This window comes from Euwallacea similis, unplaced genomic scaffold (genome assembly GCF_039881205.1).
Source record: "Euwallacea similis isolate ESF13 unplaced genomic scaffold, ESF131.1 scaffold_55, whole genome shotgun sequence".
NCBI lineage: Eukaryota > Metazoa > Arthropoda > Insecta > Coleoptera > Curculionidae > Euwallacea > Euwallacea similis.
This window is the reverse complement of record NW_027098680.1, coordinates 78,530-129,440: the sequence shown is the minus strand read 5'-3', so window position 1 is coordinate 129,440 and position 50,911 is coordinate 78,530. Positions and strand designations below refer to the sequence as shown.

Sequence of the window (50,911 nt, the reverse complement as noted above, 5' to 3'; positions counted from 1 at the left end):
AACGTGTGCGTACAGCGACGGATAATAAGAATTATCCCTTTACCTTCGATCGCACGCGGTAGTGTACTGATCCCTAATCAGTACCCGCAAACACCTAACTAACCCGACACAGTAACAAAGTTGACAGAAGCAATTCAATTTTTAAATTAACAATTCTGTGCTCTTTTATTTAAGAAAGTTAGCTGTTAGATCGAGCGTTCGAAGAAAATTAGGAGGTGTTAGACCGACTAAACGAACTCCAGAACTTGTTGAAAAGGCAGTAACGGAACTAGTCTACGGGTAGAAAGAGACCTACAAGTGTACTTAGAACCTTCGAAGCAACTGATTAACGTAAAAAGCGAAAGGACGTAGAAAATAAATTTTTATTTTGAATTTTGGAACGTAACTTCGAAAAAACTCGAATTATAGAGCATGCAAAGATGTCACCGTCACTACCTCACTATCACATAAATATGTTTAAAAATGTTTCTGATTTTTTGAATAAATTTAACTCATAACATTTCTGTCAAGGGTAGTCAAGTGGAAAACTGTTGCATATGGAAATATTATCGGTCGATCGTGTGATCAGCTCTATTTTCACCTCCTTAAATTTGGTATTGGTGTCAACTCATGTATATAATAAATTTTACAATTTGTTAAAGGAACCGGACACGGGAAGATCGAAACACAGGGGTGGTGTTGGTCCAAAACGAGGTTTTTGCTCCAGTTATCAGCATAGCGAGGAAGGAGTCGTCGCGCAAAGAAAGCAGAAGAGGAGGACCGATGGGGTTTTTAGGGTACAAACTCAAAGAAAGGTTTGTCCGGCTTCGATACGTGGTGTGAAGTGAAAACTAGGTAAAAAGTATTTGGTAAAAGGTGTGGGTAAAGCTACAAAGAAGATGACACCGCCGATGGCTCAGGCCTAAAGTTCCCAGACCAGGAGCTTCAAAGAGTCGAGGGGTTGGGGCCCAGACAAGTAGCTTTGACCGAACTTTTCGAGGAAAGTGGAATTACTATGGTTTCTCACGTTCACGGATCCGTACTTAACTTAACTTTCCCAGAAGAGACACTCCTTCCTTCTTCGGGGGGTGTTCGAGTCGAACAGAAAAATAACATACTAACAGAAAGGTAGGTAATACACGGTAATTAACCCGAACTAACCTAAGTGTGGTCGTAGAGGTGGAGAGCTTTATGTTGATTGGTTGGTTCTCCTCGAGGTAAATAAACGAACGTACAATAAATTTAAAAAAAAGGAAACGAGTCTTTTACTAAATTTCTCAGAAGAAGGAAGAAGGAAACAATTATCGTTAAGAAATCGAGGCGATTTTAAGACGAGGTAAATTTCTCGTCTCTCTCGGGGAGCGGCACGGTACGGAGCTCCATTAGTTAAATTTTTGTCACTGAGCAGAGAGACAGACACACGTTCCTAATTTTTTCACCGATTAGGGTAATTGTATTTGGAACTCGGGTCAGTATAGTGGTTTTTTGTTTAATAATCGTGCCCCAAGGGCGTCCTTGACTAGACAAGAGGTAGAGGTCTTCGTTACATTAGGAAATAGGATTTTGTTAACTCGTGAGCGGAACGTCTTGGAACTCGATTAGAAATCGTCACAGGTATTTCCTCCGTCAGGCAGAAAGAAAATTTACTGATAATAGAGTCGTTTCGTTTGGAATTTTTAACTCGGTACGGTATTTTGTTTCGATTGAATTCGAATCGAATCGAAAGAACTTTAAAATTCGTACAAGCTCGCAACAAATAGAGGTTTGAGTTATTTTATTTCGTTAAGTCGGTCCCCGTGCCGCAAGGAAACGAATCGTTGTATCGACAAGAGGAACATTTGATAGTTTCAAAGCAAAACGAATCTAAAACATTATCGTTTTAGACTAGAACAAGAGCCACCAAGAACGTTTCTAAGTAGGCAGGAATTTAAATTTTTCGAAGGATTCGTATTTGACGTAGGAAGTTGTTGTACCCCAGAAAATAGAATCGTAAAGCCACCGAGCAGCCGTTTCCTTATAGAGATTTAGGATTTTACGGGAAGTATACGAAAGGAACCTTTTCCGAAAATGTCCTTTTTAGGAAGTGGAAGAAAGTCATCCCGAAAGGGACGAGCGGAGTGCACGAAGGAGATTAAAGGAATCGAACGACGGGGAAGCGACATCGTGGGAAGTAGTAAGAAGAGGGAAAGATTCGAGGATTATACGGTGTAAAAACACAAGAAGGGAAGAGATTTAAATAGGAATACAACGTATTCGTCATTTGCCACGAACGAGAAGAACGGGTGGACGTGGAAGGGTTAGCTCTAGAACGGAGGAGGAAGAGAAGGAGAAGAATAATTTGCTAGTGGATCGCTTTTTGTTTGTCGTCAGTAGATAATTAATTTGGGTAGTGAAATGGCAAAGGGAGCCACAAGTACGGTACTAAATTTGTTAATTTTGAAATGGCCGAAGCAAATCATAGAATAAAGAAGGAATATCCGACACAAAGTATACTTTTGTAAATCGAAAAGTAATTGAAATTTTAAAAATTTAATTGAAACGGTGAAAAGTCGAGATTACTCGTAATTTAGGTTCTTCTAGAAAGTACCTTGGGCCCTTATGGGTCGTGGCCAAAGATCACGATGTCGCAATCCGAGCCGTTCGAAAGTTATTCTCGAGCGTTTCAGATTTTAACCGTGTATTCTGCCGCTTCGAGTTGAAATCGAAGCAAAGTTTAAGATTTGTGAGCGTTTCGAATACGTCTTTTGGGAATTAATTTTGTTTTTTTGACAGAAATTTCTTTTTTCGGAATTACGAAAGGTACTTATTTAAGATGAATACGTTTCATAATTCAATCGAATAAGGAAATTAAATCTCCCACAGGAAACCGATTACCTTAAACTCGACTGGTTCAAGAGCGACGACATTGGTTAACACTAAGACGTCTCCCGCGAGAAAAGCGAGATGCGCCGATTGGCACACTTTTTGACACAATAGGGGAAACATTTTTTGAAAACTATTTTTATTTAAGCCCCATGATCGAAGGGCTTTGCCTTGATCTTTTATGTACGGGAAAAAGCGCTTATTTCGTTCCACGGCTCCGTTCATAATACAGTTTCTGTCGAAGTAGTCGAGAAAACTCCTCACGTCTACTAAGTCCGTTTTAACAAGCTTCTCCCAGTTTGTCATTTCCTAGAAGATAACAATGACGATTTATTTTAAATTAATTCCCAACAATCAAAAATCATATTAACTTTCTATAGTTTTCTTCATTTGCTCATTCTTCAATTTTAAAATTTCAATTTCATTCTCCATTTTTATTATTATTTGGATATCTTTTTCATTCTACATTTTTATTATTTGGATTTCTTTTTCTTTTTCTTTCTCCATTTTTATGAATTGGATTTTTTTTTCTTTCTCCATTATGGCCATTTTATTTTGGAGTTTGATTACTGTTCTTTGGTCCTCGGTGAGTTGGTTTAATATGTCGTGATATCTCTGCTCTGCCTGAAAATATATTATTTTTCATTAACAACTAAAGAACTTACCAGGGTCTCGTTCGATTCGGGTACCACAGAATTTACACCTCTTTTTTTTAAACAAACACCTAAGAGTAAAGTGAGTGCAAGAGAAAAGAAAAAATTGTGGAAAAGCATCCTTTTTTTGGAAAAAAAGAAATTCAAAATTTGACTATTTTGTGTTATTTCCAATAGGTGGTAAAGTATCTTTCGGGACCTGTAGAGTGAATCGGAGCGCTGGGTGTGGAGTAACTGAAACGTGCTTTTGACGCATTTTAGATTAGTTCATCTTAGGTCGGGTTATTTTTTTGTGTAATATCCTAATTTTTAGTAAAGAGCGAAAGATTTATTGGATTTTAAGAGCGTTCGAGTCATTTAAACGACCTAAAATAACCTAAAACGCACGAAAGCACGTTTTAGTTTCCCCACCCCAATTCGCTCCACGAGTCCCGAAAGGCACTTTACCACCTACACGTTTAAAACGAAAAATAAGAATTTCTTTTGCAAGCTCAGCCTCACAAATAGCACGAAATAGTAAAATCTTGAACCCACTGCGAAAGGAAATTCCAATAATTCTCCACATGCAGTACTCGTTCTAGTACTGATAGGGTATACAAAAACTAGGGACTGTAAAGTAATGAAATCCTAATCCTTTCTTTTGGGCGTTTTCGTACCGCTAGATGACTAATGAACACACTAATCGACTACAATGATCGATCCGTCATTGAATTATATCATTCAACCCCCGGAATCATTTTACCTAATTGGACCCAAAAACAAGTGCTAAAGTTCCCTAATGGTCCTTGAGATGGAACCCAAGAATAAAACAGCCCGAGGCGTGATAATGGGTCAGTGGTTCTCGGCATGGGCCGAAGTAGGTCGCCCTCGAGAGGGTGGCAGTACATAAAAGATGGGTATTGTATTGTTGGTGATAACCGTGTAATACACCGAATTATTGCAGGGTTATTAGTGTTTACTGGTAAGTACCAGTGTGAGTGAAAACAGTGGCAATCAGGATGTGGCGGAGACAGCAGCACTGTAATGGATTACTTACTCTACAGCTATGGATTCCGGGAACATGCACCGACGAGTGACACTCACTCGAGCGACACTGGATAGGTGACAGTACCCGGAAGTGTAGAAAGGGTTGGTTGCCTTTAAAAGGAGCAACAGCCCTGTGGAAGCTCTCTTCTTCCTCAGACTCTTGATCCGACCTTCGTGCTATACACGTCGCTGCTGAACGCTTACTATTCTGATTGATTTAGTCAGTTATCTTTATTATTTCAATATATTTATTTTCGTTATAAAATAAGTGAACGATCCTGTGTCGTGTGTTTTGATCGCCCTAGCCACTCCTAAACAGCCGATCTGAAAACCCCACGTAGACCATCAGGACAAGGAGCAGGTATGTCATTCGCCTGTCTACTGACAATAATACACATGTGGTGTATAGTTGTGTTAATGGCCATGTTGATAGTAATTGAAATCCTCTGCACTTGCCTGATAATCAGGGTGCGGGCGCCGTTCCTTTGGGTGTCGTGTCTTGTAACTTGGAAGTGTTGTTACCTGCGGCCCGAATGACACGGATCGGTCGGGATTGACCAATAAAGTCAATCCCTCACCTTTCTATTGGGATTCTGCCTATTGGCCATAGGTGTGAGTTCGGGGGAGCCTATACTCGTTTTAGGGGGGCACTAGCTAATTGTCGAAGATACTGATATTAATTAATGCGTGTAACTAATGTGAAGTAACAAGATGAGGACATCTACTGTTAGCGAGTGACGTAGTCACGAGGTAGAGTAGGGGGCCATACAACCCCCGGTGAGTACACCATAGTCCTAATTTCCCTGCAGTGCAGTAATCGAGAATTACACTTGTTTTCATGTACTCCCACCTGATCGGGACACCATGCTACTGGAGATGAATTTGCATTGTGATGACCCATGGAGCATTGTAAAATTGTAAGGTAATAGAGCTTAAGGATGGCTCGACTCCACCAGGGTGGAGTCCCCATCAAGAGAAGCACTCGTTTTTACAGGACAAGGTTTTGTTCCTTCTGATGCAAGGAGAACTTATTTTTGCTACCATGGCAAAGCACCGTTTTTATAAACGATCACATCAAATTCATTGTTGAGGTTCTAATATCTAAGGAAGTAGGAAACGTCAAAGATACCCACCATTTCTAATCCAGTTTCTCCGCACATAAACCAAAAGGGCAAAGGAAAGCCCGGAAGAGGTCAATTCAGTCAGACATGGAAGTGTGTTTTCACATTTATGCCAAAGATGATGGATCCTCATGCCATGTCCAAGTACATCACGGGTCTTTTTAGCCAAATACAGAGCAAGTCCAGATTTCTGCGTGTATTATTCTCGAAAACACGTGGCTCCACGTAATAGAAGTTCCCCGTCTTCCTAAGGAGAAAGATTAGTTTAAATTTGTAAGACAGCAAAGTACCAATTGAAAATTAAAATTGCCCCTTTAAAAGGAAAGTCAAGAAGGTAAATAATAACGGCCCTTATCCGAGGTATGTCGACGGAAGTTGGGCCTCAATATTTTTGTGTTTAAGACCTTGGGAATATTTTTAAATTCCTTTGATCAAATTATCTCATTGACATGCACTTCGTCAAGCAGGGTTTTGATTTTTTTAAGCCCATTTGTGGTGCATTACTTAACTTAAGCAAAACAAATTACTTCGTAAGTCGTCTCGGTGTTTATCGTTCCAAGAGCCATCTTACGAATGTCGAAATAGTTTGCCGGAATCTGCAAAGAAATTACCTTCTAATAGAAATCGTAAATTGGGGATTATTTGCCGAAGGAAACCGTTCACCATAGAATCGCGACAAGTTCCCTATTTTTTAAAAGGTAATTTCATCATTAGATTATCTGAATTATTCAACCCTCGAAGTTATAAATTGTTTAACAACTTAGAGCAAATATTTTATCAGTCCTTAAGTTTGGCAAAGTAGCGATAAACTTCATCATGAGACGAAGGGTAGGCGGACAGAGCATCTTTAAATAAAGCAGCCAAGAGTGGGAAAAGTCCTCGAAAGAAAGGGACTAGCAAGTACCCTCCTTTGGGCAAGAAAGACTCACCGGTATTGGGAAAAGTTAGGAAAAAAAAAGAAATGGATAGGGCGGAAAGGGAATCGAGTTGTAGGGATTTGCATTTCTTAACTCCCCAAATTATTAAATATTGGGAAAGTCAATAATTGTACCCCTACGTATTAATAGCGTAAGAAATTTAAAATTGGTACCGTCCCGGTAGATGTCAGAACTTTTTTGTCAAGAAATTGTCTTTGCGACAGAAAAGTATATTTTATATCTGGGGATACGTTTGCAAAAGGAAAATGCCTTTTTTTCATTTTAACAAATTTAGAAACATCGCACGTGTCGTTTCTAAGCCCGATCAGCTGTACCTGGACAAAGGGCAGGTAGTACCGATATCGCTTCATAGGTGAGATGATCCGGTCGAGTATTATCGCGGTGACGAGCAAGACCGGTGGTAACGCTCGCGGTGTTAATAATCGAGATAATCGGGATTTCTTTTGTTCTAAAGACTGGTGAGGTACAGGGTTTAACACGTTCGATGAGTGAGTGAGTAAAACTGGAAATAGTCGGGGTTCGGAAGTGAGTCTTGATGTCGAGAACGAAGTATTTAAAAATTTAATTGAAACGGCGGAAAGTCGAATATTACTTGTAATTTAGGTTCTTCTAGAAAGTACATTAAACCCCCTTTTGGGTCGTGGCCAAAGATCACGATATCGCAATTCGAGCCGTTCGAAAGTTATTTTTGAGCGTTTTGATCGTCGTTTATCGGTGTATTCTGCAGCTTCGAGTTGAAATCGAAGCAGGGTTTAAGATTTACGAGCGTTTGGAATACGTCTTTCAGGAGGAATTAATTTCGTTTCTTTGACAGAAATTTCTTTTTTGAATTACGAAAAGTATTCGTTCGAGATAAATACTTTCGTAAATCAATCGAATAAGGAAATACGTAGCGGGTTATCGATTTTTGTCGATAGTGGCGCCACCCGCGAAGCCGGGTACGCAAGTATAGATTTCAATTCGTTTCAGTTTACAGACGTCTTTCGAGCCATCGCAGGTTTCTTTCTTTTGTGCTCGTAGCGCCAGTTTTGCAGAAACAGGTTTTCTGTGCATTACGAACGACAATAGTGCGTGACGTACGTCAGTAATCGACTCGTCACAATTTCCCATTCGTTTGTTTACTTTGTTTATGTTTGTAGTGGTTTACTTACTCTACGGCTGATGATTCCGGGAACATGCACCGACAAGTGACACTCACACGAGTGACACTAAGTAGATAGGTAACAGGAAGTGCAGAAAGGGTTGGTGTAATCACTCTTTTCCTAACGGTCTCTCAACGGCTTTGCATCCTTGTATCTAGACATCAAACTTCACACAATATGACCTCTTAATACCATTGTACCAAGCTGTGATAAATTGTGTAGTCAGTGTAAATAAAGTGTTAAGTTGGGATTCGGTGTATTTGTGTTAGGGATCGGTTTCGTTGTTGGGTTCGAATGCCGATCCCTTTCGACGTGTGCGTACAGCGACGGATCACAAGAATTACCCCTTCAGCTCCAATCGCACCCGATAGCGTACTTACACTTAATCGGTACCCGCAAGCGCCTAACTAACCCGACAATATTGACTAGTGAAATCGTCGTCGGGTCTATAGGTGCTTGCGTATACCCACCACTGGGTGTCGGTAGTACAGTAGTACGGCGTGCAATTGGAGCTAACCCGGGGTAATCCGATGTCCGGTGTACCGAATAATGACCGATTCCTCCACGCCGCGGGGGAATCGATATTCTAACCCGACGAAGAAACCTCGATCCTCGATATTAATACGCACCACTCCTATTTAACCGCTTTATTTACCCAAGAATAATACCCTGTGTGCGTAAGGAAAAATTACGGCTCGAGTAGGCCAGGATTTATTTGACGACGACGACGACGACATTGATGTTTTGACTTCTCGTTTACGATTCGTTATGTAAATAGTTATCTCGTTTAATTGGTGTACTACCATTATTTGTATCGTGTAAATTTGTAATGTAAACTGTAATATACCTACTATAAGTTAAATGTAACGATACGTAACGTAAATACAGGGTGGCCCATTGAAAACGAAACAGAGGCATTTGCGGGTACTTAGAAATGTATATTTGAAAAATGCTCGGACACGTAAACTTTATATTCGAGGGGGACACATTATAAACGTATACTTGCTCCTTTCACTTCAACACCCTAGCCGGGGTGAGTTAAACCCTTAAAATCTTAAATGGAAAGTATGGTCGAGTAGCACCTTGTTTGAAAGGTCTTTCGATTCTCGTTATAATGATACCCAAATTAACTAACTTTTATTCAGTAGTTTTCGAGAAATTTGGAAAAATGTGATTAAATTGCCAACAAGTGGAATGCTCTGTTAGAATCGTAAATTAGGAAAATAATCAGTAGTGACTATTAATTGTAAACTGACCAGATTAAGTTTAGTTGTACTATTTCACCAATTGTTATTGCTTTCGAATAATAAAAAAAAATCTACTACATCTTATCAGGTAGGTAGAGGAGGCAGAGGAAGTAGAAAAAGGCGAATGGAATTTAAACTTTGAATACATTTAAAAAAAAGAGAGATAAAATATCACCGCAGCTATTGAAGTGAAGTATTCAAATGTTAGATACCGAATAAACTTCAGCATCGAGTTTAAGTGAATTAAATTTGAAAATAGGAAAAATTTTACAATGGCGTATTCTGTAGAGGAAAGAGTGGAAATAATTTCTCTTTATTTCAAAAACGACGAGAGTGCTAATCGCACTGCGGGTTTGTTCAATGAACAATATCCAAACAGACATGTTGGTAGAAAGTACATTTTAGAGCTAGTTGCAAAATTTCGACTAACCGGATCAGTACTCAACAAAAAACGGGATCCTGAACGTGAATTTACAATTAGAAATGAAGCTGTCGAAATTGAAATCTTAGGACAAATAGCTGCAGACCCAACTTTGAGCACGAGGAAATTAGCTACAGTTAGTAACATCGCTAGAACAACTATTCAACGAATTTTGAAACATCATAAATATCATCCATACAAGATTCATCTAGTGCATCAATTGAATGAAGATGATTTTGATCGGCGGATGGAGTTTTGCGAACGTATGACTGCAAGGATAGCTGCTAACGGAAATTTTTTATTCAATATCTGCTTTTCGGATGAATGTACTTTTTTTCTAAACTCTACTGTCAATCGTCATAATTGTCGCTATTAGGCAGATAATAATTCCAGAATTTTTCACGCTGTCCACACTCAAACTCCCCAAAAATTAAATGTTTGGGTAGGTATTTTTGGGGACCGTTTGGTTGGACCAATCTTTCTTGATGGCAATCTGACAGAGGAGACGTATGTGGAATTACTGGGGAATACTGTTTATCCCTTACTCATTGACATTGTTGAACATGATGACCGCTATCAAGACAACCAATTAGTGTTCCAACAAGACGGAGCTCCTCCACATTATGCACGACGTGTTAGGGAGTTTTCGAACAGAGAGTTTCCAGAACAATGGATTGGGCGAAGAGGTCCTATAGAGTGGCCGGCTAGGTCTCCAGACTTGACTCCGTTAGACTTCTTCTTATGGGGCCATTTGAAAAGCAAGATCTACGCAACAGAACCGGAGTCTCTGGAAGAATTGCGACGACGAATTGTTAATGAATGCCGTCTGATAACTCCACAGATGCTTCAAAATGTTAGGACTCGTTTTGAACAGAACTTGTATTATTGTATGGAAGCTAATGGTGAACAGTTTGAGTATCTTATCAATTAAAAGAACTTTTGTTAATGTATTACTATTAATTTTCCTAATTTACGATTCTAACAGAGCATTCCACTTGTTGGCAATTTAATCACATTTTTCCAAATTTCTCGAAAACTACTGAATAAAAGTTAGTTAATTTGGGTATCATTATAACGAGAATCGAAAGACCTTTCAAACAAGGTGCTACTCGACCATACTTTCCATTTAAGATTTTAAGGGTTTAACTCACCCCGGCTAGGGTGTTGAAGTGAAAGGAGCGAGTATACGTTTATAATGTGTCCCCCTCGAATATAAAGTTTACTTGTCCGAGCATTTTTCAAATATACATTTCTAAGTACCCGCAAATGCCACTGTTTCGTTTTCAATGGGCCACCCTGTATAACATGTAATATATGAGTATAGAACATTTCTTTTTTTTTTCAATCGAGTTCCCACGCCAAAACAAACGCGCGTTCGCACACAGAAAGAATCGAAGTTTTTTCAATGCTATAACAATAGGACATAGCTTTTTTTTCGATTCAGTAACCCTACGCAAAAAAAACGCGCGTTGGTACACAGAAAAAATTGACTGAAGTTTTTTCAAAGCCATAACAATGGGACATTGTTTTTTTTTTCGATTCGGTTCCTACGCCAAAAGAAACGCGTGTTCGGACTAAGAAAAAAATCACCGAAATTTTTTCAACGTCATAGGTATAGGACTTTGCAATTAAAAAAAAAATTATTTATTTCGCTCCTTAAAAAATCGTGCGTTGGTATTTAGAAAAAGTTAGCCGAATTATTTTCAAAATTAGTATAAAAAAGTATAGGAGTTCGTAATTTTTAAAAAAATTCAACGGAATCATCAAAGAAATTATCGACGTTCGTCGATAGTGGCACCAGCTGTGAAGTCGGGTACGCAAATATAGATTTCAATTCGTTAGAGTTTTTAGAGATGTGTTTTTCGAGACTTTGCAGGTTTCTTTCTTTCGTGTCCGTGGCGCCAGTTCTGCAGAAACGGGTTTTCTGTGCATTACGAGCGACAACAGTGACGTATGTCCCGTCGTCGACGTATGGAATCCCTAGGCGTTTTCCGTTGGGCGTCAGAAATGGGATTACCACACAGAATTCGTGAAACAGGAACGTTACGTGTTTTATTACTAACTTGGAATAAACTTATTTTAATTGTGTACAGAGAGTGATTATTGTCCGTTGGAGTACGCGTGGAGGAGGCGCAAAGTCCGAAAGAGAAAAGAGACCGTTGGCGGTGTGACCAACGGTTTTATATCGTTTTGGATCGAACTATCCAGAACGTATTCCCGGAAACTGTTAAGAAAAGAAGGTTTTTTCACCGTTGTTGTTAGTTCTCTACAGAACCGAGACGTTGCTCTGGTTCGCAGTGCGCTGTCACCGTCATTATAGACGGGTGACACACGATTTTCCGTTCGTTCGTTTTCTAAATTCGAATTTAAATTAAAACGTTTAGTTTGGCACAAAAATATTGTGTCTAAGGAAAGTCGAGAAGTTAAGGTTAACCTGCCACCGAAAGAATAACTAGGCACCAGCTGCTAAGGAAATTCTAATAATTCTCCACCAATTCGGTAGCCGTTCTAGTACCGATAGAGTATACAAAGTCTAGTGACAAGTTTTTGTTTCTTCTGATGCAAGGAAAACTTATCTTCGCTGGCACGGCAAAGCACCGTCTTCACAAACGATCGCATCATGTTCGTTGTTGAGGTTGTAACGTCTAAGGAAGTAGGACACGTCAAAGATACTCACCTTTCCTAATCGAGTTTCCCCACACGTCAGGCAAAAGGTAAGAAGGCCCGGAAGAGGTCCATCGAATCTGAAATGGAAGTGTCTTTTCGCATTTGGGGCAAAGATGATGGATTCTCGTGCCGTGTCCAAGTACATAACGGTTCTTTTTGGCCAAACACAGAGCAAGTTCAGATTTCTGTGTGTATCGTTCTCGAAAACATGTGGCTCCACGTGATAGACGTTCCCCGTCTTCCTAAGGAGAAAGTTTAGTTTATATTTGTAGAACGTCAAATTTAAACCGATGGGAAATTAAAAGCGCCCCTTTAAAAGGAAAGTCAAGAAGGTAAATAATAACGTAAAAGTATTTAAGACCTTGGGAATATTTTTAAAATCCTTCGGTCAAATTATCTCATCGACGTGCACTTCGTCGAGCAGGGTTTTAATTCTTTTAAGCCCGTTTGAGGTGCGTTACTTAACAGCGAAATAAATTAGTTCGTAAGTCGTTCCAGAGTTTAAGGTTCCAAGAGCCTTTTTACAAGTATCGAAATAGTCGCTCGAATTTGCAAGAAAACTACTACCCTTCATTTCAAAGTTACACTCCTCGGAATTACCGGCAGATAATAAAAAATAAAAATTTATCTTAAGGTAAAGTATAACTACCCCACCATGTAAGGGGATACAGGAGAAGAAAAAGGGGAGCGTATTCAACAGATCGTGGAAATACCGATAAGTACTTCATTCTCGGATTTAGGGGCACAAGCCTTCATTTAAGTTTATTATTTATCATCTGGCAATAATTAAGGGGGGGGGGGGGTGTAACTTTGGAAGAAACTAAAATGGACATACAAGTATTGGGAGTTTTCTGCAGGAAGAAAAGGGAATTTTGCGCTTCTAAAATTTGAACATAAAGGGTACTAATTACGAGTGAGGTGCATTAATACCGTAGAAAATTCTCTGGGTAACGGGAAATGTATATTTTATCATATTTTCAGGATAAGGTTTGCACAAAGAAACTGTCGTATTTTTCTGTTTCAAATGGAAATTGAAGCAGTGTTTGTGAGTGTTTCGAATTTATTTTTTGAATTACCGAAAAGTATTTATCCTAAATAAATAGTTTAAATAAGTTTCATAATTCAATCGAACAGGGGAATAACCGAGGAGTTATTGATTTTTGTCGCTCGCGTCGCCATCTGGGAGCCGGAGTACGCAAGCGTACATTTCTAATCGTAAGGTTTTACAGATTTCTTTCTCGTCTAGGTTTACAGGTTTCTTTCGGTGTGCCGGTGGCGCCATTATTGACAAAAACGGGCCTTTTGTGCACTAGAACGACATTGGCGACGTACGTCATTTTCCGTTCGTTCGTTTCGTCAAAGTTCGAATTTAAATTAAACCGTTAAGTTTAGCAAAAAAGTATCGTGCCCAGGGAAAATCGCGAAGTAGTAAGATAAATAAGTAAGTGCAGAGGGGCGCCAGGCCACCGAAGGAAATCTAGGAGACGAACAAAGAGGTGCCACAAAAAGAAACCACTCCTCGCCAAAAGAATTTCCAACAATTCTCCACACCTAACACTCGTTCTACCGGGGATAAATAATAGAATCTAGTAATCAATTTTCGTGTCTTCGGAAGTAAAGAAAACTCATCTTTTAAACCGTGAAAAAGCACAGTTCTTACAAACTAAATAACACATCAGTAGTTATACAAGGAGAGCATGACATCACGTTATTTCGTTGTCGTTCCGTTAATGCGAGAGTTCCTTATGCATTGCGAAAACTCCCGGAGTGGCAGGAATGACATTTGTCAAGAGTGAGGTGTATGGAGTAACAAGAGTGACATCTGACAGGGGTGACGGGAGTGACAGGAGTGTGTGTTTTTTCCGAGTACAGGTCCGTCGTTAGGGGATTTATGTACCGTGGTGGTGGTGCAATCAAGAGTGACAGGAATGACATTTGTCAAGAGTGAGGTGTGTGGTGGTTTACTTATTCTACAGTGTTGATTCCGGGAACATGCACCGACGAGTGACACTTGATAGGTGACAGTACCCGGAAGTGCATAAATTGGTTGCCTTTAAAAGGAGCAACAGCGCTGGGCAAAGCCCCTTCACTATAAGTTTCTCACTAGCTCTGCATCGTGGAATTTGAGACAGTAAATCACACACAACGTCACCCCTTAGTACCGTTGTATCAAGTTGTGATAATTGTGCAACCAGGTTAAATAAAGCGTCAAGTTGGGTTTCAGTGTATTTGTGTTCAGGATCAGTTTCGTTGTTGGGTTCGAATACTGATTCCCTTTCCACGTGTGCGTCCAGCGACGGATCATAGGAATTACCTCTTTAGCTCCAATCACACACGATAGTGTACTGATGCTTAGTCAGTACCCGCAAGCGCCTATACTAAACCCCGACAGGTGTATGGAGTGTCCTGGGTGTCTACGTGGGGTTTTCAGATCGGTTGTCTAGGAGTGGCTAGGGCGATCAAAACGCACGACACAGGATCGTTCACTTATTTTATAACGAAAGTAAATATATTGAAATAATAAAGATAACTGACTAAATCAATCAGAGTAGTAAGCGTTCAGCAGCGACGTGTATAGCACGAAGGTCGGATCAAGAGAGCGGTAGAAGAGAAGAGAGCTTCCACAGGGCTGTTGCTCCTTTTAAAGGCAACCAACCCTTTCTACACTTCCGGGTACTGTCACCTATCCAGTGTCGCTCGAGTGAGTGTCACTCGTCGGTGCATGTTCCCGGAATCCATAGCTGTAGAGTAAGTAATCCATTACAGTGCTGCTGTCTCTGCCACACATGAGTGACATCTGACAGGGGTGACGGGAGTGACAGGAGTGTGTGTTTTCCGAGCACAGGTCCGTCGTTAGGGGATTTATGTACCGTGGTGGTGGTGCACAGGGGCGTCGGACTGGGGGTAAGTAAAACAAAAATGTTGTCCTAGTTTTCTATATTTATTTTTTAATATTAAGTTAACGAACAATTGGATATTTTTTGTTTAGAAGACTAATTGCTACTACTATCGGAACCAGTTTCATACGTCGATCGAAAACGAATTTTCTTAATATGAGAATGTTCATGCATTAGCTCGTTACAATCATCTTTGGACATAATTAGGAATAAGAGTTCCTGAAAATAACTCTGAGACCAAAACGGTTTCTTTTGATATACCTTTTCGACCAAATCCTGCGAATATCGTGAAATATGAAAATGTTGGTTCCGAAAACGGAATTTATACGTGGAATTTTTATTAAATATTTTAAAGTCATTGTAGCAAGATTTATAAACAAGCATCTTGATATCATAGATTTTATAATAATTTACCCATAAACAATAGTTGTCTCGCTCTTCGAAAATGTCTTCCCAATCTGAGCTGGAAAGGATGATATTTCTATACTTTACTGGTATGACCTTATCGTAACTAAATAAGTACAAAGTCAATAAGTGGTGAAGTCGTCCGATCTGCAGCACTTGCGCTATATTGACAAAACTGCTTTAACGCATACATCCTTTAGAGAATCCATCTACGAAACAAATGATGACATGAATTAAAACCAACTAATTCTATAATAGCTCTTTGAATATTGCACGTACATTTACGGATATTTTCTGAAATGAGAATTTTACTTATCTTTGTCAAGCAATTAATTTATTATAAATATATTCAAAAAGTACTTTAACATTTCTATTACTACAATTACAAGATTTAAAAGCATGGTTGTTACAATTGTCTGTGCTAGGTCCTAATTTAGGAACTTGATCAGCGTTATCGTGTTCCAGGTTAAAAATTCGTAAAACATTTGTAAGATGTTGTTTTAAAAACTCTAATTTCGCCTGTCCCTTTACAAATATTACATCAGCATCTTTCAGGTTATCTGTTAAAACATGTTTGAGTTTCTCGTATTCAACATCCCCCGAATCAAAAGGAATACCGTGAACGTTATTATACATGTAAGAAAAAAAATATTTCCTTCTTAAAAAAAATAAAAAAAAACACGAATTTAAGCAAGACTTCTTTATTCGACCAAGATTGGAAAAAGAATGCCCCCCTCATACAAGGTGGCGGAGACATCCCCGCGCATCTGTTTATCTTCAAAAGATAATCGCTAAACCTTCTACATTCTTCCCACGCTTACATCCCTTAGTCATTCTCTTCACACCCCCATATGATAAACAAACCCTCTTTATCTTTCAAGGCAACGATCTACTTTAACTAGTACAAGTTTAGTCAATCTCCAATGGGCACTCTTAGGTGTCGGTGACATACCACATATGCCCAAGGATAAGACGTAGCTCCATCCTTGTAAGATAACAGGTTTATTGCTCTTGCCTTAAATGAATTAATATCCAACCCCGTATCACCTTCTATATGAAAGCTCACATACAGATATGCAGCCGTTTTCCGATCATTTGAATATAAACAAGAATAGTTAATTGGAGATTTAAATAAAAACGATTTCAAACTTTTATCATCATAGATGGCAAGTTCTTTAGCGGTAAACTTTTGGTTAATTATATATCCTTGGATGTCCAATACGATAAATTTCATTTTCGTATTCAAACTGTATAAATCAATAGGGCATTGTAGACAAGTAGTGCTTTGCGCTAGACAAATATAGGTTTCCAAAATCCGTATCTAAGAAATAAAATTTGTCGCTAATTGATTAAAAAATAATAACTACTTACTTTGTATACGTACAACTGCCCACACTGCAATACGAAGTTGAAAGTACTCTCAACTAGATAGGTTTCCAAAATCCGTATTCAATAAAGTTCATATAAAATTTTTTCGGTAGCTGATAAAAAGTAACCCCTTGCTTTGTAAACTTACGGCTACCTAGTGTAAAACTGAGGTACTATGTTGAAAATTAGTACATTTATACCAGACGTCTTTTTGGTAAAAAGAAACGAGCGGCTGCTGCTGTCAATTAATAAAATTAATCACGGTATGGTAGAATATTTATTTTGAACCCAATCAATTGAGCATCTCCTTTTTGGGGGAACAAGTATTTTCACCTTCACTTCAAAAAATTATTTACAAAGTGTGTTGGTCAACAGTTGAATCATATTTTTAGTTGTTCAAATTTTAGGAAAGTAGATTTCTTGATTGAATATTCTCTAATCTGTCGTTTAATATTTCGTAGGTTTTTTAGAAATGTTTCTATTCTTTCAAGTTTACTTATCATTTCTTCGACTTGCACAACCATTTTAAACAATCTTTCAACTGAATACTAGGGTTTTTTTTTATCACATAATATATATGTTATATCATAAAAACCCCTTAACCTTGCTACACCATGCATCACCCGACCGAGACCTTCTCTAAAAGTTATTTCGCTGCGTACTCAACAACACTGGCGCCCGCAACCTTCCTACAGAAACAAAGCAGCACGTAGTAAACAATTGAGGAACCATATAAACAGACCGAATCGCAATGGAAACATTCATTATTATAATAAGTATTGTTAATCAGTTACCTAACATAAGTTCATTTCACTCTGTTACTCATCATTCTCATCTACACTGTCAAATACTCAAGAAATAAAGTTAGTTTTCTACATTAAAAAGTGAATACCCAGAAGGGCTGTTATAACATATATATAATCATTTGGCGGTAGTGGTGGTGGTGGTTGTGGTGGCGGCGGTGGGACATTTAAAGTTGTTTTACAATTTTCGTAAGTGGATTGTAACTAAATATTTTATCATGAATAATGAGACAATAGGCTGTCGTTTTACCTGGTGTTTTTTCTGCAGTTTCCTTAAAATTGTTTCATCAATTAGAACATTTTCTTGAACGTTTATATGATCCATTTTTTAATGTAAATCCTAGGGAAACAAGAAACTGCTTATTCAAAGGTGTTAACCCTCTTATGTATCTTTTCGTACTATCGAGTTGTCGCCGCTGACCGGTGGTATTAAGCCTTTTGACGAAATCAAAGTTTGTTGGCGTTCTATTATGTAGAATTACCATCGTGAGTCCAAGCGTTTAAGATGAAGCCTTACTGTCACGGTTTCTTCTCGAAAATTAATCAAATCACCCTCTTGATCAACTAGTTTCACCGTTATTTTATCGACAACGTTTGCAATTACAGGAAAATAAATTACGTTTTGAGGGGCTTCAATTATTTTAAAACCGGGCGGTACACTAGGAAAAAACTGATGTATTACATGAACTGGTGTACCATTTAGAAAAGACCCTTCAGCTATACTACAATCGATATTTATAGCATTCACCTTAAAGATGTCTGCAGGATGCTCGGATACAGCCAAAGTGTTAGCTGGTATGACTTGATAATCGAACCCCAAAAGTTTTGCTATTGTTCCTTTTTCAAATTTAATTTCTGCAGATGAAACAAGATGTATTCTAAGAGTATTATTGTTTGCAATTAACTCTAATGTATCACTGTCTTCAATATGTTTTTTTATATGCTTAGTAATATCTTCTATCTCGTAACAAACAGGTGGTATTGTAATATACCGTCTATCCATGACAAATAAATTAGATCCATCCTCAACATTTGGAATTGAATTAAACGTCTCAAAGTTGACTAGACCGATTACGTGTTCGAAATTGTCATCGAGATATATGGGAGGGTTAAAGTGTGCAGTGAGATTTGAAGACTTGCCAGTCAAAACAAAACTATAAGACATGACTCTACAATATTGAAATTAGAAATAAATCTATTTGGCCTTATACACATCGTTATAAAGGAATTCTAAACAGAGCTGACCACAATTGTTTTGCTCATCGGTTTGATGCCTCGTATAATTATACTTTATATAATTCTTGAACCCATCACTCTTGAAATACTTAACTAACTCGATTGGAGGTTTTAAGTTCCCATAACTATCGAAATATGTAACGCTTTTTCCGTTTTTAGCATAACAAATCCAATGAGTCCCCTGGTTGGTCGAATCATCCAGGTTCACTATACCACGCTCGTTCTCCTTAATTTTCTTTGGTAATTTATTTCTCATGAAAATACCCCGAAAATGTGGAATTTTTAATTTCTTGATATATTTTAATAATTGAAAATTTGTTAGTGATTTTCGAGGTATTTTACTTAGTAGTTTTTTGAATATGGTTTTAGGTAAAGTCCACATCCCGATTTGTATGGCTTCAGATATAATCCGCTCCCTTTTTTACCAAGTGCTATAGCTTCCATTGTTTCGTTGTGTCTTTTCGCTTCTTCTAATTTTTGAGAAGCTGCTTTCGCATCGTTTACCGCTTTTGCAATACCAGCGGCTCCACCCCCTAATGCACCTAATGCTGATAAAACTGCAAAAAGGGGTATCAGAGGCAAAAATCCACCCGATTTAGGAATAGGAATAATTCTTGTTTTTGGGGGCGAAATCTTTCCGTTCTTTTTTGCAAGTGCTAGGGCATACTTGGCACTAGCTTTTAAGTCTTTAAACTTTTGTCCAATGAGACCCTTTCTCACGTTTACAATTGCTTTGCTTAGAGCAATTTTTTTATTTTCACCTCTTAAACCTTTTCCTGTTTTCCTCTTTTGTCGCAGTCCCATTCCAAACTTTGTTTTCACATTCATAGCTCCACTAACACCTAAGGCTGCAATTTTTTCACCGATTCTCGAATCACTTGCCTTGAACCGCGCTAGTGCTTTTGTCGCTAAGATTTTATCTGCTTCGTGTCTACTTTGTAAATCTTTGCTCTCGTTGTACGCTATGTCGTGCTCTTTACAAGCTTCATCTAACAGATTTACGCCCGTATCACCTCTAGCCAGTCTTTTCTGCAACTGTGTGCCTGGGCCGCAGTACCTGTACCCTGGAATATGCAATTCAACGGGTAGTTTGTTTATCAAAGTATTGACAATACTGGTTCCTCTTTTTTTGCTAGTTTTTGCACGAATGATGTGATGACTGCCAAAGTTAATCATTATATAACGCTATGTCGCGACTAATAGGCATTCACTTTTTATGTACTTTAAGTACCCAAAAGATGCGTCTCGAAAAACAGCTACATTCGGTAAATATTAAAGATTACGAATCAACAAATAACAACACTTTCAGGAAACGTGGCGACTTATTTCAGGGAAGCAGTGAAAGGGGTTTAGTTATTGGTCCATCAGGATGTGGAAAAACAAATATCATGATTTCTTTAATTGAGGATCGCAACGGTCTACGTTTTAAAAATTTGTATATTTATTCCAAGTCATTGTATCAGCCAAAGTATGAGTATTTGAGAGCACTTATGCAGCCTCTTAAACAAATCGGTTTCTACCAGTCAGATAATGCTGAGAATATTGTAGATCCAAGAGAAATTGAACTTAATTCACTGATTATTTTCGATGACATCGTCTGTTGTGATCAGAACATTGTTAAGGAGTATTTTTGCTTTGGAAGACATAAAAACACATATTGTTTTTATTTGTGCCAGACATATTCTTCTATACCTAAACAATTAATACGAGATAATGCGAATCTACTTATCATATTTCAACAAGATATCACAAATTTGAAACATATTTATCAAGACCATATTAATGTTGATATGACATTTAATCAGTTTAAAGACTTGTGTTCGCTCTGTTGGAAAGAACTATATGGATTTCTAGTAGTGGATAAAGATTCAAATTTACAGTACGGTCGATATCGAAAGGGATTTGATATATTTATTTACTTATAAAAGGAGCGTTTTTCAAAGTTATATCATTTCACTTTTACCTCCTCCAATATGGATGATGCCCGTTTAAAGAGGGAGCTCGTTAAATCAAGAAAAGCAGTGAGAGAAAAGCATCAGAGTCTAAAAAATGCAGAATTTGAAGCACAAGCTAGATTAGAGCAAACCTACAAACCACTAACCCAACCTTTGGAAAAATTAATTTCAATCGTTCATGGGAAAAGCGAACCACTAGATATTAAAGCTGAAGAAGAAGAAGGAGACGACCGGTCTTTTAATGTCGAAAGTTCGGCATATGAAACTTCAACTCCAAGAAAACAAAAAAAATTCAAAGAGAGAACTGGGAAAACTCCAGTCTTACCTTCACAGATGCCCTCCTTCTTGGACCGCAGCTCAATATCGAAAAGCCAATTTCCATCTTTTCTGCAATCAACGGTGATTGGCGAAACTACACCACCTCAAGAAGAGTCTAGTGAAAAGACATTAAATTTATCGGATATTTTGGAACAATCGAAGCTGGCAATACAACCGATAATTAGTACTCCTGCTTATGACGAGTGGCTCGATACTTTCCACGAACTACCAAGAAATTACATTGATGCAAATATAAAAGATACAAAACGTAGTTTCGATCGTCAATACGGTATAATTCACGATATTGAATCGGACAAGTTCTTTTTAGGCTTAACTCAAAAACCTGTGGAACTTATCGGTAAAGATGTAAAAGTCGTAGGAATCACATACCCTGGTACTGTTGGATTATATGAACTATTGTTTAAAGTAAATCCACTCGGCTACAAAAAAGACGATTTAGATAATTACATGGATATATTGACAAGGACTAACGCTTATAGAAGGAATTATGATCCCAATGAACAAGTTCAAGGCACTAAATCATCCAAATACATTACAATAATAGCACCATATTTGCAGGAAAAAGGTATAACGAAAACTAAAAATGTAATCTCTTCCCAAAGGAGTTTCAGTAGACCTGCTCTTCCGCTCAGTAGGCCCAGAATGAAAAAAGGATCAGGACTTATTTTAAAAAATCTCAAACCACAAACGGATTATGTATATTGGAATGATTTGAATGAACTGGTTGACAGGCTTCGTTTACTCATGGCTTCCACGACAGCCGGTCACACGGGTCACAATAATGAAATAATCTCTATTATAGAAGAACTTAGAGAAGCAGGTGTCATTATATAAAACAATCTCCTTTTTCATTTGTATTATATTTTCAAGATGACTATTGATAAGTTTGGTCGACACATTTCCAAAAAAACGGTCGCTGACCATTTGGAAAAACACTTTGTTAAAATTAACAAGCCACTTTCAGATTTAAAAAGAAGGTGAACGAAATAGAACAATGGTTTACAACTGAAATGAAAGATTTGTAGTGTTTGAGCGAAGAGCTGAATATTAAGGAAGTACTAAAAGAAAGCGATAAGTCGGTGTAGCTTAATTATGTCATTTACACCAAAGGAGACTGTTGCTCACGAGCTACATAAACCAGCTAGGAAAAATTATGAGAGGCGAAGGGTAATCGTTAAAGGGTTGCACGATTTGTGGCAAGCAGATCTCGTAGAAACGCAACCGTGTGCCAAATCAAATAAGGGATTTCGATATATCCTGGTGGTTATAAACGTCTTTTCAAAATATATTTGGGTAATGCCTCTAAAAAGTAAAAAAAGTGCAGATGTTGCTTTGGCATTTGAAACAATTTTACAAAAATCTAAAACTTCTCCGAAAAATTTGCATACAGATCTTAGTACCGAATTCTACAATAGGAACTTCAGTGAACTTGTGAAAAAATATCAAATTAATCATTATAGTACATTTTCTAACTTGAAAGCAAGCATCGTTGAGAGGGTGAATCGTACGTTGAAGAATATTATGCGGAGACAATTCACAATTCGAGGAAATTATAAATGGCTCGATATTTTAGAAAAAATTGCGCAAAAATATAATAACACCGTTCACCGAACTACTGGTTACAAGCCCAACAATGTCAATAATAAGAATGCCGAGGAAATTTTATCAAACTCCTACTCTCATTTAAAAACGTGGTGGATCCCAAAAAGTCAAAATTCAAAATGAACGATTTCGTGAGGATTTCTAAACGCCGAGAAGCTTTCGATAAAGGTTATACTCCGAATTGGTCGAGTGAAATATTCCAAATACGAAAAGTTCAGTTGACTAATCCCACCACGTACTTGCTGAAAGACTACAATAATGAAGAGGTTCAAGGAGGATTCTATGAAGAGGAACTGCAGAAAGTTAAATATCCCAACGTTTACTTGGTTGAAAAAGTCTTAAAACGAAAAGGAGATAAGGTCTGTGTTAAATGGCTCGGTTTTAGTAACTCAAATAATTCTTGGATTTCGAAAAAGGACATCCTGTAATAAACATATTTCTTTATTCACTAAATAAGACTTTAATTAATCCTCGATAATTTTAATATTAAACCCATCGTTCTATGTAAATACATTCGATGGTATATAAGAGTCAATGACTTTATATAAACTTGTATGAACTTGTTTCAACTTGTATACTGACAAATTGGAAAACGTAGTGGGAGTGTTCGTTTTATAGTGTTATGGCATATTATAGTGTTACCGTGGTATTATGTGTAAGTTTGTCTTATAGTATTAACGTGCCATTATTGCAAAATGATTTCTCATCACAGTGTAAGTTCTTCTTCTTGTTCCGATACCTCCTCCCCGATTTGTTACGACCGTCAACTTGAGGAATGTCTGCAAAAGTTCGAAGATGCTGCTAGAAAAGAAACTTTTCATCTGTTAAATACAGCATATTATGCGGATGCATATCGAATTGAATGTGGTTTAAGTCCAGCGCGAACATTCAGTTCAGCTATTACATTGACGCAAACATCAAAAATGGGCAAAATATCATTCGATGAATTTGAATGGGCCACATTTTTAAACGTGCTGCAAGAAAAGCTGTGTGACTTTTTCAACGATCCCACGGTTTCAAGTGACGTGGTAACCATTCCATGTGGCGATTTTATTGAAGTGACTAAAATGACTGGATTTACTAATACTGATGGACGTTTCGGAAAAGTATTGAAAATATTAAAACATTCTGTAAGTTTCTATTTAACGGAAAATGATGTGCATCAAATAGTTCACATTGATTTACATCTTATTCGCCCACGTGTGACCATCCTGAATGATTTGCGATTTTGTACTTATTATTACAATTTTATAAATGTACTTAATTTTTGGCGCATTACAAACAATATTAATGAAACAGCGCTATTAGAATTGTATAATTTAGTTTGCGATAAATTATGTATGGGGAACACGTTACTAAGTAGCGCCCTTAAGGAATATCAATATTATTATTACGACAAGTTGCGCAGGACTTGCAAAATGAATAAAATGTTGTGCCATATAAAACTTTTATGTAATTAGTTTCCGAATCCCTTTTTGTACGTGTTGTTTTGCTTCACCCCTTCTCCCATATGTTTCCACATTATTTATTTTCTTTAAATATCGACAATTTTCCAACTACGTCAACGGTAGTAGATGTTCTGTGACTGACAACGATGGACGCAACACAAAACTTGGTGAATGTTTTAATTGGAAATACAGATATTAAACAATTGCAAAGTGAAGAATTAAAATGTCTCCCGCTTGAGTATTTTTTGAAACAAGTACGCTGCCTAGATCTTTTAAATATTTGGAGTAAGCTGCCTTATAAATATATTAGCAATTGTAAACTACAAATAAGACTACCATGCTTCATTCATCATAATCGACCCGAAGCTCGCGTTCATGTCGATGGTCCACCGTCATCTCAAAAGATGTGTCCGCAGTGTGTTTATAGACTCTAAGTTGTTACTCTGTTTACTTTCCATAGAGAAAACTATATCAACTGTATTGGAAATAAATTGATACAATGTAAGATGATATGTACATTTCGTCTGATCATTGCAAATATTAATTAGCCCCCTAAGGCGTTCGCGTGTTTTCATTCGGTGACTTAAGTGACACATAAAAAATGGTGATCCATTTGGCAGTATAAATATTTTAAGGAAATTGACATTATACCGATCGATTTTGCAGTACATAAATCGATTTGCAGTGTAATATTTTCAGGTTAATTGACATAAAAATGATATAGTGATCGATTTTGCTGTATATAAATCTTTCCAAATTAGAATACATACTTCTAGCAAAAGACTTTTTCTCAATCAAAAAGGAAAACAAGACAAATATGAAATACTTAATCTCACTCGCACGATTGGAAAACAGGTATAAATAAGTTCATTTTGAATTTAGTAAAGAAGTTTACTGAAGCCACTGTAACCAATACTAGATACGGGAAAAGTATATTGCTGCACCTGGAAAGCAACCTGGTCTTCCTACCTCGGAGAGTGACCGAAACGTTTGCGCTCCAAGTACATAATTTCATTGAAGGCAAATACGCATTGATCTTTAGGGGCAACAAAGACGTTGGAAAGCCTAACCCACTAATTTTGTTTGAAATCTCTTTGACATCATCATCATCATCAGAAACGGTGAGCTAATAATTTGTAGAGCATCATGAATCCGACTGAATTATTAAAACATTCTATAAATGTAACACGTTTTAAAAAAGTTAGACAGCAAGGTGTCGCTACATTTTGTAAGAAAAGCCTTACTATTTGGTTGAACCGTGTACAAAAATTGATTACACTTTGTGATAATTTAATCGGTAAAGGCGATTTGTCATATCATATGCGTCGCAAATTGCAGACAAAAGCACAACAACTTAACGTAATTAAAAAACTACTTCAACTTAAATTACACAATATCAGAAGAGGAGGAGGGTTATCGAATCAAGAAACGAATAGAGTTGAAAGTAGGGTTTCGTGGCAGAACGTAGGCTCATGTTTCAACCAAAATGTAACAACAAACATTATTATTAATTTAACGCATAAAGATGTAAATAAATTCCTAGATGATTCTCTTCTTTTATTTGAAGAGAAGATAAAACTGTTGTTAAAGCAAAATCCAGTTCTTAAGGTAGGTTCTACATTTTGCGGGGATTTTATTTTAAAAAAAATTGATGATAAGGAAATAATTGACACTTTATATTTTAACACAAAATATGCAATCATTGATGTGGGAACGAATTTACCTAGCTGGTTTCACATAAATATTCAAGACCAAATATTAAACCAACTATCGGAATTTCAAGAACGTGATTCAGGCTTTGCTCTGCAAAAAATAAATTATTTAGAAATTAATATTAATAAATTTGCAATGCGTAATGGCTCGACTTTAATCAAATTACCTAGTGAAATTTCGAAGAAACGCGCTTGCATTAATATTCAAAACAATGATCAAGCCTGTTTCTATTGGTCAATTGTGAGTGCTCTCTATCCTGTAAACGGTAAAAATAACAACAATCGTATTAGTTCATACCCACATTACAGAACTGTTTTAAACATTGTAAATTTAGAAATACCTATGCCTTTAAACAAAATATATAAATTTGAAAAATTAAACAATATATCAGTAAATGTTTACGGCTTAGAAATGTCAACGGTTCTAGAAAAGAAAAAGCCATTCTATACAATGGTTCCAGTTAGATTGACACGTCAAAAATTAAACCAACATATTAGTTTGCTTTTAGTTCATAACAAATATTATCCTAAACTAAATGGCTATGATCCGATTCCCACAGGTGCAGAAGAAGAAGAAAATGTTAATATCACTTATCACTATTGTTGGATTAAAGATTTATTACGATTAGTATCCCAACAGTTAAACAAACATAACGGACGTAAATTTATTTGTGATAGGTGTTTAAATTATTTTTCCAACCAAGATAATTTATCAGCACATGAAGTATTGTGCGCCGAGTTGAATGACTATCAAATTTCGTTTCCCAAATATGACTTTATAGAGTTTAAAAATTATGCTTATAAACAAACAGCTCCATTTGTTATTTATGCAGACTTCGAAAGCCAATTGGAAAATGTTTCAAATGATAATGATTTGGGTAAATATCAAAAACACGTTCCTTTTAGTGCAGGATATTTCGTCAAATGTACATACGATGAATCTTTATCCCAATTCAAAATGTTTCGAGGCGCAAACTGCGTAAAATGGTTTGTTAATGAAATGATTGAATTATCAAAAATTATTTATAACGAAACGAAAAAGAACATTCTCATGAACGTCCAACTCGACTTAACAATGAGCAAAATTTGCCACATTTGCGAAAAACCGTTTTTCCCTAAAGATGAAGTTGTTCGAGATCACGATCATTTCACAGGCATTTTCAGAGGATTTGCTCATTCGTTGTGCAATTTAAATTTTCGTAAACAATTTGTGGTTCCGATAGTCTTTCAGAACTTTTCTGGGTATGATTCCCATTTTTTAATCAAACTTCTATGCAAAAATGGCTGTTTGTCTGTACTACCTATTAACAAAGAAAAATATATTTCATTTACCCATCATGTGACGCAGGAAAATAACATTAAATTTCGCTATATCGATTCGTATAGATTTTTGGGTGCTTCTCTTGATGAACTCGTAAAATCAATGCACACGGAAAATTTAAAACTCTTAAAAAGTCAATTTTTAGACGTGGCGGAAGAAAAATTTAAACTCTTAACGTGTAAAGGTGTATTTTGTTACGATTACATCGATAGTATTGATAAACTTGATGAAAAGACTTTGCCATCCAAAGAACATTTCTATAATAAACTAGAAGATTCTCACATCGCTGACGACAAATATAAGCATGCGTTGAAGGTGTGGGATTCTTTTAATATTCAGACATTAGGAGAATATTCAGATTTGTATTTGAAAACTGATGTCCTACTTTTAGCCGATGTTTTCGAACATTTCAGATTAAATTGTATTTCAACGTACAATCTTGATCCTTGTTGGTATTTTACCATGCCTGGATATACTTGGGACTGTATGTTGAAGTACACTAAATGCAAGTTGGAACTATTGCACGATATCGATCAAATAATGTTTATTGAAAAGGGTATTCGCGGTGGTGTTTCTGTATGTAGCAGTCGATATTCGGAAGCAAATAACAAGTACATGTCTAATGACTATGATCCTCTAAAACCCTCTAAATACCTTCTTTACTTGGATGTGAACAATTTGTACGGCAAAGCAATGTGCGAACCGTTACCATACGGAGGCTTCGAATGGACGGAAGATGTCAATTTTGATGTGCCAACTATTTCTGACGACTCACCCATAGGGCACATTTTAGAGGTAGATTTAGAGTACCCGAAAAGTATACATGATAAGCATAAGGACTTTCCTTTTGCACCCGAACATCTTAAACCACCACATTCCAAATTGTCAAAATTAATGACCACTCTGTTTCCTAAAAAACAATATATTGTTCACTATAGGAATTTGAAGCAAATGTTAAATCATGGATTAGTACTGACAAAGATTCACAAAATTTTAAAGTTTAACCAATCGCCATGGTTAAAATCCTATATTGAATTAAATAATGGGCTTCGAACACAAGCCAAATCGACTTTTGAGAAAAATCTATTCAAACTCTTTAATAACGCGGTGTTTGGGAAAACGATGGAAAATATTCGGAAACATCGGGTAGTTAAAATTGTTAAATCTTGGGAAGGGCGTTATGGTGCAAAAAATTTAATTTCAAATCCTAGGTTTCATAGCAGATTAATTCTAGATGAAAACATTATTATTATTGAATTGAAAAAATCTGTCATCTGCTTCAATAAACCGCTCTACATAGGCATGACAATTTTAGACTTGTCTAAAATATACATGTACGACTTTCATTATGAGTATATGCAATCCATAATGGGGGTTGATCGTTGCAAGCTCATGTACATGGACACCGATAGTTTTATTTACGAACTCCGTTGTAATGACGCCTACGAGGAAGTCATAAAAAAAAGATCTAACAAAATTTGATACCTCCGATTATCCTATTAATAATCAATACGATATCCCCCTGGTAAATAAAAAAGTCTTGGGGCTAATGAAGGATGAAGCAAATGGGCGAATAATTTCTCATTTTGTAGGACTTAGATCGAAAATGTACAGTTTTAAGCTTCACAACGAAGACATTACCACAAAAAAAGCGAAGGGGGTGAAATATTCTATTGTACGTAACAAATTAACGTTTACAGACTATATAGAGTGCTTAAAAAATTACGACATCACATAGGTAACCCAACGGTTTATTCGTTCCTACAATCATGAAGTTTATAGCGTTGAACAAAACAAGATTGCATTAAACCCTTATGATGATAAACGACAAATTTTACCAAACAGCTTTGATACCCTACCTTACGGACACTTTAGCATCAGTAGTAGTAGCAATTAGTCTTGTAAACAAAAAATATCCAATTGTTCGTTAACTTAATATTAAAAAAATAAATATAGAAAACTAGGACAACATTTTTGTTTTACTTACCCCCAGTCCGACGCCCCTGTGCACCACCACCACGGTACATAAATCCCCTAACGACGGACCTGTGCTCGGAAAAACACACACTCCCGTCACCCCTGTCAAATGCCACTCATGTTACTCCATACACCTCACTCTTGACAAATGTCATTCCTGTCACTCTTGAGTGCACCAGCACCACGGTACATAAATCCCTAACGACGGACCTGTACTCGGAAAAAACACACACTCCTGTCACTCCCGTCACCCCTGTCAAATGCCACTCATGTTACTCCATACACCTCACTCTTGACAAATGTCATTCCTGTCACTCCGGGGAGTTTTCGCAATGCATATGGAGCTCTCGCATTAACGGAACGACAAAGAAATAACGTAATGTCATGCTCTCCTTGTATAACTACTATGGGCATATGGACGTATGGGCGTCTAGTCTTAGCTTTTGTATTTAAGCTTTAAAGAAATTAGAATCTTTTTCTTCCCTTTTTGGATTTTGCGATGCTCACAAGCTTGTTCGTTCCGACTTTATAAATCTACCCCTAAGAATTCGTTAAGATAGTGTTAAGTGCTTTAATTAGCGTATTGTATTAGCTTAATCAGTGCAGTAAATGATTTAATGAAGTATTAACGAGTTTTCACTGTTCGCGAGTTCCGTAAAAACCACGTAAAATATAATCACGAGGGTGGTCTTTCGCGCCAACCAAGGAACGCACCCCTTAACCCAAACAGAGTAAGTCACTGGATTCCACATAAAAAGATATGTAAGGTTCCGTTTTTACTTAGTAGATAACTTATAAGATTACTGAATTACAATAGGTGTCTGAAAATGCACAATTCTCAATTTCGCCCTGTATTTCAAAAACCAAGAGAGAGATGATAAATCTGTTTGCGGCATCGTTTGTTTTACAAAAAAGTGACACAGTTTGTGAAAACCCAACCCCGAACTGCAATAATAACGGAGATCCCCTGCAAAAGTGTCGAAAACTAGACACCCTGTACAACTAGTCCATAATGATGTTCAACGCTTTGCTTTTTGTCAAATTGGTGGCCGTAACACTTTGATTTACTGCCACTTTTTTAAACATTTCTCGCTTCGTACGTTCGGTCCAGGCACATTTTCTTCCTCTTCCTGACAATGTTACAATTATTTTCAATGTTTTTAATTTTTTTTTGTAATAGATTGGATTGTTGATCCGCTTCTACCAACAATTTTAGCGATTTTACGTTGCGATTTTCCTTTATTATTTAATTTTATAATTGATGCTCTTAAATGAGGAGAAACTTCAGAATAGTTTAAAATTAACTCGTCTTCTGTAAATGTGAATAGTACTCAGATATCACAAATACTTTGTTCAATTTATCTGGAGGGGCTTTACAAAAAAGAAATGAGGAAATACCAAATATTTTGTTGGACGAGCCAAGTGGGCGAATAATTTCGCTCCGCATGATCATGAGTTATGTAACCACAAATCTCTTTCTGGAGACATACCTGTTTCTAGACGGTCATCTGGCCGCCATACCTCCTTTTTGTTGAATCACTCACTGGTACAAGGACGCTTAATATCATAGAACCCTGGGAATTCCCAAGGGTCTACTACGTTTGGTAGCCATGCCGCTCATTGTCGGATCAAGGCCTTTATTTGGTGCAAGAACTCTCGCAGTCATAAACCGTGGGGACCAAGGAGAACGGACGATATAAAAGTTGCCCTTAGCCATAAAATATCATCATGGTCCAAACAGGTCACGTACCTAGGAGTTGCTATGGACGAGAAACTTACGTGGAAAGAGCAAATATCCAGAACCAGAAACAGGGCCAAAATAACAAGAGCAATACTCTATCCCTTAATAGGGAAAAAGTCTAAATTGCCGCTAAAAGCAAGACCACGCTTATAAAAACAGTCATACAGCCGCAGCTAACATACGCGTCAACAGCGTATGTTAGCGAGCTATGCAGCAAGGACGCACCTAAAGAATCTTCAGGCAGTGGAAAACATTGCTCTGAGAACGACTCTTAAGGCGACAAGTGTCATTAAAAATCACGCAATAAAGATGTTTCAAGCGACAGAGTAACATCCAAACAAGCTGATCAAGAAGGCAACGGATTATAATCCGGAGGATGTCTTCCCGCATAAAAGGCCAAGATACCAGCTGCAGGTAAATTAACTAACAGTGGATAAATTCACGAAAAGCCAGAACAAGAAAAGTCACTCCGGCAATGTTGAGGCGAGAAAATCAAATGGCTGTTGGTTTTCAAATGTCATCATTCAAGTCCGACAACCATAGATAAAAGGAGCCGATTAAGAAGCAGAACACAAGAGGACAGCAAACGGGCTAAAGTCCCCAAATCGGCGGGGGTCCCAAATCAGGCCCTCGGGAGCACCACCAAACAGCAGGAGGCGAACTTCCTAGAAAATCATTCCAAATCGAAACGGCGCAGAGCAAGAAAGCGATAGTCCCGCTTGACTCTGACACCTGAGGTCCCAAAAGAAACCAAAAACGACCCAAAAGTCAGATAGAGGATTGAGAGCACTTGCCTCAAACAAAATTCTCCGCAAAAACGGTTTTTTTTAGTGGGTGAAACCCCACACAGGCTGGTAGCACGGGCGCCAGTATCGTCTTACCAACAAGATTTTTTATCCCCTCCCCTCCCCAAAAAAAAATATATATCATCATTTCGTATCACAATTTTCTTGTAAGCAGTTGTGCTGCCGGTTTGACCTGTGTATTAGTTTTGTGTAATAAAATAGTTTTAAGTATAAAAATCCATTACACAAAATTGAGAAACATAATTCATGGTCCAAGAAATGTTGAAAAGAACATTCCCTTTGAAAAGTCTTGCATCCCTACGTTAATTACAAACATAAATTTATTATATCCCTAATAGTATTGTTAGATATAATATAATTGGAAAATCACAATATTACAAGATTAGAATGACCAGCGATGACACCTGGCACGGCACTGACAGAAGCATTAATTCTTACCTACCTAGTACAGGGTGTTTCAGAATAGTATGTCATAAACTTAAGGGGTGATTCTGTAAGTGATTTTGAGAAAAAAAGTTTATAGGAAAAATACAGGGTGTTAAAGTTTGCTATATTTTTTTGTTTTTTTTAATATGTCCAGACTTGTATTAAATATTTTTATCAAACTTGGTGGACATAATTAAGGTGTAGACGAACTTTTAAGAGAAAAATTAATTTAAACATTTTATAATAATTTTAAAATCCGGTTTTTAATAAAATAAGAAATTACAGACATTCTTTTTCAATTTTTTTGCATGAAAACGCTTGATGTTACGAAAAAAATTCAATCAAGAGATCATTTCTTTAACAAAAAGAACTAAAATTGAGAAAACGATTTTTATTTTTTGAAAAAACAGGGGTAACATATTTTTCACAAAAAATAATCAGGGTCATGGTTTTGGGGGCGCCACTTTTTAAATTTAAAAATTCGTTTTTCTCTTATATGACGTGTTTCTACACCTAACTTACGCCCACCAAGTTTGATATACTTAAATGTCTAATGCAGGTCCGGAATTACTAAAAAATATATATATAGCAAACTTTATCACCCTGTATTTCAGGCAGAGAGCGAGAATGGACCTAGGTTCATATAAACTTTTTTTCTCAAAATCACTCATAGAATCACTCCTTAAATTTATGACATACTATTCTGAAACACCCTGTACAATAGTTTCCCTGATCCTCCATCTTTTTGTAAATTGGTTGGTAATACAGTTCTTCTTTGTACACCTGTTCCATTCAAAAACACTCGGCAGCCTGTTAATATCTCTGATTTTAAAAACAAAATTATTCTTGTTGTAGATTTTAATAAAACTATCACTACTCCAACGAGGACCTCAGAAGGAGCGATATGTTACCTAATTGTAATCCCAAATGTAAGTTTTTGTCGCGACATAATAAAAAATACTCTAAAAGAGGAAATTTAGGTAATTTGTTATATTACTGTTACACTTACGTTACAAGATTATACAGGGTGTCCCGAAATCAGGTGTCAATAATTTACAGGCGTGGTAAACTTGTCAAAATAAGACCAATGAACAAAATAGTAATAGATCAAAAATATACAGTGACGGAACTAGAGCCCTTCGAAGGCACTCCTTGATAAATTTATTATTTAGAATACTTGTAGAACCGTTAAAGATAATTAAACGGAAGTTGGCATACTTACATAAAATTGTATACTAAATTTGATGGTGATATTCATTTGTTACCAAATATGTCAGTAGCGTGCGTTTTGGGTGGGACGCAGGGTATTTTGAGATCTAACTTTTTTGTGCGCCATCTATCGGTAAGTTTTATTTTAAATAATAGTTATTTGAACTATTTTACGCATAAAAGGTCCTCTTATTACAAGTTACTATCTCTCACCGTTTTTGAGAAAATTGCAGTTTTGTACTTGTTTGATCTAAGCTTTCACGAATAATTATACTTGCAGATTTTACGACTTATTAACATAACTGTCATTAATTTATTATTATTATTTGTATTATTTTCCAACCAAAATACATATTTTAATAATATTTTACACTTATAAAATTATGCTAAAAGCACAATTTTCCCGCAATTATTAACCTATTTTATTTATTATTACCACAATCATCGTAAATAAATACCTAATTATTGTTATCATTCGTCTAAGAATTGCCCAAAAACAGTTCTGTTTTCTTTTATGCTCAAGCGTTCTCTTATAATAGCTTGCGAAGCTCTTTGCATATGTTGCCAATTCTGCCGAATTTCAACAGAAGCGGCAAATATTCTATTGACAAGTTCTTCTCTCGTCTTAACCTCGGCGGATTAAATTAATTCAGTAAGCCGGCCCCAAAAAAAGAAATCCAGGGGATTCAAATCTTGCAAATGCGCAGGCCAATGAGTTGGCCCAAACCGACCTATTCATCGTCCAAGAAATCGGTTGTTTAAATAATTTGTAATTATTCTCCCGTTATGAGCTGAAGCTCCGTCACTGGAACCACATTAAGCCTCTTACATTTAATAGGATGTCCTCCAGTAATTCCGGAAGTACTTTTCGTAGAAAAATTAGATATCCCTGTGCATTCATTAAGTATTTCCACGGGCCCTACCAAGTTTTTATTAATTATTTCTGCCCATAAATTAACTGAAAATCTATGTTGAAATCCAGTCGTTCGAACAGCCTTGGGGTTTTCGTCTGCCCATAAATTATTGTTATGAAAATTGAAAATTCCATTTCTTGTGAATGTGGATTCATCGGAGAAAAGTATTAAAGGTACCACGTTTACATTGTTTACGATCCAGCTTGAAAATATTACCCTTGGAACGAAATCCCTCTCTAGCAGTCCATGGCCTCGTTGATAGTGAAATGCATGTAACCCTTACATTTGAAGAGTTCTTCCAATCTAAAGAATTTTTGGTCTTATTCCCTGCTGTAAAATTATTGAAAATTGATTCTAACACCCTTGAACCCGGGACATTCGTCTTCCTCTCTAAATTTCGAATCATAATTCCTGGCAGTTCCATAACCTCCTCGACTCCGTCAAAATTATCGTTTTGTGCTCGTCCCTGGCCTCTAACCCTTTCAAAGCTTCCATGTTCTTTTAATCTCCTAAAAGCAGTTGCAAATAATCGACTATCTGGTATTCTTCTATACGGAAATCTTTGCTCGTATTCCCACCGTGCAGCAGTAGCGCTTCCATTTGTAAAACCATAAATAAAAACTATGTCGGCAACTTCTCTATACGAATACTGCTCCATTTTCACACAAACAGAATAATAATTTAACTTAAATTGAATGCAGCAAAGGAAAATAGACTTTTCGAAATAATATAACAGGAGCCCACTACAATAATTGAACATTTGGAAACTCAGTTTAATTCGCGAAAGCTCAGATCAAACAAGTACAAAACTGCAATTTTCTCAAAAACGGTGAGAGATAGCGACTTGTAATAAGAGGACCTTTTATGCGTAAAATAGTTCAAATAACTATTATTTAAAGTTAAACTTGCTGATTGATGGCACACAAAAAGTTAGATCTCAAAATACCCTGCGTCCCACCCAAAACGCACACTACTGACGTATTTGGTAACAAATGAATATCACCATCAAATTTAGTATAAAATTTTATGTAGGTATACCAACTTCCGTTTAATTATCTTTAACGGTTCTACAAGTATTCTAAATAATAAATTTATCAAGGAGTGTCTTCGAAGGACTCTAGTTCCGTTACTGTACATTTTTGATCTATCACTATTTTGTTCATTGGTCTTATTTTGACAAGTTTACTACGCCTGTAAAGTATTTACACCTAATTTCAGGACACCCCGTATAGTCAGTGTTTTGTTAACGTTATATCTCAACAGGAAGGTCCCAAATTGAAAAATTTCATAGGAAAATCCCCCCCTAAAATAGCTGGTAGAATACATTGTTAAAACAATTGACCATTATTCCGAAACACCCTGAATACTACGTATGTTACTTAATCAGTAACTTTGCATAGATTTGTCAATTTTAAGGAACTACCGGCCCTACTAGACCCCCTAAAAATATTTTCCAGAGATTTCTTAGAGTCACTTCAGTAATAAAAATTTTTGTCGGAACTTAGTACTTGCTCCACTTACCGGAATACAGCCGCTGTCCATCGAAAACCGGACAGGCTGTATATGCTGCAGCATCTGATATTAATAATAACACTTTCTTACCATGTTTATCTGATCATAAAGATGATAAAGAATCATTTACAAAGCAAGCAATAGAAGCAAAGTTTGTATGTTGTAGTTGTTTGCATGCAACTAATGATATGGTGGATAAATATGGTACTACAGGTTCTCTTTCTGTCATTTTTCCTACAGAGTGGCAATGTATATAACAGTACTGTCCGTAGTCTCGTCAACTGAAATCCATATGTGGTCTTTATCAATATTTTCTATAATTTTTTGCATTTTTAATTCATACAGTTTTGGTAAATAATTTTTTCAAACAGTAGGTTCACTCGGAATTGTTTTTTTTATTTATTTTTCCAAAAAAACCTCTCCAAACATTATTATGGAGGCAACGCCTTGGCAAATTTATGGCCACCATAGCTTGGCACGAATCCAAATTAAGTTTTTTTTTATCCTCTTCACTATGATCTTTTTGATTAGGCGTTTCTCGTTATCTTTGGTGGCGTTTTATTTGTACATGCTGCTGTAATTGGGATTTCCCTTTAGCTGCCACTTTTTAACATAATATATAAATAATCAATTATTAATCATTTATTCATAGTAGTTTCACTGTGACATGCATATAAATCTCTTACCTGTATATTTCATACATTTCAATTTACGTGTTCTCCATCAAAACCGACACATTTCTCAGTTGTTGTTTTTAGCCACATGTGAATCAACTTACTCTTTTTATCAACTTTCGACATTTTGCAAAAATATAGTAATTGTTTGATAGGATACACTCAATATTCTCTATAAGAATAAAAATCACCATCAACGTCGAGTACTTCTATCGCAAGAAAAACAACAAAAAACATTATTAACAAAATTCCAAGTAAATATCTCATGCTTATATGCAAAAATATGAAAGTGCATGCAAATATGCAAAATATCCAAAATCTATAGTATTGCATTTTGATCCCTATAAGATAAAACAAATTTTGGTACAATCCTCACCTTTGTATTCATTACTGCCAAAAATATGCAGTTGCATAAAAATCCATTTTCTAATAATTATAAAAGTATATGTTTCTAGGAAGAATGCTAATAAAATAATAAAAAATATTCAAATATGTATTTGATATAATGCTCTTTAATAAATTTAATAATTAAATAATTAATAATTTTCATAATTAATAATTTAATAAATATTGCTTTTTGTTCCAATGTAAAAACACAATTTATAGGACTCAGAAAAGTTTAACTAACTAACACACAAGTCTGTGGAGTTTTGGAAAAGGCTATTTTTAAGGAGATTAAGTTGATTCATTTATATTAGAGATTACACAAAACATATCAAAGACATACGGGTTCAATTCAAATAATTCCATGGCCTACTATAATATAGAACTGAATTTTTTACTTAAACAACGAAAATTACGTCAAAAAATAACAACAAAATTTGATATAAACATATATCGAGAAATGTTTCATTAACGAGCTATGGTTTTTAAAGCACGGACTGATGATGGTTATTTTGAATTTTTTTCAAAACTGAAACTTATTTGAAAACTTACTTTAAAAATGCGTCTTTTCAGTTCCTTGTTTTTTTTTTTTTTTGTTTAATCGTTTTGATGTGGTTAATAGATTATCGATTTAGAAGTATTAGTATAGTATTTGTCATGCAATGCAACATTCAAATTCATTTTATTCGAAAACGAAGCGTTCCATTAATGCGAACCAAGAGTACTTTTTTTTTCTGGAAATGTACGTAGCAACTAAAAAATCGAGCACATAAAAAAATGTAACATTCTTTAATTTCGACAACCCCCGTGCAACACGCCTCTGACGGAATATTTCCGTTCGGCCACAACTGTCAATTAAGGTTTAAAAAGTATAAAATCATATCAAATTTCATAAAGTTATCTTGCACCGTTTTGGAAATATTTCGAAATAACCATAATCAGAGTTACCTCTTTAAAGCATCATAGCTCGTTAAGGAAGCATTTTTCGAGATGTGTTTGTTTAAATTTTTGTGTTATTTTTATCTTAATTCTATTTAATTTATTATGTTTTATTTTATTATTAATTTTGGAACACCCTGTATAATCACTGTAATATTTTCGATATGGCCGCGCAATCTTACAGCATAAATAGATACTATATAAGAATAACATCCCTACATTACAGTTTCCTTCATCGATCAATAATGAAGTTCTGGTAAACGATACGCACAGCTTATTTTGGCATTTCACATTCAACAATCAAACCTAACTTTTTATTAGCTGGTCCAACGTGATATTTATTCACACCATTATGACAAAAAGTTAGTATAACAGACACGTTTTAAAGACATAATAACCTTTTCGTTTTCAGTGAACGACATCGTAGAACAGTGGAAAAAATTCCACCTAACTAAGCTACAGAAAATGCCTTACAGATGTATGTTAGAAACCTCCTATGGAGCAAGAATTCCCGAAGCCATTTTAACCATAATTACGACCGAAGGAGAACGAAGATTGGAGATTTCAGATCCCGTAGGCGTAATAAAATCTATTTTATTTTTCGACCAGCTAAATGGATTTAGCCCGAATGTACGACGAGGAACTATACAATTAGGATATGGAGAAGAAAATCTCATTTTCACGCTTACCTTTTCCTCACAAGCCTTTTACAATAGTGTTTTAGACCAATTAAAAATTTTTTCAAGGTAATAAAATGTTGCAACGTGATTGTAACTACATTTTATATACAGTACATCTAAAAAGTATCTTCTGACTTTTTGTATGAAATGTGCACACTAATTATTTAATTTTACTTCAGGGAAATTGGTAACATGCCTACACCCCCAAGCAGTAGTTCTGATAGTAATAGTCCTGACACCAGCACCTCTTCAAATGAAGAAGTGTAAAGTCTCATTTACATAAAACTTACAATTAGTGGCGTAGGTATTGCAATGCTTACCATAGTGTAAAAGTTTATACCAGTATAAACCAGTATACCAGTATAAACTTTTATACTATGGTTAGCGTTTCAATACCAATGCCACTAAGTTCTATGTAAATGAGACTTTACATGTAATGTTCCAAGGGTTGATGTTGCAAATCTAGAGGTAAGTATCAAAGAAAGTAATAAGTATGAGGAAGAAAACCTTTTTTCTATGTTGTTCCAAGAAAATAGAATTTTCCTCCTGGGGGAGTATTTTCCTCCTTATCTATAAAACTACACAGAATATTTGTCACAACAGTCTTTTGTCCATCTTCCTTAAAATCTGTCTCTCAGTGGATTTATAAGAGTGTTATATTACATTGGGTGTAATTGACATTTATATTCAGAGTGAAATATGGGAATTCATGATTTTTCCCATCAGTTCTAAACTTTTTTAAATCTCTTTAGCACCATGCATTTAACACTGCTTGGTATTTATAGCTTATTTTCCTCAAAATCCATTCAAACTTCTACTGCTAAAGCATCTACTGCTAGTTTGGGAAAATTCCAACACAAACTTCCCAAAGAAAAAGAAACTAAAAGTATGGCTGCCATCACCTGCCATACCTCTAAGAAGTAAAAGCTGGGAAGCAGCGTCGCACGGAAAAAACCACCACCTCCTCCTCGAAGTAATACCTAATGGTGGTCCCCGAGGGGGGGAACAACGGAGAAGAGAGGACAGGGGGTTTAGTCGGTCGGCGTTCCCTGGATTGGGATGTCAACCCGACATAAAGTGGGCAAATTAGATCGCCTCGTGCGAGGCCCATGATGTCTGCTTACAGATTCTCCTTAACCTCTATAAAAAAAAAGAAGCGGAAACCATCTCCAATGACTGGCGCCTTGGAAATATGAGAGAACCTCGATATTGTTGACGCGATACTAAATAAAAAACCAATGCTGAGCATTGAAAAAATCTTCAACCAGCTCCAAAGCAGCTAAATTGGTTATTACTCGTACAAAAGCTATAAATGTTCGTTTGAATATATTAAATAAAAATATTATTTTCCTAACACTGAATATGGGAATTACTTAATTTAATGGCCATATCATTGTCACAAAAAAGAAACGGATGTGCTAAAACAGGATAATTTTTTTTTAGGGTGTAGGTAGTATGTGTAATGAACGAATTTATTCTCACATCCTCAATTTTAATATTTTCATAAATACATATATTCTTATGTAGATAATTTGTAGATAGATAATACATTAGTATTTTTACAATAATTAGACATAATTCTGCTTCAAATGGTGACAGCTACAGAATTAGGGAAAAATTGTACATTTTAACGTTCACTAAAAATTCACTTGGAAAGTAGATTTATCTATCATAGTTTTTGAAATACTCAAATAAAGTGGAAATATATCAATTTAAAAAACTAAATATTACTCCGCCAAACTATCAATCCGTTATTAATCAAACTTGATTCTTTTTATGGCATTGATACATTTCTTCTACGCCTTTCCTTTTTGGTACCCATACTCAGCTTTAATTTATTTTATGGATTCCTTATTGCATTTTAACATATTTTCAATACTTGATTAAAGATCATAAAAATTCTGACTATAGTTCAAATATTGTTGAGCTATTTAGAATTATGAAAAACTTAATTTTAACAGTGAAGTTCCAAGTAAGAGCGATATTCATTTTAATTCAATGTGGGGGTCTCCTCATAATTAGAGAACTTTCAGCTTCTTTACTTGAATAGATAAAAACAAATCTTAAATAAGAAAATTGCATGCGATTAAATAAAAAAACAACGGAATATTTACAAGTCGAAAAAATGATATAACCTCTTAAATAGCCTAACCTTCTTAAATGAAACGCTCTGTATATTTTTAGATATTTGGTTTCACCTCATAATTTTAAGAATATTTCATGTTCCTTACATATCTTAGTGTGTATTGCTTAATAGTATTAGTTTATATTTTACTTTTTATGTATATATTGATGTCTTGTATAAATCAAAATTTCTTAAAAACACCATTAAAGAATCCAATTTAGTCTAATCTAATCAAAGAGGTACTTAATTACAATGTATTTGCATTAAATTGAATTGTTGTGTATTTCAGAAACTGTCTCACATCCATACCTGCCCACGCTAAAACTCAAAGCCTGCCCAATAGGGCATACCACAATACTTGCCACCAAAACTACAGTTGCGCTGTTTTCGATATACTCAGAATCCCGCCTGAAGATTTTGCTGTTCAACTCACCATTCTGGACTAGCCCATATTTTTCAGTATACAGCCAGAGGAACTCACCAGTTGTGGCTGGAACAAGAAGCATAAACACAGTGTAGCTCCCAATGTCGTGGCCTTTTCTAGAAGGTTTAATCATGTAAGTTTATATTACAGTTTCGACATTGTTTTAAATACTGATGATGAGGTCGATCCTCGGGTCGAATACTGAAAAATATAACGGTTAAAATTATTTCTAATTCGATCCTTTTAAAATTTTAATTGCGATTCCAATTTTGCCAATATCTTATTCCTGTTTTTATCAAACTTAAATTATTTTACCCTCTGACACATTTATTATTCGCTTGTTAATTTTAACGAAATAAAGCAGTAAAGCATAGAACAAAAATTTTAAATAGAGTATCTTATTTGCAGAAGTAGATAGTTTAGAAGGCACTTATACATTTAATTTTGAATATTTTCTTTCGATATCAAAATTACCACAAAATAATCGTTGAGTCGTAGAATGCTCATTAGGATTTTAGAAACTGTTAGTTCTATTTAAACATTGTCCATCTGTTCTTGTAACAATCCCTAATTTTGCAAAATCTAACACTTATTCATGTGATAAGTACGTAAGGTATTAGATAGTTTTACGAATCAATTTATGACTAAGGGAGCTTGCAAGCGAATTCGTAAATGGAGAGAATAAAATATCATTACAAATTAATAAATTCAAATTGAATTATCAATTTCTTGAAAAAAAATCCCTCAATCTATGGTTTCGGTAATCGTTCTCTGGAGACAAAATTGATTAAAATAACTATAATAGAATATTGTTTTAGGTAAGCTTTTGGGTTGTACAAGAAATTCTTGCCTGCTCAACAGTCAAACAACGTGCTGAAACTCTAGCGTTTTTTATCAGGATAGCCAAAAGATTGTACGAACTAAGCAATCTGCATTCACTTTTCGCAATAATATCGGCTCTACAAAGTGCACCAATCTATAGGTAAAATTCTAACACTCGGTATCGGCATGTTTCAAATTTACGATGTTTTTAGACTTTCCAAAACATGGACATCGATACCAAAGAGAGACAAGCAGGCTTTTGATAAACTAACGGAAGTGTTCTCAGATGAAAATAATTGGGCTAATTTAAGGAGCCACATTGAGAGCCTCAAATTACCATGTATACCTTATTTAGGTAAATATCTAGACCTTTATTAGCTTACTATTTTATTTACCGGAAGAATGCTTTCCCCAGGATTATATTTAACTGACTTGGTGTACATTGACATGGCTCACCCACATTCAGGAGGTTTAGAATCTCAGCAACGAACTTTTAAGATGAACAACATACTCAGAATTATCTCGAATTACCAGCACTCAGATTATTCGAATCTGGTGCGAATTCCTCATATACAAGATTACTTGAACTCCGTAAGGTACATAAAAGAGTTGCAGAAATTTGTGGAGGATGATCAGTACAAGTACATTTTTTTACCCTTGAAAGTGAGCTGTAAAAGTTAAAATGATGGTTTGTTTTTTACTTTAGATTATCTTTGAAATTGGAAGCTCCAGGCCCCGTTCCAACTTCCTCAAACCACAGCTCCAAAGAATCAGTTATCCAAGACCCGGTCGCTATTGCGTCACTGAATCTCTCACCGGCTAAAGCCTCTTCCGGATCACTTAGACTGCAAGCCGTCACTGCCAGTGGGAAGTTTATACCTAGCCATCGAAAGTGTCGAAGTTTAGGAACAAAGTAGGTTTTTCTTTCATTTAATTGAGAGCTTTCTTTTTCAGTGGCATGGATTTTTTTCCTAATATTATTGCCTTTATTCATATCCTTAATGATATTATATACACAAAGCAATCGAATTTTATCTTGGGATTTTTTCCTTAGATTTCGTAGCACAAGTCTTCCTAGAAATTTTCACAAACTGGGGAATCATCCCCCGTTTAGGTAAGTTGGATTAATACCAAAGCTTCAATGGATGGTAGATAGATCCTGAAGGTAGACCGAGTATTTGAAAAGATGTCATATTCTAGTGAACGTATAGAACTATAATAGTTTTTTTATTGCATTATTGGCGATTCAAATTGAGCAATACTTCATTCGATAAGAATATTGAAAAATGTTCCCAAAGCAGGAAATGTTCAAACTTGCATTATTTCATTTGTGTTAGATTCACTTGATGCGAACAGTGACAATTCACTATTAAGAATATTTTGTTTAATTTTATTTTTAGCCTTGTTATATTGATTTCTTAAAGATGAATAATTTATGTAATTTATGCGTAAGACCCATGCGAGTACCCATAAACTCACATTTTATGGTATTTAAACTTTTTATCTCCAGTATACAAATAAAGTTTCTAAAAGTTTACCATGATTCTTTTATTCTTGGAGTGACAGAATAATATTGGTTACATTCTAACAAATATTTTTTGCAGATACAAATTAATTTAATGTATTTTTCACTTTGACTGTTTAAAATTACGATAAATACTATATTTTAATGGTTTCGATAAAGGAATCATGTTCAAATTTTCGAAATTTGAACCATATACTGAAGGAAAATAAAAAGTTTAAATACCACAAAATTTAGGCTTACGGATAATTGACTCATCAAAAGGAGACAGTAATAGGCCGTTGAAAAGGTATTTTTTGGATAGATTTTGATTTAGAATTTAAGCAATCTGCCTACTGCCTCCGCAGTCCATAACATAATAATTTATGGTCATTTAAACCAGATCATTTTTTGAACAAATGGAAGATTGTATTAAAACTAATTAATAATATTTAATCTTCTTTAGTGCATTTTGCATGAAATCTAAAAAAACGCGCAAAATATTTAGATTGAATCGCCAATAGATTATTTAATAAGCGTTATTTATTATTTTAGAGGAATTATTTATTATATTTTTGTTTTATATTTTTTGCAGTGCACCTTTATAATTCATTCATTTTTGGCATTGATTGAGCATGAAGATATGGTATTATTTTTTACGTATTCATTACACATGGTTTATTTTTTTCGATAGTGTAACTATACTAAATGGTTTCATTGGTCTTTTCATGATTAGAGCGGATCTACTATACATGTAGCATGTTTATAAACATTAAAAAATACAGAATTAAGATGAAAGTTTGGAATTTTTAACGTTTATGCAGAAGTAGATTCAATTAATATGAAGTAATAAAGTGCTCTTTCTATAACTAGTTAGAGAAATAACATTGATTAGGAAGGCGTATATGTGAACCTGCTTAGAGTGATTTTACATCAAAATGGGTAAGTTTATTATCCATTTATTTCATATGTTGATTGACTCACATTAAAAAAAATCAATTATTTTTGCTTCATTTCTGTAATAATCACGTAGGCGCCCTGAAAAGAGCCTGAAATTAAAGAGTTCAGGATCTCGCTTAGATAAATGTATATCCTAAACGAAAAAAAAATTCTATAAGAAAAAAACATAATTGTAAAAATGGCTAAAACTCCATATAAGTGAAAAAAAACTAGAATGTATATTCCGCACTATCCTCCAGGGTGTTCTAAACTTAAAGAATAAACACTTTCTTTCCCCTTGTACGTTTAGTGACTGATTGACAAAATTCTTAAATACTACAGGCACCGTAACAATCTATGAGGATATATCCATAATATTTAAAAAAATAAGTTTTTAAAAAACCGCAAATATGATTTAATGTTGGCCAAGAAACTCCAAAATATGATTTAGTTATATCCTTTTTACCCACTAAATGTGACCTATTACTATTGAAATCTGAATTTTTCTGCTATCCATGTTTCTTTTGCACATATTGACAAAATACGTTTTACGAAACGTTTTTGTCTATCAGTTTATCTGAATACGCATACGCTAAACATTCCAAACTTAGTCAATCAGTTTACCATTTAAAAATTTCAGTCAAGTAAATCATGGAAAAAAATAGCATTACTATACTGATACTTTATTTTAGAATATCTATATTTTCCATTTAACAATTTTTCTTCACAGGCTTATATGATTTCGTACGTTTAAACGGTAATTACGCAATTGGTTATAGAAATTTAAAAAAAATATGGTTAGGTGAGATCTATTCCTATGGAAGTTATAATTTTGTTCTCCATTGGTATCAATCTAGATTTACAAAAGAAATTTCTTCTTAAAAATGCGCCATATGATTAGGAAACACCCTGCAGAGTTATCTTCATGGACTTGAATGTTTAAAGCTCTTCTCATCTGCCCCATTCCATTAATCCTTAAAAAATCGTAAGCAGTTCTTTTTGGAAAAATCATTCCTCAAAGTTGATTAGCATCAATAAAACATTGAACTTTTTACATGGTCAAGCATGTTTCACTATTTTAGAGATTGGTAAGAAAGTGTAAATGACACTAAAATCGCATATATGTTTTCTTGTTGCAATAAATTTGGTCACATTTTGGTTTATGATCTATTGAAATATTTAATAAAACTTGGCAAAGTCTAATTTGCAAACATAATTTTCTGGTGGAAAAATTAACATTATTGCTAAGTTCATTTCATAAGTAATGACTATCTAAAAGGTGTTTGGTTACATATTGATGTGGTTTAATGGTTTCGGATAGTTTTGTAAAGCTACGGAGCTTCATGGCAACATTATAAATCCATCTTGACAAATATAGGGTATCTCGGATAAGCATGGACTCGGAAAAAAACAACAAAAATCAAATAAAATTGACAGATAAATAAAATTCTGATATATAATTTTACCATCTTGTAAAAATAAAAAGGTGACACTGAAAATGTGAAATTTGTTTGGAATATGTCTTCAGATAAAAACACATAACATTAAATAAGGATTTTCTAGAAAGTATTCTTATCCAGTAGAGAGTGTATAGATAGGCAAGTTTGAATTTTCGTTTTAGCCAGCTACGCTATTACTGTTAACAGAAAGACTACAGATTCATGATTCATCGACAGTTTATTCGGTTGTCATATTAACATGAAGATATGCATATGTGTGTGCACATGCATCTATCATAAGTTGGCCGATAAAGGCGTACACGTGATGATGCGCTCCGATCCGACTAAACCATCGGTGGGCTATTTAGTTTGTAGTCTGGTGTGGCTCAGTGATGAAACATTTTTAAACTAAGAACTTTGTTGATTTAAAAAATATACAGGGCGTTTCTGATGTCATATCTCTCGGAATTTATGGTGTGATGTATGGTAAGAGCAAGGGTTCCGTCAACTCTTCGTTTATAATTGTATTGGTGCTTGTTTTTTATCGCGACAGAAGTAATTATTTTTTCAGAATATTAGAAACATATTAGAATACTTTCTTTTTTCTCGAAAATCCTTTCGTTACCCAAATTATTTTACCTTACAGTATTTTTTCCAAAACGTATCAAGTGGGAGGCTTTGATCCAAAAAATGTTCCTAAAACGCTACACTTGCTAGACGATTCAGAAGTTGAAGACTCAAGACTGTTACGTTTGAGGCAAAGCAATTTACCATCACCCATTAGCGATCTCCCTTTACAAGCGTCACAGAGCAGCGAAGATAACTGCACATTACTTACAAGGTAGGCTAAATATTCCATCTATTGAATTTTAATTACCTTCCTATACTGACATTACGTATTTTATTATATTAGAGTAACTAAATAGAGGTTTCAATTTTTTTTAGTAGCTTCCGCAAAGCCGAAATATGAGAAGATTATGGGTTTTATTTACAGGTTATCTGAGGATGGAATTAGTTCAGAAGAAAATCTTTGTACAATGCAAGGTTGCGTCAGACGAAAGACTGTCCTTAAGGAAGGTAGGAAACCGACGGTGTCTTCTTGGCAACGGTATTGGTTGCAGATCTGGGCGAACTCTTCAGTGTACTTTTCACCCAAATCTTTTAAGGGGTAAGTTATTCTATCTTTGGAACGTTCGAGGTTTTTCTTTTCTGCCTCATTCGTTTATATGTAGAGATAAAATAAATCATAATTATTTGCCATAATTTTCGTAATTAAAATTCTTTTATAATAGATGGAATCATAAAAAATTACCTCATATGGCTGTTTTAATTTTAGACACCAAAGATCAGACTTCAAACGAGAACCTTGTAAAATTGTGTCATTAACAGATTGTCAGGTATTTTATTGTGACGCCACTCTTCATCAGGACACTTTCCAGTTGATTGACCACTCAAGAGGTAACTATTTTATTATAAAATTAATAACGAAAAGTAAATTTCATCTATGTAATCTCTTTAGGAAATGTGTACAAATTTCGTGTCGGAACCAAAGTTTTAGCAGACAAATGGTGTCGGTTGTTGCAGCAGGCTGCCAATGGGGACCCAACGCCATTGCCCAGTAATCTCATGTCGTTCGAGTGATATTATTTTTTTCTGTAATTCTGTTAGGTTTGTAATAGTACATAACTTTTACATACATACAGGGTATGCTAATAATGCGTGAAATATCGATATCTTTTTTAGCATTAAAGTTAGAGCAGAAAAAAAATTGAGAGTTGTAGAAAGAAGTGCTGCGCATATTTTAGAATTATAAGAAGATATACAGTATGTTTCCAATTAGACGCAAAATTTTATTTGTTTAATTTTTCAATATTTAAATGTATGTAATGTAAAAAATTCAATATAGCTTTGGGCCATACCTTTGAACGTAAAATATAAATATAAATAATGTTAATAGAATGATTCAACTGATATTGGGTGGACTTTTTAACGCCGGTTTTCAAAATATAGGATTTTATAGTACCTAACATACTAATTATTTTCACTTAAAAAATTATTTGTCACTCACAGAACGAAAGTGAATTAAATATAGGAGATGTCTCATTTCAAAACAAACGTAATTCTGAAATTTTTGGAGACATATATTTTTCTGCAATTTTAAGATAAGCACAGCACTTCTTTTTATAACTCCTATACCGATTTAACTTTTCTCTAATTTTACCGTTAAAAGTCAACCTTTGTCCACATTGTTCGGATAGCTTGTATAACTAATTTTGTTATCACATTTTTGCACATTACATTTACGGTTTTTTGAATTTTTCGTATGGTTTTTAAGAAAATAAAGTTTTTATGGTTTGATTATAATGCCTTTTGTCTGTGAGGTATTTAACAGGTTACAAGTAGGTAAGTAATGAATTACATAAGTTAAAAGTAATTTGTAAGAAAAAAAGCAATTAGACAACTATGGAGTTGGAAATTGCCAAGTCAACGGAGGAAGAGAAAGAAAATGCCATTTAATATAGCATAAGCAAAAAGTTAGCATGTTTTTGTGTTTAAGTTGAAAGCTTTTGTAGCATTTTTGTTAAGTTAAATTGCTGAAACTTAAACATAAATCGAGTAAATTAATATAGTCACGTAACCCACTAACCCTGAATATACTATCTAAAAATGTCTACTAATATAAACGACTGGGCCTCATTAGAAGCCAACGATAACCAAAAATATAATAAAATCACCTTTAACAAGTGATTATAACAGTTTCTCCATAATTTTTTACAAGCAGTTTTGTTGCAATTCTGATCACTTGTATATTCATTCTTAAGTAAAGTAAGTATAAGCTTTTTATAAGCAATTTTGTTGGTCTTTCGCTACAGAATTTGTTCGACACTGCAGAAAAACACGAAGAAAAAATAAAGGAATCTTGAAAAAAAAACTGGCTTAAAAGTTTAGACTATTACGTTCTAACAAGGAAGAATTAAGTTGTTACGTCGGTACCGCAGATTCAACGCCATTGGGTGTGAGCCAGGCGAGTAATACCTATTCATTTTTATCCTTTTCGTATCGTTTTGTTGAATTGGTTGATTGCAGAAATTTGAGTTAATTTTATTATGTCATTAAAAACGAGACATTTTAAAATTAAAATTAATATTTTCCACTTTTAGTTTTTCACCATTTAACCGCGTTCGTAACTCAGATAGTTTCTATACAGCTCATTAATCAGAAGATTCTGATAATAAGCTATGTCTAAATTTCAATGTTAAGTGAATTTCTTGAAGACCAAACATCAACACAGATTGTAGAAAGATTGCACATTATGTTATCTGAGTCAAATCAGTCAGAAGGAACATTTTCTAAATAATTTAAACAGAATATAAAGGAAGAAATAAAGAAATAAATTATGATGCCAGTAAATATATCATGATAGGGGGCGGTATGTAATAGTAGTAATGGTTTTTGTGTTGGCAAATGTATCGAACTCTTTATGCATCTCCTTGCTGGTTTGCACTTATACCAAATACTTTAAAGGCACTTATTTATAAATATAGTTTTTCCTGCTTACACATAGATGTCAGACCAAAATTATTTAGCTGTAAACCGAATTTCTTTGATGTAGAAGACCACGTTTCATCGATACGAAATTGTCTTTTGATCGAGACTGGACTGAGGGACCCCACGGAGTTCTAAAATCAACTTTTTGTTATTTGTAGAACTCGGCGAGCGTAACTGAGCTGCAATGATCTTGTGATTATGTGGTTTTCCCAGCGAAGTAGGAAAGGTAGTTGGCTACCGTTACACTAATATCAACCGATACATCAGTCTAACCGAATCCGATGGAACTGATCATCTCAGCTTACATACCAGAAGTACGTTTGTACGTTCAGTTGGGTTCACCTGTAATCACCAAAAAGCTGGGCTTCAAAAAGTCGGTCTAGGAGAATTCTCCGTAGAATATAATTGAATATAAGTTCTGGTATAAAATGTTCTGTCAGTGGAATGTGGTGAGAGGCAATATTGAAAATTAAGCGAGAAGATTAAAATATATACAGTGAAGAAGAAAAGGAAAGAAAATTCTCCATTTTAAAATAAATTTGTTGGGTGTATGTAGAAATCCACATTGTATTTTAATATTCTGAATCAACTTTATTTTTCTATAGTAATATTTATGAATAATAATATTTTTTTTTATTGTTAAAGGATTTTGAAACACAGTGTAGGCGTATATATGTTGGTTCTGGACAGTTTTCATTAATCATTTTTGTCGCATTTGTTTCCTAAAATGCATTTTGCAGAAAAATTATTTTTTTGAAAAATTTTTGATAAGTGCTCGATTTTTCAAATCTAAAACTTTAATAGAAATTAGGTCTAATGTCAAAAATTTTATTTTTTTTACTGTATAGTATGTAATAGATTATCCAAGATGTATACAGTATACTGGGTAAAAATCTAGTATTTTTTTACTTTTTAATTAAAAATTATTAAGTTTAGCAGCAATCTTTAACATATGAATTGAAAGTAGATCTGTATGTAACAGTTTTTCCAAATGTTTAGCAATATTGAGAAATAGTGTTCAAAATCTTCAGAATGCGAATATTGGATCCTTAACATGAAGATAGTTTTTGGCGTTTTTTCAACGCCATGGAATTCTTTATTTATATGTAAATATCCACTTCCATCTCTACCGATTCTTATTTACATCTAATACTTTAAACACATTTGTTTGTAAATACGATTTTTCCTATCGATCTGCAGATGGCAGAACTAAATTATATAGCTGCAAACTGTATTCCTTTGATGTTGAAGATCATATTTGCATCAATTTCAAATTGTCCCTTAGTGTCCCTTGGGACCCCACGGAGCTCCAAAACCAACTTTGGGTTCTTAGTGGAACTCGGCGGACGTAACTGGGTAGCAATGCTTCTTTGGTTATGTGGTTTTCCCAGTAGGGGTTGTTGGAGGTAGTTGGGTACCGACGCATTGATGTCAGCCGGTACCTCAATATGGCGGAATCCGACGAAACCGATCACCTCTTCCCACATGCCAGAAGAACATTAGTATTTTCAGTTGAGCCCGGGCCCGTCTTTTGGTCTTCAAAGAACTGGGAGTCGGTCTTGGAGAATACTCCGTGGAATATAATTGAAAATAAGTTCTGATATCTAAAATGTTCTGTAAGTGGCATGTGTTGAGAAGCAGTATTGAAAATCAAGAGAGAAGATTAAAATATACAGAGATAAAGATAGAAAATTATTTGTTTACAATT

The 50,911-nt window shown here is 35.2% G+C and overlaps 1 protein-coding gene across 1 annotated transcript; it reads left to right on the top strand.

Annotated features, from left to right (window-relative positions):
• Positions 1 to 275: 275 nt before the first annotated feature.
• LOC136418994 (ras-specific guanine nucleotide-releasing factor RalGPS2-like) lies at positions 276 to 47,992 on the top strand. Its single transcript, XM_066405195.1, has 9 exons — positions 276 to 279; positions 41,988 to 42,130; positions 42,191 to 42,416; positions 42,482 to 42,688; positions 42,830 to 42,889; positions 46,301 to 46,495; positions 46,649 to 46,822; positions 46,991 to 47,112; positions 47,174 to 47,992. Exons 3-9 carry the CDS (start codon positions 42,223 to 42,225, stop codon positions 47,293 to 47,295), a joined length of 1,074 nt encoding a protein of 357 aa, XP_066261292.1. The 5' UTR covers positions 276 to 279; positions 41,988 to 42,130; positions 42,191 to 42,222; the 3' UTR covers positions 47,296 to 47,992.
• The last annotated feature ends 2,919 nt before the right edge of the window (positions 47,993 to 50,911 follow it).

Coding starts and splice junctions, on each gene's coding strand:
- LOC136418994 (XM_066405195.1), top strand. CDS start 42,223: ATGGCTCACCCACATTCAGGAGGTTTAGAATCTCAGCAACGAACTTTT. Junction 42,689..42,829: donor TGTCGAAGTTTAGGAACAAA/GTAGGTTTTTCT, acceptor TTTTTTCCTTAG/ATTTCGTAGCACAAGTCTTC. Junction 46,823..46,990: donor TCACCCAAATCTTTTAAGGG/GTAAGTTATTCT, acceptor TTTTAATTTTAG/ACACCAAAGATCAGACTTCA.